General features: G+C 39.0%; 1 protein-coding gene and 2 pseudogenes across 6 annotated transcripts; 2 read left to right on the plus strand and 1 right to left on the minus strand.

Moving 5' to 3' along the window:
• Positions 1-670: 670 nt before the first annotated feature.
• Positions 671-36890, plus strand: LOC128579451 (zinc finger protein 41-like). 6 transcript variants are annotated; one of them, XM_053581543.1, is made up of 9 exons: positions 671-728; positions 5157-5230; positions 5546-5636; positions 8258-8314; positions 11091-11157; positions 14999-15102; positions 19001-19175; positions 22108-22203; positions 35483-36890. In XM_053581543.1, exons 2-9 carry the CDS (start codon positions 5211-5213, stop codon positions 35509-35511), a joined length of 639 nt encoding a protein of 212 aa, XP_053437518.1. In that variant the 5' UTR covers positions 671-728; positions 5157-5210; the 3' UTR covers positions 35512-36890. The 6 variants fall into 6 exon arrangements, 2 of the variants coding, with proteins under 2 accessions (XP_053437518.1, XP_053437519.1); XM_053581544.1 differs by lacking the exon at positions 671-728 and having other exon boundaries at positions 4664-5230; positions 19001-19127; XR_008378153.1 differs by lacking the exons at positions 5157-5230; positions 11091-11157; positions 14999-15102; positions 19001-19175 and adding exons at positions 6095-6181; positions 7420-7466 and having other exon boundaries at positions 694-728; positions 35483-35509.
• LOC128579435 (zinc finger protein 624-like) lies at positions 22898-31024 on the plus strand (annotated as a pseudogene).
• A 30418-nt stretch (positions 36891-67308) lies between the features above and the next one.
• On the minus strand, positions 67309-68485 carry LOC128579444 (plakophilin-4-like; annotated as a pseudogene).
• Between the last annotated feature and the right edge of the window lie 3604 nt (positions 68486-72089).

Below are 72089 nucleotides of genomic sequence, written 5' to 3' on the forward strand. Positions count from 1 at the left end.
TGACCCCGTCTGGATCTCATACACAATTAAAGAAGCAGAGAGAGGTTTTAATGGATCCAAGGCAGAGCAGAAACGAGTTAAATAAATGGTCTCAGCCTGGAAGAAGCAGCTCTGGAGTCCTGGAGGATTCTAAACTTGACCAGTTGTGAAGAATATGGCCTTTGGACATTAAAAGCATAGAAGTACGGCAAAGGAAATCAAGTTATTATTGTCATCATCATTAACGTTTAGATGAGTAGAGACAGGAAGCTCTAGTTCAAAGACCCAGAAATTGTAATGAAGGCATGATCTGTATTTTTCAGGCAAGAACTTAAAGGAAGGAAAACCATAAGCCCGGACATACACCGGCTGGGCGCTCAGATTTAAAATAAATTGCAGAAGACCTGTTCTCTCCAAGGGCTTTCCTCAGTCGCAAGGCAAGAGTTGTGTCACTCTTCTTTGTCTCCAGGGCTGGTGCTTTTGACACGTAGTCATAGTCTCTCAAAAGAAGTATATACAATTTGAATCTTTTAGCTCACAGAAACAGTATATTGGCAATTCCTTCGTTAGCGCAGACAAAAGGGGCGGGGAAGAGTGGGCGCTGAGGGTGCTGGGTACTGTAGTTCCAACGCCCCTGCGCAGGCGCAATGGCCTACCCGGAGGCCGGCCCAGCCGAGCCCGTGCCATTGTTGGAAGAGTTCCCGCTCTCCTCTGCTAGTGCTCTCTGTTGTCCTCAGTTCGGCCACCAGGTACTCGTTCCCCCGGGCGCCAAACCTGGGTTCTCGGCCGCCCCTCCCTCGCGCTTAACTCCCTGCTGCTTCCGGGGGGTGGCAGTTCCCTACAGAGCCCCTTCCCACCCCCCCCAGCGGACCCGCCCACCCCGGAGAGGCGAATGGGGCTGGGCCTCCTACCTGCGTGTGGGCGCGGGCTGGGCACGGCCTCCCTCGCAGGGCGGTCCCCCGCTCTGCATGGTCTCCTCGCCCGGGTCCGAACGCGGGAACCTCCCCAGGAGGCCGGGCCGCCCTGGCTGCCCTGGGGTTGCGCAGATCGGTTGGCGGAGCTGGGGTGAGGGGCTCGTCACGGGCGGTCGGGGCCCTGACCATACCTTCCCAGCCTTCCCCATTTGCTGGCTTTAGGAGGGTTGGAGCCCGCAAGTTCGGAGCGAAGGGCGGTTGGGGAAAGCGCGCAGAGGTGGAGGGAGCGTTTCCATCCTGTCTTGTTGAGACAGCAGGGTCGGAAGTAGGTTTCACAGAGGGTGACCTGCGCTACTCTTAGTAACCCAGACAGCTTTTCTTTGTCGGCTCATTTTATGACATTTCGAACACTGTAACCACCTTTAAATCACTTGTCACTCACTCCGTGACATAAAGATAGTATGATTGCATTGGTTGGGAGATGCTGGACTCGTCCATGGCGCTAAAATTCTCAGCAAGGACACGGACCCTTTATTCTTTTTAAATAGCTACACTGGCTTAGGGACCACAGCAAGTGAAGTTTCTCCCTTTTTCTTAATACTTTTGCAATGCTTGGAAAGACAGCATCCAAAACAAAATAGGGAAATTGTGACTGGTGAAATACGTGTGTTATCCTAGATATCTAATGTCGAAGGAGAAGCAGGTGGTTACTCTCATTTGCTAATAACTGATTGTGTTAAAGAGACCTGTCTGTAGTCGCGGTAGCCAAACCAAAGTTAGAACCTGACTGAGGATGTCGACCGCCACTCTGGGATTTCATTCTTATACCAGACTTCTGCTTATACATGTATAGATACTTCTTGTCTACTTGGATAATACAGAAAAGTAGAAAGAAGGATAAATATCACAGCCCCAGGTCTTAGAGGTCTTAGTAGTCTGGCTTACTCCATATATATATATATATATATAATGTTTACACAATCTAGGTCAAGCTGACTAGACTGAATGTTGAATAGTATTGTTCTGATTATAAAATAAAATGTTTATTGCAGTTTGGTTAAACATTTTACCTGCATGATTTATTGCCAAGGAGAATTTTATTAATCATTACAGATTTTAAAAGAAATTCTAGGCTACGTGGGGTAGCTCATGCCTGTACTCCTAGCACACTGGGAGGCCGAGGTGGGTGGATCACTTGAGCTCTGGAGTTCTAGAGCAGCCTGAGCAAGAGTGAGACCCTGTCTCTACCCAAAATGAAAAACTGAAACAAGAGGATTGCTTGAGCCCAAGAGTTTGAGGTTGCTGTGAGCTATGATGCTACAGCACTCTACCAAGTGTGACAAAGTAATACTCTGTCTCAAAAAAAAAAAAAAAGAAGAAGAAATTCTAAATAAATGATGCAGGGTCATTCTTAACAAATTTTAAAGGTGCAGAAAACTATTGCTCATGTTCCTTGAATTGAAATGTCTTATGTTGCTCTTTGTACATTTGCTTTGGTGTATGGGAAAAATATTATAGTTTGTCTTGGTTCTTTGTGACCTTGTAAAACTGGTCTTATTAACTTAAGGGTCAGTGTAGGGGTTGGGAGAGAGATGGTCTTCAAGCTCCTTAAAATAATTTGCAACATCACTTATGAATGTGCATTATTCTGGACAAAGTCAGATTCTCAAATGTGGTCCAACCCCCCCAAATTAAGATTTATTGGTGTTGGTATGAAATTATTGTTAATATTCATTAGGGCAGTTTCAGTTATTGTTTTAAATTGTCATCAAACTTAGCAAAATCATCGCTTCTGAACCGGCGAGATGAAGAATATTTAAACAAACGCCTAGCTGGAGGCAGAAACTCGGATGAGGAAACTAACGTGGGGCAAAGCTTTGCCTGGGCTCTAGAATCCTTTGGGTAAAACATATTTCAATTGGGTTTTCAAGGTGTGTAAAGAAGAGTTTTTTTTTTTTTTTTTTTTTTTTTTGTAGAGACAGAGTTTCACTTTATGGCCCTAGGTAGAGTGCCATGGCATCACATAGCTCACAGCAACCTCCAACTCCTGGGCTTAAGCGATTCTCTTGCCTCAGCCTCCCAAGTAGCTGGGACTACAGGTGCCCACCACAACACCCGGCTATTTTTTTGTTGCAGTTCGTCCGGGGCCGGGTTTGAACCCTCCACCCTCGGTATATGGGGCTGGCACCTTACCGACTGAGCCACAGGTGCCGCCCAGAAGAGTTTTTAATTTGAGGTTCACGAGTTGACTTTAGGACAATATGTAAGGTTAAAAAGCTGAGGTACATTCACCTAGAGTTGAGACCCTGACTTAGGTCTTAGATGAAGCTAAAGAATTTCCTTTCTAATAAGCGTGTCTAGTGAGAGTTTGCATCCTCAGAATTGCTATCCCTCTAATTATATGTGTGAGTTTCTGGGAGAGGAATCATAATTTTCATTAGGTTTTCAAAAGGATCCATGACCTACAAAAAAATGTAGAGAAACACTAATGTAAGGTAAAACCACTTTTGTTGGTAATCTTGTTAACAAAAGACCATGAGAGGAAGAACCACAGAGGAAGGAAAGGAAACAACTTTATTTTCAAAGGAAGAAACAATCTGCATGCGCTGCAGAAGGGTGGGGGAACCTGGTATGTACAGTATGTGTCACAGGATTAGCCTTACCTGTGTACTGAGCAGGGGGAAATATGAATATTCATGAGGGAAGTAAGGCAGGGGCACATGGGGTAAACATATGTAACATACATGTTCATTTTGGGGTGAGGTTTTAGCATTAAAATGAGGGGTAATTTGGCTCTTTATATCAAAAGGTGAACTGTAGGGAACAAAGATAGTTTGCACACAGCCTGTGTAAGTTGGCCAAAACAGCCTTGAGGTTTGCTGCTATTTATCAATAAATAACGTTTATTATCAATAAAGACCAGTCCTTTGTCCAAACTATTTATCAATAAATAACAAAGACTGGTCCTTTTTGCAGTTTTGTTTTGTTTGTTTTTGCCAGGGCTGGGTTTGAACCCGCCACCTCTGGTATATGGGGCCAACACCCTACTCCTTTGAGCCACAGGCACCATTCTGTCCCTCTGTAAATAACAAAGACTGGTCCTTTTTGCAGTTTTTCCCTCCCACTGCACTCTTTTCCCTCCCTCAACTTCTCATTGTTTCTCTTCCACCAAAACATTTTCATTGTGCCTAGTGAAACCTGGTGTCGTCGAATAATTCTGTGTTTTTAAGATACTCACATATTTTCTTGATTTCACTCAACCCTGGTCTCCTCTTGAAGTTAGAAAATTTTAATTTAGTGGCCTTAACAGTGTAAGTTTCACTATACTCATATCTATCTCATTTATATATCTCTAATGTTTTTGCATTCATGACAGCCTTGGTTTTATGTCAATATAAAGATAATGGTTAAATATTGCATTGGTATAAACTATAAGGTTAGATTGAGTTCTGTTATATTTATTGAACAAAAGCTACAACCTGACAGGAAGCAAGGTTCACTTTCAGGGCAGGAGTGGATTCAGCATGTTTAAGCATAACAAAGTTTCTACTTGAAGGGCTATATAATTGTAGTACTTTTTGCACAAAGTAGAGTTTCTCAAAAACTGGATATTTATTACGTCACTGCCCTTTGGTCCGTGAGGCTGTTATATTCTAGAAGAATTTATATTAACAATCTATACCATTTGGCATAAGGAAATAACATACATCAGAAAAGCAGAACCAGTGCCCAGGCATCCCTCAATAAGGTCCATCCTGTTTGACCACAGTATAAAACCTGTATAATTTATATTAACAATTTATACCATTTGGCATAAGGAAATAACATACATCAGAAAAGCAGAACCAGTGCCCAGGCATCCCTCAATAAGGTCCATCCTGTTTGACCACAGTATAAAACCTGTATAAGGCATGTACTTTTTTTCAATACCAAAGGACTAATCCTTAATGTATTGTGCATTGAATTTCATATCCCTTCTGTTATTATTGTTATCCCCACTTCCTTTTATTTAGATTTGCCTGATATACAAAGGATAAAGATATATTTGAGTACGAGGTTGGGAGGACATGTCAGAGTTTCTAATATCATTTAAATTTTGAAGTTGTAGTGTATTCCTTACATGAAGCTGAGGTCTCTGAAAATGTTAGGAAACTGACTTTTCACAAGAAAAGCAGAAGAGGAGACTTTTAGAATATTTAATTGTTAGATGAGGTGGTGATTGTGGCAAAGAAAGATGGAATTATATTCTTTTACTTCACACAGCATATTGACTTAGTGGAAGAGATACAGGCTTTGGACTTAGATTGATTTGGAGTCATGGCTCTTCATGGCCTTGGGTAAATACTTTGATTTTTCTAAGATTCAGTTTCCTTATCTGTGGAATGGGAATATTCCTGTTGGGTTGATGAGAGGATTCAATGAGAAAGTATTTTAAAATCTTGTACAATGTCTTGCTTACTTATTGTGATTACATTTAACAGTATTAAAGTCTCAAGCTCTCCGGAACCAAGGATCTTTGTCCCTCACTGATCTTGAGGTTACTCTTGTATTTGCTTGGGGAGGTTACACTCACCTGTATGTCAGGATTCCAACGTGGTGAGTCTACAATTCACAAGGCAGGACTGGTGTCTATGGTTCTTTCTCTTCCTCAGATCTGTCTCTACAAGATTCCACTCTTTCCAGAGAGGGGGACACAGAGGCAGAGATTATGGCTGCTGTGGTTTTTTCAGTTGGACCTCTCTGGTGAGTTGGTATTTCCTGTTTCTGATCTGCTATCTTAGTCTGAAAGCTTGTTTACTTTTCCTGAAGTCTTGTGACTTTTCTTCTTTATGCACACACACCCCTTCTTCTAGGAATGGAAGCAAATTGACCCGTGAAAACTGGCTTCATCTCATAAAGGTTGTAATCTATAGGAGGACTCATACACTGAACCAACTATCAGGACACATGATCTTTCCAAAAATATCTGGGCTGTCTTTAATTATGATAAGCATCTTTAGTTTGTATTATTGTATTGTATTATTCCCAGAAAAATCTCAGTTACTTATGGGGATGAAGAATGTAATATTTTTCTACTGGGAAATTTTATTCAGGAAATTTCGGAGGAAAATGTGTACACAAATACGCACACACACAAACATTAATTCATAGGGGCCATTCCCTTTATGACACTCTCTGTGATCTCTTTTCTACCCATTAAGAAGTGATCAAACTTCATAGATGACTTTGAGAGAAAGAACGTGTTTAAGATACAGCCATGACTGGAGGGAGCTTACAGTCTCCTTGAGGTAAGGCATACAGAAGGAATATTTTTGCATGATTTACATTTACATGATTTATTTAGGTGAATAGCAGTTGCTTAGCAGTATGACAAAAAAGATGAGTGTTGTGTAAGGGAAGAGAAGGGACATTAGTGTGGTCACAGGAAACTCATGAGGATAGTTAGATTTAAGCAGGTACCCAAGTACAAGTGAAATTTAAATTGTGAAGATACTTCAGGTGAAAAAGGACTTTAAGGGCAAAGCTCAGGGGCAGAGAAGAGTGGGTAAACTAATTTGGAAAGTTGTGGCAGATAAGGGTGGAAATTAGATATCTAAGATGAATCTTTTAATGTTTTCCTGAAGACATTTACATTTAAATGTGTGCGTATGGGTATATATGTGTGTTTGAGTGTATTTGGGATGAGGATTAATATGATAAAAATTGTATTTTAGCAATGTCTTTTAGAAGTAGGATATTCTGAAGAAAGGTAATACCAACAAATACAGTTTACTGTTGTAATGATCTGCAATAAGCTATACTAGGGATCTTTTTTATTTTATTTATTTATTTTTTGTTGTTGTTGCACTTTGGCCGGGGCTGGGTTTGGATCCGCCACCCTCGGCATATGGGGCAAGCACCCTACTCACTGGGCCACAGGCACCACCCTGAACTAGGGATCTTTTAAAATTAGCGGTTCTCAACCTGTGGGTCATGACTCCTTTTAGGGTCAAACTACCCTTTCACAGGGGTCGCCTAAGACCATCCTACATATCAGATATTTACATTCCAATTCATAACACTAGCAAAATTACAGCTACGAAGTAGCAACAAAAACAATTTTATGGTTGGGGGTCACCACAACTTGAGGAACTGTATTAAAGGGTTGAGGCATTAGGAAGGTTGAGAACCACTGATGTAAATAGTTCTTAAGATATACCCTTGAGAAGATAAATTAAAAACCAAAATGTTACACTTGATCACTGAATCCAACCATATTTATCTAGTCAGATACCGCAGCCTAATCAATCCCATCCCTAATTATCAGAAGCTGAGGGTTCCTATCATCATTAATTTTCTGGAAACTAAGTATTTACTTTTTTTGGATAAGAATTTGGGAGGAAGTAACTAAAATAACATTTTTTCTTAGTGAAATCAAGTATATGGTCTTACTATCTATGATTTTTAAATGGCATAAAATCTAAAATATGTAACTATTACTACAAGGTAAAGATTCACTTTATAAAATCAAGCCCTTGTTTCTAAGGTTTAGAAGAAAACAATGTTATGAAGAGTTGCTGAAATATTTCCTGAGTGAGTATGGAATCATGCCCCCCTAGACACTGTAATAATTTTTCAATTATAGAAAACAGGTGGTGTTAACAGATTTTTAATATTATTCTTGAGCAGGATAGATACTTTCTGAGAAATAGATTTCATCCCCATATGAAAAAGCAGAATTATGGAATGTCTAAAGGCCTTTTATTATAAATTTACTTTTGTTTTGATAGGCTCCATGTTAAAAGCTGCCTTTAAAATTATGCAGTTACTATTCAGCCATAAAAAGGATAGTGATTTAGTATCTTTTGTAACAATCCAGATAGAACTGGAGGCCATTCTTCTAAGTGGAGCATATCAAGAATGGAAAAACAAGCATCACATGTACTCAATACTAAATTGGAACTAGTTGATCAATACTTGTGTACATATATGGAAGTAAAACTCAAAGGAAATTAAGTAAGGGGTGCGGGGTGGACGGAGAGTAGGGTAAATTCACACCTAACTGGTGCGATGCACATATTCTGGGTGAAGGGCACCCTTATAACTTTTACTTAAAATGTACAAAAGCATATTATGTAACTAAAATGTGTATAAAATATTTTTAAAATTATGCAGTTTTGTTCAATCATGGTTGTGTTTGTCTTTGTCTCAAACAAGGAGAAAGAAGATTATAATTGAATGTTACAATGCGACCTTAATTTTAGTCCTTCGTAAAGGAGGGCATCCTATATACACCACACCCATGTGGATTGGTGGCTCTTGTTGAGTCTCTGTTTCAGGTTATAGGCAACCCGCCACAGTGATTTTATCTTATGTCCCTTTAGAGTCATGAAGTTACCCAGCCAGATGAAGATCTTCACCTTCCCATAGAAGAAACAAAGGTAATAATTTACCTCTTGTATAGAAGAGAAATAAAGAGAAAATGCCTTTTTACTGCCTCTAATTCTTAATGTTCCCAGTGAATCGCAAGTTCACAGCTAACATGTAGTATTTGATAGGTATGGTAGTTCCAGGGTTTATGGTATCAATTTAAGAGATTTCATTTCTCTCAGAGGTAGCAGCCCTAATCTGACAGATAGTCACATCATAATTGCTGATGGTAAAATATCCTACAATCAGAGTCTGATTCTTGCTTTGCATTGTAAGACCTACTACTATACTATTAAAAATATCAAGAATACATTAACATTGGTGGATATAGTCTTAAGACACATCTAGTTTATATAATTATTTCATTATATTTGTTAAGCTTACTTTCTTATTTCTGAGTACAGAATCAGAATAAGAAATTTCTCCAGGAAAAATAAAAATTAAAAATGTATCATGTTAAAAAAAAATTTCCAAAATGTAGAAATAAGGCAAAAGACATATTATATTAGACCATGTCATATTATATTAGACCATGTCATATTAGACAATGGTCTGGATATAGCAGAGGAAGGCTGCATTGTTTGACTTACATTTACTATTGATTAATATTCAAACCCTCAAAGGTACATGTTAACTTATAAAAGATTGAAAAGTTCCAAATTATTTCTATCTAAAAGAAAAGATACCCAAAGTTGTGGTATTATTGTCTTGTGGGGTGTAAACCAGATTTGTATCTAATTTTGTAATCTTATTCCAGCATTCTTTTTTTCCATTCTCCATACATCTGTTTCTTGCATCTTCTTAGAACCAGTTCTTTTAAGCTGCTGGTCTGTCAACAAAATTTAAGTAAATCTTTGTTCACTATGCTTTTAGGAGAACTATGTTTTTAAGTTTTTGAAAATTGTATTTTGATAGTTGTTTTTTATTCCAGAAACGTTTCGTATAAATGGGATTTTTCTTTTTCTTTCTATGAAAAAATATATTCTGGGATTCATTCTTAATATATAAAATTTTCAAAATGTAGTACTGGACCTGTGATTTCTTTTTAATTTTCCTTTAACATATAATAGCATAGACTTTACAATTTTAAGGTAAAAATATTCATAGTTTTATACTGTGAATCATGAACCTCAGGAAAATACAATACTTTTTGGCATGGTGAATAATTCATATGGTTATTATTTTTCTGACAGGAATCTTCCCTGGCAGAAGATTAATTTTGTCTGGCTTTTCCTTAAATTCTACTGCTTTTTATAAGTATTAAACTTAGCTTTGTTTAATTTTAATAGAGTCAACATTTTAATAATAACTATCTACAAATCATTAATTTTATTTTTGTTTTGTGTATACTGTGGCTTTTGTCTATACTTTTAAGGGTTTTTTTCCTAACACAGTTCTTCAAAAGAACAAATTTCATTGGTAAATGTCCTTTGATTTTTAAGTATATGTTTTCTATTAATAGTTTAAGCATCTAACAAAGAAACTGTAGAAGATTGATGAAGAACTTTTATATGCATGATTATAATCAGATCAAAAGGAACACATCAAAACAGTCTTGATACTTTCTAATGGATAAGGTTAAGATATTTATATACTAGCGATGTCACAAACAAAAACTAATGAAGTCATAGATGGTATCACAGTGCCAGCAAGTGTTGCAACTTCATTTCATAAAAAAGAGCAAGATACGTGCAGTCTCAAGATGAAGAGGAGATAATAAGCCTTTAAAATCAAATGATTATTTGTAATTTTTTAATGATATAAAAATTAATATGTGGTCCTACTCAATTAATCAAAGATCACTGGGCTGAACTTTTCAGTATTAAGGGCTCATTGCCATTGCAGTAAAGGACAAAGAAAGAGATAGGGTTATTACATAATTTCTCAGGAAGGGTGAAATTCATATGAAATTTTAATGAAATCATTAGTTTGATAGGCTTAAAACAAAGTGGGCTCTATGTGAAGGTATCAACAGCATGTCCAGACTGCAAAGTGGACTTGGGGTTCTGCTTCCTTAGAAAATATGAAGTTAAGATAAAGGTAAAATAGTGCATTCACAAGCTCCTCATGTGAAATTCTGCACCTAGGTCAGAAATCAAGACCACTTATGTGCATCGAAGTCACTTAATATTCTCTCTTGTGTTAGTAAAAGACCATGAGCTCTAAGGAGGAAGGAAAGGGAGACACTTAATTTTTTTTTTTTTTAAGAGACAGAGTCTCACTTTATCACCCTCAGTAGAGTGCTATGGCATCACAGCTCACAGCAACCTCCAACTCCTGGGAGTAGGCGATTCTCTTGCCTCTGCCTCCCAAGTAGCTGGTATATAGGCACCTGCCACAACACCTGACTATTTTTTTGCTGCAGTTTGGCTGGGACTGGGTTTGAACCCACCACCCTCAGTATATGGGGCCAGCGCCCTACTCACTGAGCCACAGGCACCGCCCAGGGAGACACTTAATTTTAAGAGGAAAAAACAAACACAACTTTGGGAGAAAACCAAAAGTGTACGCTCAGCAGAAGGGAGCAAAGAACTGGTAGATGTGTCTTATGGAGTTAGTCTTACGTATATATTGAGGAGGGCTGGAGGGAAATACGAATATTTATGACAAGTCAGGCATGTATGTAGTGGATAAATATATAAGTAACATACATCTTATGTTTACTTTTGGGTGGAGGAATAGAGGTAGAATTTGGTTCTGTGTGTGGCAAAATAAGATGTCTGATGATTCTGTTTTGGAGGGTATGTCTCATTTTAAACACAAAGTTCATTTTGTCTGTCTCTTTAGGTATACTTTAAACACTGGTATGATTTCAAACTGCAAAATTTCTGTGATTTTAAAAGACAGCTTCGTGGTGAGTAACAAATCATTGGTTACTCAAAGAAGGGATCATTATGACACTTCATAGCTGCAACATGACTTGGGAGAAATAACTAATTTTTGTCAACTTTGCAGCTGGTTTTATCTGTGTCTCTTATCCTAGCATGAAGTATGGAAGAGCAGAATTTTGCTTTCTTAGTCTGAGCTACTTTTTACTTTCTCAAACTCTATTCAAAAGAAAACTTTACATCATCCTGGCTTATTAATATTATTTTCTCAGCAAAATATATAAAAGGCTAGTCTTGAAACTGAGAATCAACAGTGGGTATTGTCTATATTTTAAAGGTTTGTGGGTATTGTGCATGTACTTGGTGATTTTAATTGTACTCTTAATGTAATTTAAAATTACATTTGTTGGGGGTCTGGGTTCCCTGAACCCAGTTGACCTGGTTAGATTACTAGAAAGTTCAACTGAGGCACAGCAATAATTGAAAGAAAAAATGAATGGAAAGTGAAAATAAAACTGGGGCACCATAGGCAATGTGAAAGTGACCTGCACAAGTCTCAGTGTAACAAAGAGAAATTTTATTTAGGAAGAACAAAGAAAATTTAGAGCATCTCCAAACAGAGTTGGAAGTGGTCCCTCTCATGATGGAGAGAAGGTGCGAGAGACAGAGAGAGACCCAAAGGCTCAGATGCAGTTTCTCTCCATTTGAAATTGGTTGCAGATATTTCACTGGCCTCTCTCTGCCTCCAGGCATTATTGAACTTTTCTATTGGTCATTGGTATTGTCTCTTTCTATCTACCCACATTCTTACTGGCCCACCAGACTTCCTTGTTCATCAGGCCAGGCTTTCCTTCCACCCCACTTTGTGTCCCTTCTCAAAGGTGTTCTTAATTTAATTTTAATTTTTAATTAAATTAAGAATAGAGTTAGTCTGGGATAGTGTAATTGAAAAAAATCAGTACTCTTCTAACTCCCTAGGAACTTTTTGCAATAAAAATAAAACATTAATTTTAGCAATCATTTCTTTAGTTTGACAAGTAAAGGTCCCTTCTGAATAAAGGGATAGGTAAATGAGTTCACTTTCACCAACATCAAAACTTCCATTTTTGGCAGTCTTACTGTGTTTTAGAGCTTAATTCACACTTCCACATTCTATGGTTAGATTACTAGAAAGTTCAACTGAGGCACGGCAGTAATTGAAAGAAAAAATGAATGGAAAGTGAAAATAAAACTGGGGCACCATAGGCAGTGTGATTTGTTCTTCACCTAACACAACTTCCTGATTTTTTTTTATCATTGTTTCTTACTGGTTTTTCCCTAAGACGGAAAGCATAACTTCCTAATACTATTATAAAATTCATAAAGTATACATTTCACTGGATTTTAAATATACATGTATTCACAGAGTTCTACAACCATCACTGCTGTTTAATTCCAGGATTTTTCATCATCCCTCAAAAGAAACCCCGTATGTGTTAGCAGTATTCTCCATTCCTCCTCCTCACAGCCTCTGACAGACACTAATCTTTCTGTCTCTGTAGATTTCCTATTCTGGACATTTCACATAAATGGAATTAGATATCCTGTGTGGTCCTTTGCAACTGCTTGCCTTCATGCTTGGGTTCATCTGTGTTGTAGGATGTATCAGTACTTATTCCTTTTATGGCCAAGTAACAGTCAGTTATATGGTTCCACCAGATATTGTTTAACCATTAGTCAGTTGATGGATAGTTGAGTTGTTTCTACTTTTGGGTAGTGAATAATGATGCTATGAACACTTGTGTACAGGCTTTTGTGTGAGTGTATGTTTTATTTTTCTTAGGTATATATACCTAGGATTGGAATGATGTGATGTGATATCATATTGAGGAGCTATCAGATCATTTTTCAAAACAGGTGCACCATGTTATATTCCCACAATCAATGTACTTCTACAAGGGTTGCAGTTTCGCTACATCCTCAACTACTCTTGATAATGTCTGTCTTTTTTGTTATATACATCTTGTTGAATGTGAAATGGTATCTTCTTGTGTCTTATTTAATAGTATCTTATTTTCTTGAGCATTTTTTCATGTATGTATTGACCATTTGTGTATCTTCTTTGGAGAAATGTCTATTCAAGTCCACTTCCCTTTTTTTATTGGGCCTTTTTTTTAATTTTAGGGTTGTAAGATTTCTTTATATCTTCTAGTTATAAATTGTTTATCTGATAAATGGTTTGTAAATATTTTCTCACATTCTTTGGGTTGTCTTTTTTTTAAAAAATCATTTTTTACAGTTCTAGCAGCTGAAAGTCCACAATCAAAGCACTGGAAGATTCAGTGTCTGATAAGGACCCATTTCCTTACAGATGGCACTTTCTCACTCTGCCATCACGTGATGGAAAGCATGAGAGAGCTTTCCATGTACTCTTTTTTTTGGGGGGGGGATTCTTTAATTTCAGATTAATATGAGGGTATGGAAGATTAGGTTACATTGTTTGCATTTGTTAGGGAGAGTCCAAACTGTAGTTGTACTTGGTTGTCTTTTTGAGTTTTTAATTATGTCCCTTGAAGCATAAAAGTTTTTAATTTTTATGAAATCCAACTTATCTGTTTTTTTTTCTTTTTTCTAGTATGCTTTTGGTGTCATATCTAAAAGCCCATGACCAAATCAAAGGTCATGAAGATTTTCCTCTATCCTTCCTTCTAAGAGTTTTATAGTTTTAGTTCTTATATTTAGGTCTATAGCCCGTTTTGAGTAAATTTAATATATGGTTTGAGGTAGGGATTCAGCTTTATTCTTTAGCATGCAAATATCCAGCTAACATCATTTATTGAAAAGACCCTTGTTGGGGGCCGTGCCTGTGGCTCAAGGAAGTAGGGCACTGGCCCCATATGCCAGAGGTGGCAGGTTCAAGGCAGCCCCTGCCAAAAATTGCAAAAAAAAAAAAAATACCCTTGTTGAAAATCAACTGAACATAAATGTAAGGATTTATTTATAGACTCTCAGTTCTCTTTTATTGATGTAATACCTGTCCTTATGCTGGTACCACAGTGTCTTAAGCACCATAGCTTTAAAGTAAGTTTTTAAATTAGAAAGTAGGATTCCCCAACTTTGTTCATTCTTTTTTTTTACACTAGAATGTTTACTGCAGCTCAGTTCACAATTGCCACCCAACATTGTTCTTTTTCAAGTTTGTTTTGGCTACTGGGGGGGCCTTGTGTTCCCATATGAATTTTAAGATCACCTTTTCTATTTCAGAAAAAAAAAAGTCAGATGGAATTTTCATAGGGCCAGTGTTAAATCTGTTGATCAATTTGGGGAATAATGTTGCTTAACAAGATTAAGTCTCCCAGTATCTGAACATGGTGTCTTCTCATTTATTTATGTATTTGTCAGTTTCTTTCAGTGATGTTTTGTAGTTTTCAGTGTACAAGTCTTGTTAAATTTATTCCTAAGTATTTTATTCTTTTTGCTATTGTAAGTAGATTTTTTTCTTAATTTGTTTTTGAAATGTTCATTGATCTTGTATCCTGAAACTTGGTGAACTAGCTTATTACTTCTAGTGGGGGCTTTTTGTTTTGTTATATTTATTTCTCTATTTTTAGAGTTAGCACAGTGGCATCATCATAGCTCAGTACAGCCCCTATCAGACTCCTACCTCAGCTTCCCAAGTAGCTGGGATTATAGGTGTGAGCCACAAAGCCAAGCTATAGTGGGTGGGTGAGAGTGTGTGTGTGTGTGTGTGTGTTTATTTTCTTGTATTTCTTAGGGTTTTTCATATGCAAGATAATTTCATTATAAATAGAGATTATATCATTTGCATTTAGAAATTTGCTTTGTCCTATACAATCTGGATACCTTGTATTTATTTTACATGTCTAGTTTCCTTTGTGAAAACATACAGTAAAATATTGAATAGAAGTAAGAAGAGCGGCCATGGGTGTCTTGTTCATGATCTCAGGGGAAATGCATTTGGCTGTTTACCAGTAAGTATGATATTACATGTGGGGTTTCATAGAAGATCTTTATCAGGTTGATGATGTTTGCTTCTGTTTCTAAGTTTGTTGAATTTTGTCAAACTCTTTTTTTTTTTTTTTTTTTTTGGCCGGGGCTGGGTTTGAACCTGCCACCTCCAGCATATGGGACCGGCGCCCTACCCACTAAGCCACAGGTGCCGCCCTGTCAAACTCTTTTTTGAGTCTATTAAGATGATTGTATGTTTTTGTTCTTTATTAATATGTTCTTTAATTTATTGACTGATTTTTCAATATTACATAAACCTTGCATTCCTGGGATAAATCCCATTTAGTCATTGTGTATACTATATTTTATTTGTTGCTTAATCTATTTTGGTAGTATTCTGTTGAAAATTTTGTATCTGTTTTCATCAGAATATTGGTCTGTAGTGGTCTTGTGATATCTTTGTCTAGTTTTAGTAATATTAGCCTCATAAATGAGTTTGGAATTATTCCCTTCCATTTGGGGGATGAGTTAGTAGCAAAGAATTTAATAATTAATTCTTGGACTGTTTGTTAGAATTCACTAGGGAAGCTGTTTGAACCCAGGCTGTTCTTTGTGGAAAGTTTAGGTAAATTTTTCTATGTAGTCTTGAGTTAGTTTTGGCAGCTTATGTCTAAGAAATTTATCTTATATCTTTCTAAGAAATTTGTTCATGTCTAGGTTATCTAATTTATTAGGAAACAATTGTTCATACTATTTCTTTATAATCCTTTTATTTTTTTTACGGTCAGTTGAAATGTCTTCTTTTTCATTTAGGTTTTCATAATTTGAGTCTTCTCTTTTTTTCTTAGTTACTCTAGATAAAGGCTTAACATTTTTTAATCTTTCCAAAGACAACTTTTGTCTTCAATTTACTCTATTGTTTTTCTGTTCTGTGTTTTATCTTCATTCTAACATTTTTTTTTATTTCCTTTCTTAAAAAAAAATGTTTCCTCTTTTCTACTTCTTTATGGTGTAAATTTAGATTATTGACTTGATGTCTTCTTTTGTAAATCTAGTCATTTTACAGTTATAAATTTTCCTCTGAGAACTGCTTTCACTGTCTCTAGCTATTACTGTTCAATTGTCTCATTGTCCCTATAATTATGTAAATTTTTGCTTCTAGTATTATGAGGTTCAAAGTGAATATATGTCTAAATTTGTTATGTCTTACTGATGTGTTTATTTCAGTTATTGTGCTTTTCATCTCTAGAATTACTATTTAGTAAAATAGCATTCTCATAATTTTTAAAAATTTTTACACGTGGTTCTTTAGGTCTTTGAGCATAATAGGTGTTTAATAGTTACAATATCTTGACTTCCTTAGAGGGAGAGTTTCTATTGACTACTTTGGGTGTGTGTGTGTGTGTGTGTGTGTGTGTGCGCGCGCGTTTACTATATATGGATCCATATATATGGATGGATGTTTGTATGTTTTATAATTTTGTTGAAAGCCAGATATTTCAAATAATATAATGTAGCCACCGTGGAAATCAACTCCCTTCTCCAGAGTTTGTTGTTGCAATTGCTGCTGCTATAGCAGCTTTGTTTGTTTAGTAACTTTCTGGGACTAATCTGTAAAGTCTATATTCTTTATTGCATGTGGCCATTGAAATCTCTGCATGGCTAACATAATGGTTAGTTAAAGGAGACAGATTTCTTTAAATGCTTTACACTAGTTAAGTCTTCAGAACTGCCACAGAGACTAGTCCAAATTGAGATGTGTTATAAATTTAAAATACATACTGTATTTCAAAGAGTTAGTATGATAAAAAGAGTGTAAAGTTTTAATTAATATTGATGCATGTTGAAATTATTATATTTGTATATATTGGACAAAGTGAAATATATTATTAAAACTAATTTCACCAATTTATTTTTGTTTTTATTTTGGTTACTAGAAACTATAAAGTCACATATATGACTTGCATTATATTTCTATTGGAAATATTTTTATATATTTATATATTTATATATTTATATTTGCTATAACCTGTACAAGGATGTGATACTAGAGAATTATAGGTCTCCCTGGGTAAGGATGATGTCTCCTATGTGTTGTTGTATCTGCCCATTTTACCGGGTTTGCCAAAGTGATAGAGCATTAATTTAGAATTTCACACAATATGGATTTTACTGATTGCATTCCCTTGGGATTATTTAACACGCTCCTCTGTCCCTGTATTTTCTTGAAATTATTTGTTATTTTGATTTTTAAGATATTTCTGGCAGTGTTATTTCATATTGCTGGCGGATATATACCATCAGAATATATGTAATGCCTAATTGAGGCCTTTCTCTTATGTTAGCAGCCCCCAATGACCCCTTAATTCATTAGAGGTTTCAAAGTGGTAATGTTTTAATTTTCACTCCTTTTTCATTTACTAGCTGGAGTACTTCCATAAAGGACAACCTCCCTTCATCAACTATTTAATTTTGTTACTATACAAACTATGTATAGTTTGCATAGGACAGGAAGGACAAACAGTTGATACTTTTTTTTAATTTGCCAGTTTCCAGAATTCTCCAAAGTTGAGAAAGGTTTTTAAAAAATAATTTATTATAAACTCATAAATATAACCATATTAGACATTTTTGAAATCCGTATTGCTCCCCAAGTTTTCACATCATTGGCAAGAGGACTCCTCTTCAGCTTGGCCCCAGTGTCTCAGACGTAACCTTGGTAGTGCTTAACAGCTTCCTTGCATTTTGTGTCAGAATGTTCCAGGCCCTGGTTCCTTAGAGTAGGAGGTAATGTTTACAGGTCACAGCAGACTTGCATAACGCTGCCTCATTCGTTATTGTCCCTAAGCCCTTTTAGTAGATGAAGCTAGGAAATACCGTTTCATTCTTTTCTTAAACATAAAATACTTTATTATTTTATACTGATACTTCCGATTCAGATTTGGAGCTATGAAGTTTTAAACTTTATCTTGTCAGTATTACATTTGTATCTTCTTTCTCCCATGCCAAATTTATGATATCAATATGCTGATTTGCTTTATCCAACAATACCTACCCAGTAGTTGCAGAATAGCATTTCAGCATTTCCATCACTACAACCAATACGATTATTTACTGAAAATGTTTTTTGTTTCACAGTTCTTTTTTTCCTCAGAATGTATCTCATGAGGGATTTAAAGTATTTTAAAGTCACTCAAATTGTTCCTCTATGATGATTGGGTATGCTACCAACTAGTTTCATTTTACTTTTAATTTTTAGGGATTGCTTTTTTAATTTTTAATTTTCATTTTGTAATAATATGAAGTATTATGTTTCAAAAGTCAGAGCTACAAAGCCAAATATTCAAAGGAGCCGAGCCTCTATTGCAGCCCTCCTCTCTACACTGTTTCCTCCTTCTCCCAATAAGCAACCATTAAAAATGTTGTATAACTCATTCTTCTATTTTTTTATTCTATATCCACAATCTAACCGGTAAAAATATCTCTTAGTAAGTCATATTCTATAGATTGGAACTGAAATAAAATTGATACTTTACATAAATGAGGGTTTTAAGAAAGAAAGATGATTTGGCTGGAGACTACTAGCTGTTATTAAGTATTTTAAATACTTTCTAGGGAGGGAGGAAACCGTACTATTGATTCCAGATAACACAGTAGGGCCAATATTTATAGACAGCCAGATGTAGTTATTAAAAACTCCTGCTATCAGGTGACTCTCTGAAGATGGAATAAGCTTCCTTTCATGGTTTTAAGTTCTTGTCATTGGAGAGATTCATACATTTCATACATGATTAACTGGCTGACCTATATAATAATTTGGTGATTGTGATTTCTGGAGTTCTTCTCCAGTTTTATATGTATTATTCTGCCTAACAAGTCTAATTGTGTAGTCTCTGAGTGATCACAGTGTAATTATTTTAGCAATCAGTGACATTTAAAGATGTGACTGTAGACTTCACATTGGAGGAGTGGATGTTGATGGACTCTACACAGAGGGACCTGCACAAGGATGTGATGCTGGAAAATTACAGGAATCTGGCCTCCCTGGGTAAGGGCAACGTCTCCTCTGTGTTGTTCTCTCTGACCATTTTACCAGGTTTGCCCAAGAAATAGATCCTCTAAAGTTCTTAACTAAATTTTGGATTAGAGTTTAGGTGTCAAAAATCTCTTCATCTTAGGGGCATGTTGTTGGGAGTTATGCTATTCCTCTCTCTTAACTAACTAGTCTGACTATGGTAGAATAAGAAATACTTATTTCTTTGGCATCTTGGACATTGTTGACAATGTTACATATTTCGAACCAAAGTTTTCCTAGCCACTTCCGTAGATGGGAGTAAACTCAGATTATTCCATCAAATATAGATCATAGTATTGAGCTCCTTTGAGGTACCTTTGTAATCATCTAGAACATCTCTGCACAATAAAACATTCTTCTATGATAGAAATGTTCTGTATCTGTGCTGTCCAATATGGCAAGTAGTAGCCATTATTGAGCACTTGGAATTTGGGCAGTCCACCTGAAGAACTGAATTTTTTTTTTTTTTAAGACAGAGCCTCAAGCTGTCGCTCTGGGTAGAGTGCCATGGCATCACAGCTCACAGTAACCTCCAACTCCTAGGCTCAAGCAATTCTGCCTCCGCCTCCCAAGTAGCTGGGATTACAGGTGCCTGCCACAACGCCCAGCTATTTTTTTTTTTTTTTTTTTGGTTGTAGCCATCATTGTTGTTTGGCGGGTCTGGGCTGTATTTGAACCCACCAGCGCAGGTGTATGTGGCTGGCGCCTTAGCCGCTTGAGCCATAGGCACCGAGCCTGAAGAACTGATTTTTTTTTTTTTTTTGGCTGGGGCTAGGTTTGAACCCACCACCTCCAACATATGGGACTGGCGCCCTACTCATTGAGCCATAGGCGCCGCCAAGAACTGAATTTTAAATTGCACTTTTTTTTTTTTGAGACAGAGTCTTGTTCTCTTGTCTGAGCTAAACTGCAGTGGCATCATCATAGCTCACCACAACTAAGACTCAGGCAATCCTTCTGTCTCAACCTCTTGAGTAGCTGGGACTAGAGGCACCCACTGCCTGCCAACTAATCTTTCAATTTTTTGTAGAGCTAGGGTCCCAGTATGTTGCTCAGGCTGGTCTCAAACTTCTGGCCTCATGTGATTGTTCCACCTCAGCCTCCCAAAGTGCTAGCATTTTAGGCATGAGCCATCACACCTGGCCTAAAATTTAATTGATTTAAATTCAAATTTCATACAAATCAAAACCACCTGGAGATATCACCTAACTCCAGTGAGAATAGCCCACATCACAAAGTCCCAAAGCTGCAGATGGTGGTGTGGGGGCAGAGAGAAGGAAACACTGTTAGTGGGATTGCAAACTAACACAGCATTTTTGGAAAGAGTCCTCAAAGAATTAAAGTAGACCTTTCATTTGGTCCAATAATCCCATTACTAGGTATCTATCCAGAAGAAAATAATAATTTACCATAAAGACATTTGCACTAAATTGTTTATCACAACTCAATTCATCATCACCAAGATGTGGAAACAACCCAAGTGCCCATCAACTCATGAATGGATAAGTAAAAAACTATGGTATATGTATACTATGGAATACTATTCAGCCACAATAGAGACTTTACATCTTTTCTATTAACTGGGAAGGATTTAGAGTACATCCTCCTAGGTAAAGTATCACAAGAATGGAAAACCAAGCATCCAATGTACTCAGTACTAGTATGAAACCAGTAGATGAGCAAGCACTGGCCCACACGAGAGAAAAACACTATTAAATTCTAGAAAGGTCGTGGGAGGAGAGAGGAAGGAGAGGGAAGGAGGGAGGAGGTTTGTCAGTTCTCACCAAACAGGGACAAGGTAGGAATATAGGATACACCTCCTGGGTGAAAGGCTCAACTACAGCTTGGACTTTACCTAACAAATGCAAAAAAAAAGAAAAAAAAAAAAGGTAACGTAATTATTTGTACCCATATATTAATCTGAATTTTTTTAATAAAAATAATTCAAATTTCAATAGCCATATGTGGCTATCAGATACTGTATTGCAGGGGTCCTCCAACTTTTTAAACAGGGGGCCAGTTCACTGTCCCTCAGACTGTTACAGGGTCGGACTATAGTTTAAAAAAAAAAAAAAACTGAACAAATTCCTACGCACACTGCACATATCTTATTTTGAAGTAAAAAAAACAAAATGGGAACAAATACAGTATTTAAATGAAGAACAAGTAAAGTTAAGTCAACAAACTTATCAGTATTTCAATGGGAACTTTGGGCCCGCTTTTGGTTAATGAGATGGTCAATGTCCGGTTCCATATTTGTCACTGCTAGTCGTAACAAGTGATGCAAGTGTGCATCAATTAGTCCCAAGACTGAGAAGAGGAGTTGAGAGACAGAGAGAAGGAGGGGAGTCGGAGAGTGCGGTGCACATTCCACACATGTGCACTGCGGGCTGGGACCAGTCGGCTGCTAAGTAGGACAGGCAGCAGTGGCAAAAACACCCAGCAGGCTGGATAAATGTCCTTGGTGGGCCACATATGGCCCACGGGCCATAGTTTGAGGATCCTGCTGTATTGGATAATGCCACTCTTAAAATTTTTTATAATGCCAGACCTGGGGGCTCAGACCTGTAATCCTAGCACTCTGGGAGGCTGAGGCAGGTGGATTGCTTGAGTTCAGAAAATCGAGACCAACCTGAGCAAGAGCAAGACCTCGTCTCTACTAAAAAAACAGAAAAACTAATCAGGCGTTGTGGCAGGAGCCTGTAGTCCCAGCTGCTTGGGAGGCTGAGGCATGAGGATTGCTTGAGCCTAAAAGTTTGAGGTTGCTATGAGCACTCTACCCAGGGCACAGACTAAGACTTTGTCTCAAAAAAATAATAAAATAAACTAAATAAAATGTTAAAAAACTTTCTATAATGGCCATTCTGCACAGAAAATTAAGAACTGGGACTGAATTTGGCAATAGTTCTTCCTCACAGCTCCAATCAACTCCTATTTATTTTTCTCTGAACAGGGCTTGCAGTTTCCAAACCAGACATGATATCCCATTTGGAGAATGGGAAAGGACCATGGGCCATGGTGAGAGAAATCACAAGAACCCCCTATCCAGGTGAGTTAAGAAAGTAGGATTTATTTCAAGTAATAGGTCATGGAGGGATGTTCAGCAGAATATCTGAAATATCTTCAGCAGTATCTTTGCTCAAAGCTGTCTCAGCAGAAGAAAATTCCCCTGTCTCTCAATCCATCTTTCTCACTCCCTCTTCAGTCTCCCTTCTCTGTCCTCCACTTTTTTCTCTATCCCATTCTCTGCTTTCTTGGGAACATGATTTTCATAATTATTCCTTCATTTCTTCTTTATTGAAACATAGAATTCCTTTCAGTTCTATCTTCTCTAGTTAACTTTACATTTTTCTCATTTATTTTACTAATATCTCACATTTCTTCCTTCATTTTCCTAAAAATGCTTTTATAAGGGTCCCCAGTGATGTTTTTTAAGGTAAACCTATTTACTCATTATTTAACTTTCTTCTCCTGTAAGACTGCTGAAACCTTTGGGGAGCCCTCTTCCTGTCCGCCAGGTTCTTAACTAATTGGGAGTACAAGCAAGTAGTTAGTTGAGTATCAAAATACAATTTTCATTTCTTTAGTCAGTATTTATTATACATCTATATGCTGTAAACTGGGTTAGATACCAGGGCTTGAAGCAGTGAATAAAATGGACCAGATGGTGGTCCCTTCATTCTCCTTCATGAAGATTAAATTTTGAGCAATAGGCAACTAGCAAGTAAATAAAGACAAACTAAATGGTGGCTGCAATGCTTTTCAGCTGTGAAATAAACTGGGGTGATATGAGGGTACCTCCTTTAGACGTGGTGATCAGGGGAGCTTCTGGAGGAGCAACATTTAAGCTGAGACCTAAAGGGTCAGAAGAAGCCAGAGGAGGGCAGAGGAGAAGAGAAGCATTCCAGGCAAAGAGAACAGCAGGGCCCGGTTCTGATACAGAAAAGTATGTCATGTTGTTCCAGAAATCAAAGGAAGCTGTTGTGGTTGAAGTGAGGGGAAATTGGTACAGAAGAAGGTCAGAGAGTCAGGAGCTGTCAGGCCTTTGTAGATGATCTAAGTGAAAAAGCCTGGAGAGGATTTTTAGAAAATAACTCTGTTTATGGAGCTAGAACTTAAAGGTGCTGTTTTATGCAGACAGTAAGTTGAAGCTGTTAGATAGTCTAGGCAGGAGGTGATAGTAACTTTGAGTCAGGTGATGGCAGTTAGAGATGTCTGAGAGAAATGGATTCAAGTTCATTTGAATATTCATTTTATTATAATACCACTCATAACTCATATATGTGTTACATATTATGTATATTCTTTTTATATATCAAATATTATGTATACTTAAGAGTGAGTAGGCATTGGAGATATTTTAGACAAGTTTAGAGAAGGAGTTTTCCCCCCTGTGAAGAGGGAAGGAAAAATGGAGCAGCAACTGAAGAAAGAATGGAGTCAAGAAACACTGCCAGCCCTGGGGAGGGGGGGTCTGTGGTCCCAGCCAGTCTAGAGGCTGGAAGGGTGTCAGGGGTAGGGATGGAACTGCTTGAGCTCCGGGATTGAAGGCTGCAGAGAGCTATGATCATGATCGCACCACTGCATTCCAGCCCAAGTGACAGAGAGAGACCGCCTGTCTCTTAAAAATAATATTAAAATTAAAGAAAAAGAGCACCCATTTTATTTTGGAGATGGAGGTTTCTGTGGCATGTGTGAGTGTTAATAGGATTTTACCTCAGTGGAGAGGTAGAAATCGATATTACCAAAGACAGCATCACTGAAAGACGAAATTGAGGAAGTTAAAGGAGATAAAATCAGGAATGTTAAAGAAGAAATTTACCTCGAATAGGGAGGCCACTCGTGTGTTGTAACACTGGGGATGATGGACAAGATGGGTGCCCACACGGGTCCACTGATGATGGGATGATGTTGTGATGGTTGCCATGTTTTCTAATGTGCAAGGCAAGATCATCAGCTTATAGTGAGGAAAGAGTCATGAGAGAAGAAAACTTATATTTCCTTCAGTACTTATAGACTATACATATTTATTACGTCTATTTTTCTGGTTTAGCAAATTATATTTAACTAGGAATTGTTCTATTTAATCTCAGTGTTAATCTTACTGGCATGCCTCTTCATTATCTTTTAAATGTTCATATGGATCTGAAGGGATGGTCCTCTTTCTGTTATCTTAGTCTCGCTAGAGTTTATTTGCTCTGAAAGAACCATTTGTAATCTTTTGTCATTATATTTTATCTGTTTTATTACTTTCTGCTCTTTATTATTTCATTTTTTTACCTTCTGAAGGTTTAATTTGTGGGTCTTTTGTAACTTCTTGAATTGGATACTTGTATCATTGATTCTTGATCATTCTAATTATTAAAGCTATCAGGAATATATCACACTTTTTATGTAGCATCCTCATAATTTTTGAGTTCAATATATTTAATGATTTCTATTGTGGTATCTGTGACCTTTGAGTTATTTAGAAGTGTTTTGTTTGTTTGTTTTTATTTTTTGTGTTTTTTGTTTGTTTGTTTGTTTTTCTTTTGTTTTTAGAGACAGAGTCTCACTTTGTCGCCCTGGGTAGGTGCCCTGGCGTCACAGCTCACAGCAACCTCCAGCTCTTGGGCTTAGGCAATTCTCTTGCCTCACCCTCCCGAGTAGCTGGGACTACAGGCACCCACTACAACACCTGGCTATTTTTTGTTGCAGTTTGGCTGGGGCCGAGTTTGAACTCAACCACCCTTAGTATATGGGGCCAGTGCCCTACTCACTGAGCCACAGATGCTGCCCTAGAAGTGTTTTTCTTAATTTGTACCATTTGGGTATTTTCTGCTAATCTTACTGTCTTTAATACTCCTCTGGTCAGAAAACATGCTATGTATTCTTTAACTTTTGCAGGTTTCTTCAAACTTGCTTTATTTACCACAGTGTCAATTTTTGGAAACATTTTCTGCATACTTGAAAAAACTGTATAGTCTTGGTACTGAGTTCAGTGTTGTAGATATGTCAAGAGGTTGAGTTCCTTAATTATGTTGCTAAAGTGTATATACTTAAAACTTATTCTATTGCTTAAGAAAGATTTTTTTTAAGTCTTCAAGGGAGACTGTAAATTTGTTTCTTATATTAGTTCATTTAATTTTTTATGTATTTCAAAGCTATGTTATTTAAAAAATGTGAAGTTAGAATTATTACATCTTTCTTGTAAATTGTCATTATGAAAAATGATTTACCTGTTAATGGTTTTTGTGTTAAAGTCTGTTTTGCCAGTATTTCTAGAGCATCTTTCCTTATTGTTTGTATAGTGTATCTTTTTTCATCTGTTCACCTACACTTTCTTTTATAAGTAGCATATTGTTAATTTTTTTAATCTATCTGACAGTTTGCGTCTTTGGAGTGTTCAGTTCATTTGTAAGTAATACATTACATAATCTGTTAACTATACCATTTAACTGTGAAAGTGTTTTGCCTTTTCTGTAATCTTTATCTTCCCACTCATGCCTTCCTTTGGATTTATCTCCCTTTATTGTTATTTTTGCCCCCTCTAGTCACTTTGTAGTTATAACATTTTTAATACTGGTTCAGTGGTTAACACTGAGATTAAAGCATACCTCCTTGGCTGGGCACGGTGGCTCACGCCTGTAATTCTACCACTCTGGGAGGCCAATGGGGGTGGATTCCCTGAGATCAGGAGTTCAAGACCAGTCTGAGCAAGAGCGAAATGCCTTCTCTAATAAACATACAAAAACTTTCTGAGCATTGTGGCAGGTGCCTATAGTCCCAGCTACTTGGGAGGCTGAGGCAAGAAGATTGCTTGAGCCCAAGAGTTTGACGTTGCTGTGAGCTATGATGCCATGGCACTCTACCCAGGATGACAAAGTCAGACTTTGTCTCAAAAAAACAAAATAAATTTTTTAAAGCATGTATTTGATTCAATAGTCTAATACAGGTTTTTCCTTCTTCCCAAGCAACACAAGCACTTTAAAACAGCTTATTCCATTTAACCTCACATATATTTTTGAAGTTTTGTGTTTTAATTCTATGTATGTCAGATCACATATTCATTTAAACTGACCCATATTTTTACCTTTCCTCTCTCATTTTTTCATTGGTGAGCTTACATTTGAGATTATTTTTCTTCTACCTAAAGAACACCCTTTAATATTTCCTTTTATTCATATATGCATGTGTCACATTCTTTCTCTGCCTAAAATATCTTTATTTGACCTTTATTTTTGGAGAATCTTTTTTGGTAAGTTTAGAATTTTAGGTTGGCAGTTATATTCTTTCAGCATTTCAAAGGTATCATTTCATTGTTTGCTGTCTTATATAAAATCTGTTGTGGCCAGGTGCGGTGGCTCAGATCTGTAATCCTAGCACTCTGGGAGGCTAAGGCAAGTGGATTGCCTGAGCTCACAGGTTCTAGACCAGCCTGAACAAGAGGGAGACTCCACCTCTAAAAATAGCCAGGTGTGACAGGCAGCTGTAGTCCCAGCTACTAGGGAGACTGAGGCAAGAGAACCACTTTAGCCCAAGGGTCTGAAGTTGCTGTGAGCTATAAGGCTACAGCACTCTACCAGGGGTGACAAAGTGAGACTCTGTCACAAAAAAAAAAAAAAAAAAATGAAAAAAGGAATCTGTTGACCAGTGAACTGTCTGTCTAATTTAGGAACCAGCAAATATATTATGAAAGCAAGGAAGCAAATATTTTAGGCTCTGTAGGGTCATAAGTCTGATGCAGCTTTCCATTGTGCCATTGTAGCACAAAAACATCCATAGACAATATGTTAAACAATAAACAGAGATATGGTCCACTAAAACTTCATTATGAACATCAAAATATGAATTTTATGCAGTTTTAATATGTCACAATATACCATTCTTTTGATATCTTTTTTAACCACTTAAAAATGTAAAATAGTTGTTATCTCACTGGATATATAGATTGTGAGATCTCTTTGGGGAGGTTCATTCTTCTCATAGTAATTCTTTAAGTCTTTCTAGCTTTCAGCTGCTTTCAGACAGACTTTGTTTCTCTATTTTGTCCAACTTTCCTAATTGTAATCAGAAATAATTCAGGTCCAGAATACTTAAGTCTGACATTACCAAAGTACAGCTCTCTTGAAATGTAAAAGTTGGGTTTCTGTTTTTTATCCTTGTTAAAATGAAGTGACAAATCAAAACTGGCAAGACATCAGGAAACTCACAATGGTGAGAAGCCCTTCAAATGTAATGATTGTGGAAAAGCCTTCAGGAATAAGTCATATCTCAGTGTGCACCAAAAGACCCATACTGAAGAGAAACCATATAAGTGCAATGAGTGTGGGAAATCTTTCAAGAATACCACAATATTTAATGTTCATCAGAGAATTCATACTAGAGAGAAGCCGTTTAGATGTAATGAATGTGGGAAAGCCTACCGAAGTAATTCAAGCCTTATTGTACATGTAAGAACTCACACTGGGGAAAAAAACCTATGAATGTAATGAATGCAGAAAAGCCTTCAACCGCATAGCAAATTTCACAGAACATCAGAGAATTCATACAGGAGAAAAACCCTATAAATGTAATGAATGTGGAAAAGCCTTCATTAATTATTCATGCCTTACTATACACCACAGAATGCACTCAGGAGAGAAACCTTATAAATGTAATGAATGTGGAAAGGCCTTCATGTGTTCTTCCTCTCTAATTATACATCAACGTATTCATACTGAAGAGAAAGCTTATCTATGTAATGAATGTGGGGAATCATTCAGAATAAAATCACATTAACTGTGCATCAGAGGATTCACACTGGAGAGAAACCTTATAAATGTAGTGACTGTGAGAGGGCATTCACCAAAATGGTAAATCTCAAGGAACATCAGAAAATTCATACTGGAGTGAAACCTTATAAATGTTATGATTGTGGAAAGTCCTTCAGGACTAAGTCATACCTTACTGTACATCAAAGGACACATACTGGAGAAAAACCCTATAAATGTAATGAATGTGAGAAAGCCTTCACTAATACATCACAGCTCACTGTGCATCAACAAAGGCACACGGGAGAGAAACCCTATAAATGTAATGAATGTGGGAAGGTTTTCACAAGTAACTCAGGCTTTAATACCCATCAGAGAACACATACTGGAGAAAAACCATTTAAATGTAATGACTGTGGAAAAGCATTTAGCCAGATGGTACATGTCACAGAACATCAGAAAATCCACAGTGGAGAGAAGCCCTATAAGTGTGACGTCTGTGGAAAAGCCTTCAGGAGGGGTTCATACCTTACAGTGCATTGGAGAACACATACTGGAGAAAAGCCCTATACCTGTAAGGAATGTGGAAAAGGTTGTATTACTCTATCACAGCTAACTCTACATCAGAGAATACATACTGGGGAGAGGCCCTATAAATGTGAAGAATGTGGAAAGGCCTTCAGAACTGACTCAGACTTTACTGTACACCTGAGGATGCATACTGGAGAAAAACCCTATAAATGTAATGAATTTAGGACAGCCTTCAGGACTAGTTCAAGCCTTACTGTACATCAAAAATACATCAGTGAGAAACTCAATTAATATAGAGAACCATAAATCATTCATTCAAATGTCAACTCCACAAGATAAATTTGATAAACTATATTTTATGAATGTGGGAAATCTTCATTAAAAATTCGCCCACAATATACACTAAATAGATACTCTAGAAACATAATGAATGTGGAAAAGCATTTAGTCATATTAGACCTTAGACGTTATAAGAAAATTCACACTAGAGAAAAATAACATACAAATGAAAGCCTTCATTCAGATTTCATACTTTACTCATTCAACAAATTATCTTCAATTAATTTATATATATATATGCCTATTTTTCTATTGGTTTATCTGCCTTTTCTTATAAATCTTGAGGTACTTTTTATATATTTTAGATATTAGTCCTTTGTTATTTGTGTAGCAAATACTTTTCTTAATCTAGTATTTGTCATTATACTTTTAAATAGAGTCACATTTTTATTCTTACAGTAAAATATTTATATCTTTTCATTTTTAGGTTCTCAATTTACTCATTTAGATTAAAAGAGGTATCCTTAATCCCTGGATATCCTCAGTTTGTTTCTGACTTTAGTTTTTACATTCAAGTCTTAAGTCCCTCTGGACTGGATGGTTCTTCATAGAAGAACAACTATAGATGACCATTAACCTATGAAAAGATTTTGAATCTAAATAGTGCTCAGGGAAATGCAAAATAAAATGACCAATGAGAAGAAACTTCTCCTTCATGGAGTTGGCAACAATTAAGAGATCTTTTGCTAATGAGGTTTATAAAATAATTTACATTAAGGTTGTATAACTTATATTTCCACCAGCAATCCAGCAATATATAATTAAAATATTAACTATAGTATATGCCCTTAGGCCCAGTAGTCTCACTTTGGGGAATATGTCCCACAGAAATAAAAGCATAAATAATGCATAAGAATATAAATAAATAAGCATGTTTGTAGCAGTATTGTTTGTATACCTGGGGAGAGGACCAACTGGAAACAAAGTATTTCCAACTGGAAACAAAATGTCTTCTACTACAGGAATGGTTGGATAAATTGTAATATATCTGTGTTATGGAACAGTGTGAGTCATTCTGAAAATGAGTCCTATCTATATCTGTACTAACTGGCTTCCATGTATTTCCACGTTTTGATAATTGCTTTATAAAATGTGTATATAACATTTCATTTTTGTTAAAATAATGATCATACATTAATAATATATTTATGTGTGCATGTGTTAGATATGCATGGGAGTAGGTAAGGAAGAATATACACCAGACTCTTAATACTGATTATCTTGAGGGGAGTGAGAAAAGGAAAAGTGGAGATAAGGAGGGAGTGACTATAAAAACAGAAGAATGTAAGTGCAGCCTGTAAAACTGTATATGTCATATTATGTATTTGTATGAACTTTTGAGAGAAATGAATAAAGGAATGGTCTTTAAAATTTTAATGGTAAGTGTTTCAGTGTTGGTGGAGTATCCAGTATTTTTTGTTTGTTTGACTTTCTTTGCTGTGCTTTTCTGTATTTTTAAGTTTTTCTCTGCAATGCACATGTAACATTTACATAAAATGGCAAAACCTTTTTTGTGGTGAAGTAATTTATTGCATGCCTGCTGTGTGCCAGATACTAGATACACATTAGTGGGGGGAAAGCTACTCCTGTACATGAGAGCATGAGAATGGGTTCTGACATTGCCTAAATTCCAAAATAGTTACTAAACACCTTATTTCTACAACCCACTGAGTTTCATTTGGAGAAGGTGATGGAAATTCCAGATAGATGAAAAGTGGATTCTGGAACTTGTGTCTGTACTTTAGACCAGACAAGCCTCAGAAAGAAGTTTCACTTTCAGCCTGGCACTGAAAAAAAGGTCATAATGGCATAAGAAGGTGAATTTACAGATAGGCCTATGTAAAGCCTCCAAATTTTGCATGATGAAGTGTAGAGAGGAGAGACAACCACTAACTCCCAAGTCTATTAATGAAGGCTTGGAACTTCTGGGAATACTAGGAAATCTTCCTCCAAATCCTGGGCTCAGGCAATCCTACTGTTTCAGCCACCTCCCAAAGCCCTGGGATTACAAGCATGAACCACTGCACCCAGCCAAGACTTTTGTTAGTTAAAAAATAGTTTTAATATACTACTTTCTGACTAAAAAGTTTGAGATTCAGAGCCTTAAGGAGCCTTGATGTGAAGAAGTTGACATATTGTGATGCCCACTCTGTTGATCATTCTATTTCACCTCTTAATCCCCACTATACCTCAACCATGCCTTATATCACTGCTCAGAGGCAAACACTTCAAGTGGAGGAGCATGGTGAGCAGTTTCAAATGACATAAAAACTGAAAAGTGTCTGTTAGGTTAGTGGATGGGGATAACATAGGCCAACTCGAACAGAGAAATTTCAGTGGAGTGGTGAGGTGCCAAAGCCTGGTTCTGTGGTCTCATATCTCATTTGGGGTTTAATTTGCATTTTCTCAGTGGATGATGACAGTGATGTTGAGGGACCTTTTTAGATGCTTATTGGCTTTGTGAGATCTTCTTTTGAGGAGTGCCTGTTCAAGAATTTTGCCTATTTTTTTGTATTGGGAACTCTTGACTATATTCATTTGTAGGATCTTTATTCTGGACACAAGATATTTTCTAGATAATTGTATTACAAACATTATCTCATCCACAGTTTGCCTTTTCACTCTATACATGATGTCTTTTAATGAATAGTTCTTAATTTTAATGAAGAATAATTTATCTTCTCTTTTATGATTAGCGCTTTTCTTGCCTAGTTAAAGAAATATTTTCCTAACTCAAGGTCATAAAGATACCTTTCTGCATTTTCTTCCACATATCTCCTGTTTCACTTTTCACTTTATGTCTATAATGCATCTGAAATTAATATTTATATATAGTATGGGGTAGAGATCAAAATTAATGTTTTTCATTACAAGCATACAATTTATTCAACATTATTTATTGAAAAGGCCACCTTCCTCTCTCTACCTTATATTGCAATGGAACATTTATGATAAACCAGATAATCATATATGTGAGAGTCTTCTGGACTATTTGTTCAATTTCGTTTTTCTATTTGTTTGTCATTGTACCAATACCAAAAATCCTTAATGAAAACAGGCAGTACAGTCGGACCTTGAACAAGGCAGAGCTTAGGAACACTGACCCCCTCACTGAGTCAAAAACCCATGTAATACTTTTGATTTCCCTAACAGTTAACTTCTAATAGCCTATCACTGACCAGCAGCCTTCCCAATAACATGAACAGTTGAGTGAATAGGTTTTGTATATTATATGTATCTCTTTATATGTTATGTTATATATGGTGCATGTATGTTATCTATACTATATTCTTACAATAAACTAGAGAAAAACTAATAAGGAAACTGTAAGGAAGACAAAATATATTTACTAGTTATTAAGTAGAAGTGGATCACTGTCAAGGTCTTAATACTCATCTTCTTCACATTTAGTAGGCTAAGGAAGAAAAGAAAGGGGAGGCATTGGTCTTGCTGTCTCAGAGGTGGCAGAGGTGGGAGAAAGTTCACGTAGAAATGGGCCCTACCAGTTCAAACCTGTGTTGTTCAAGGAAGGGTCAACTGTATGTGTTTTCTAAATTTTTACTTCTTGTCCAAAGTCATCACTGCTCTTCTTGGTCCTTGGCATTTTCATATACATTGTTGAATGATATTTTTCAATTGCCCCACACCCAAAAGCTCAGATTTTGTTGGCATTACATCAGATAAATAGATTAACTTTTGAAGAATGTATACCTTAACAGTATTGAGACAGTCAACCTATGAAGATGCCAAATATTTTCACTTATATAAATATTTTAGTTTCAGCAATTTGTGTATTTGTGCAATGTACAAGTTTTACATTTTTTTCTTAATTTTGTTATTGTATGTAGGAGACCAGCCCAGGGTATCTCCAATGCTTGGTGCTGATGAGAGAATGAAGGAAATAAAGACATTTACATTCCACATTTACTAAGTTTCATGTAAATGTCTTAGCACAATAACTAAGAAAATTCCAGGAAGGCTATGTCAACCAGTGTGATGAAAATGTGTCAAACGGTCTATGAAACCAGAGTATGGTGCTCCATGATCACATTAATGTACATAGCTATGATTTAATAAAAAAAAAGAAAGAAATAGAAAAAAAATAATAATAAAGACAGAGACAAGATAGGGCCATTTAAAAATGGGCCCAGGGGACCATCACCACCTAATGCGAGGAAAGCAAAGGCCTCCCTTCTGGCTTAACTCAGTGTTCATTACCTAAGTTATCTCCAAATTAGCAAATGAATAGTCACAAAAACAGCACTACGTCTCATCATTCTTGGGGTACTTACAATTTCAGCTAAGCCACGGTTTAACTCACTTTTGAAACTACTTTACTCCACCCTAAGCTATTTATAAACTAAGGAAATGGGATATAGTTCATAGATAAAGGAACAAGACTTAGAAGCAGGGTGCGAGAGCCCACAGCAGGTTTGACTATGCACACCGTTTTTAATGGAGGCAATTAAGTCTCCAGGTCCCTGCAGGGCAGACGGGCTCAACAGGCTGAAGCCAGACCTTTATGGGAGCAGGACAGAAAGAAGCTGTTTCAAGAGACTATTTCTTTTCTGTGGAGAGCCTGAAGCACATGGTGCTACCAGCACCTCTCGCCATGGCTTATTTGACCTAGCGACCTTTCTACAGGCTTTCTTTGGGGAAAGGTCAGGCCTCAGCAAGACATCTTTTGTCCCTTTCTCCAAGGCCTATTCTGTCATGTTAACAGACTTTTGGGGCTCCTGATACGGTGTGGTCTCCCTGCACACCTACTCTTCAATATCCACATCTTCTATCTTTCCATCATCCTATTTCTCATAATCCACATCCTCTGATTCTTACTAACAAAAACATTTCATAAAAATCCAATTTACGCCTGTGGCTCAGTGAGTAGGGCGCCGGCCCCATATGCCGAGGGTGGCGGGTTCAAACCCAGCCCCGGCCAAACTGCAACAAAAAAATAGCCGGGCGTTGTGGCGGGCGCCTGTAGTCCCAGCTACTCGGGAGGCTGAGGCAAGAGAATTGCTTAAGCCCAGGAGCTGGAGGTTGCTGTGAGCTGTGTGATGCCACGGCACTCTACCGAGGGCCATAAAGTGAGACTCTGTCTCTAAAAAAAAAAAAATAAAAATCCAATTTACGTAAATACTTCAAAAGGGTGCCCTCTTCTTCCTCAACTCCCTCAGCCTTGTTCTCCCATATTTCCACCCACCATTGTATTGTTTTCAATTATAGAAATTTTGTTAAATTAGCTCCATGCATCTGATGTTTTATTATTTTAATTTCATTTTCTGATTCTTGCCACAATATAGGTATATAATATCTTTGATATACCTAATGTATATATAGGTTGTCCTTAAAATTCATGTGCAATTTAGGAGGCTGGGACCTGCAGAAGTAGAGATTATAGACATCCTTGCCTTTTCCCCAGAATCTAAAAGAAAAACTAAACACTTTACTATTAGGTATGATATAAGTAATAAATTTTGGATAATCTCTATCACATTAAGGAAGTTCTCAAATCCTAGTTTTCTGAGGTTTGTGATAGGTATTGAATTTCATGAAATACATTTTTTGAAACTATTGATTATGGTTTTCTCATTTTGTTAATGTGCTTGATTTATATGGGCTGATTTAAAACATTTTTTTAATTGTGCTAAGGCCAGGCGAGGGGGCTTATGTCTATAATCCTAGCACTCTGGGAGGCTGAGGCAGGTGGTTTGCTTGAGCTCAGGAGTTTGAAACCAGCCTGAGAAAGACCAAGACCCCATCTCTACTAAAAATGGAAAAATTTGCTGGATGTAATGGCACTTGCCTATAGTTCCAGCTGCTTGAGAGACTGAGGCAAGAAGATGGCTTGAACTCAGGAGTTTGAGGTTGTTGAGAAATATGGCTCTAGGGCACTGTAGCCTGGGTCAATGGAACAAGACTGTGTCTCAGACATAAATTGCAGTGAAATAAAAACAATATAAAATTTCTCATCTTAACCAGTATTATGTGTACAGTTCACTAGTGTTAAGTCATAATGTGTAACCATCCATCTCCAAACTCTTTTCATATTGCAAAGCTGAAACAATACCATTAAACAATAACTCTGTTTAGCATTCCTACACCCTGGAAACCACCATCCTGCTTTGTTTAAAGAAACTTTGAATTCCTGGAATACATTCCATTTGGTCATTGTGCATTGCCTTTTTTTTTTTTTTTTTTTTTGAGACTCACTTTTTTTTTGAGTCTCACTTTGTCGCCCTCAGTAGAGTGCCATGGCATCACAGATCACAGCAATCTCCAATTCTTGGTCTTAAGTGATTCTCTTGCCTCAGCCTCCCAAGTAGATGGGACTACAGGCACCCACCACCATGCCTGGCTATTTTTTGGTTGCAATTCTCATTGCTGTTTTAGCTGGATGGGGCCAGGATCAAACCCTCGGTATATGGAGCCAGCACCCTACCCACTGAGCCACAGGCACTGCCCGGATTATCTTTTTAATATATTGTTGGATTAAATTTGTCAAAATTTTACATAGGATTTTATGTCTTTATCCATATTGTCTTGTATGTTTTCTTTCTTGTGGTAACCTTGTTGGGCTTTATATTAAGGTTATGTTGGGCTTATAAGATGAATTGAGAATTCCTTTTTTGTTGTTTTTAGGGGTTTTGTGTTTGGTTTTGATCCTCTGGAAAAGCATTAGGTTATTATTATTGGTATTAATATTATGTATTTATTTTTTTTTAGGTTTCTGCACTCAATATTTATTAATTTAGATGCTCTTTAAAAGAGAACTTGTGGAGGAGAGCAAGATGGCAGCCGAGTAACAGCTTCCTTGCATCTGGGCACCATGAGTCCCGGGAGATAGGACTCCAGGCATCTCTGGCTGGTGGAATCTGCCTATCATCACCTCTGTGAACTGTTTCCATGTCTTTGGACTTGGCACTCAGTTGAACTGCCTTGGGGAGAGCCTGAGCGGGAATGTGGAGAACTCTGGCCGCTGTCTAGGGCCCCAGTCTGAGCCGCCGAGCCAGACAGAGCCAACAGTGTTTGGCTGTGGGCCACAGGGAGCCATTGCGAGCGATCGCAATATTATTTTTTCTATAACTATTTTCTGTAAAAATCACCAGTGAAGCCATCTGGGCAGGTATTATCTTCATAGGGAAGTTTTTTTCATTTGTTTGTTTGTTTTTGAGATAGAGTCTCACTCTGTTGCCCTGGGTTGAGAGTCATGGAATCATAGCTCAACTGTTGGGTTTGAGCTTGTCTCTCGTCTCAGCTTCCTGAGTAGCTGGACCTACAAGTGCCTGTAAGAAAGTTTAAATTATGAATTCAATTAGATCAACAAAGGATTATTCAGATTTTCTGTCTTTTTTAAGTTTTGGTAAGAATTTGGAAAAATATGTCTATATCATATTATCAAAATATATAATTATTGTCCTTAAATAGTTTATAATATCTGCTTGTTATAATTTTAGTATCTCCAGGATCTAAAGTGATGTTCTTTTCTTCAGTCCTGGTATTGGCAATTTGTATATTCTCTTTTTGTTTTCTTGTTTAGACTTTCTAAGAATTTAACATTTTATTAATCTTTTTAAAAACCCCACTTTGAATTTTTATATAGCTATAATTATCTTCTTCATTGATTCATGATCTTTTATTTTCTTCTATGTACTTGATTTGAATATGATTTACTTTTTATCTAGCTCCTTGAAATAAAATCTTAGATAACTGATTTCCAACATTTCTTTTTTTGCTAATATTTATATTGACACTATACATTTCTAAGTATCTAGTTAGCTGCATCAAATAGATGTGTGTTACCGTTATTGGGACATTACATATAACAAATTGCACATAATTTAACTTCACATTTTGACAAATTTATACACCTGTATAACTACCACCACAATCAAAACAGAACATTTTTACCACCCCAAAACACTTTACCACTTTTACCACCCCAAAACAGTGTATGCTTCCCCAGAAAATGCTTTCCACCTCTGACTCCAAGAAATAATACATCTACTTTCTAGACTTTCATACAAATGGAATTACAAAGCATACTCTTCTGTATCTACCTTCTTTACACTCAGCATAAAGTTTTGAGATTCCATCGTGTGGTGTGTGCCATATTTCATTCTCTTTTATTGGTGTGTAGCAACCCATTGTATAAATGTACTACTACGGTTTATTCATTCACTTGTCGGACATTTCAGTTGTTTCCAGTTTGTGGCTTTTATGCATAAACCTGCTGTGAACACTTATATACATGTTTTTGTGTAGACAGGTTTTCTTTCATGTTGCATAAATTTCTAAGTTTGGGTGGCTGGATCATATGGTAAATATACATATAGCTTTCTAAGAAACTGCCAATTTGTTTGTTTGTTTGTTTTTTCTTTTTTACTTAAGCAACATGTATTTATTATCTCCCACTTCTGGAGGCTAGAAGCCTGAGATACAGGTGTCGACAGGGTTGGCCCATTCTGACGGCTGTGAGGGAGAATATGAGCCAGGCCTGTCACAGCGTCTGGTGGTCATTGGCAATCTTTGGGATTCCTTGGCTTGGAGATGCATCACCCTGATCTCTGTTTTCAAGTTCCCATGGCATTCTCCCTGTGTCTGAGTCCCTATCCAAACTTCCTTTTGATTTTTCTTTTTTAAATTTTATTTCAGAACATTATGAGAGTACAAACCAAAACCCTCACAATACCATGAGTTGGCAAAGCTGAGAACAGGTGAAACAGTACACACTGTGGCTGGGCTGCAATATGGTACAAACACTTTTGAAAACATGTCTAGGTAGTGGCACACTTGTAACTGAGACTCAAATGTTACAAAAGCAATTTATGTAACCAAAATGTTTGTACTCCCATAACGTTAATGCTCTATATTCATTTGAAAATAATATGGAAGTGAGAATTTTCTCTTGAAAATTCTTCAATTAGATGTAATGGTCTATAAATATTGATTAGATCAAGTTGGTTGGTAGTTTTCTTCAAATTTTCTATATTCCTAGTGATTTACTTTTCTACTTATTCTGTCAGCCACTAAGAATGATGTCTTCACTTTTCCAACTATGATTTTGGGTTTACCTTTTTCCTCTATTTCTGTCAATGATCATATAATTTGAAGCTATACAAGGTCTGACAATGAAGTTTGTGAACTTGTCCTAGAAAAAGTGCTATATACCTCATTGCTAAATATCACTATGGTCACCTTTGAAATATTCTCCTTGAGAAGCTATTCACTGGTGTGATTATCTAGTCCACCCTTCAAAGCCATTTTGGAGCTCTTTCTAGAATGGCCATCAAAGCTGTCATCATAAACAATAAAAACTCTAGAAGAAAGTATGGGAAAAACTCTTAACAATATGCGCCTAGGGAAAGGTTTTATGAAGAAGGCCCTATCAGCAATTGCAGGAATGACAAAAATAAATAAATTAGACCTGATCAAGCTAAAAAGCTTCTACACAGCTATGGATACAACAATTAAAGCAAATAGACAGCCTTTGGAATGGAAGATATTCACATATTACAAATCTGAAAAAAGGCAAATAACCAGAATCTACAAAGAACTCAAGCAAATCAACAAGAAAAGAGCAAACAAGCCCATTTATATTTGTTCAAGAGACATGAACAGCACCTTCTCCCCAAGAAGACAGATGAATGACCAACAAACATATGAAAAAATGCTCATCTCCCTTAGTCATCAGAGAAATGCAGATCAAAACCACCCTCAGAGATCACTTAGCCCCAGTGAGAATAGCCCACATCGCAAAGTCCCAAAGCTGCAGATGCTGGTGTGGGTGCAGAGAGAAGGGAACACTGTTGGCAGGATTGCAAACTAATAACAGCATTTTTGGAAAGAAGTATGGAGAATTCTCGAAGAGCTAAAAGTAGACCTTGCATTAGATCCTGCAATCACATTACTAGGTACCCAGAAGAAAAAAAAAAGTCATTATCATAAGGACATTTGCACTCAAATGCTTATCACTGATCAGTTCACAAATGCCAAGATGTAGAACCAATACAAGTATCCAAAAACCCATCAGTGGATTAATAAACTTTGATAAATGTATATCATGGAATACAATTGAGGCATAAAAAAGAGACTTTACATCTCCGGTATTTACCCGGAAGGATTTAGAAAACATCATCCTAAGTAAAGTATCACTCGCTTTTTTTTTTTTTTTTTGTGGTTTTTGGCCAGGGCTAGGTTTGAACCTGCCACCTCCGGCATATGGGACCGGCGCCCTACTCCTTGAGCCACAGGGCCGCACAGTATCACTCGCTTTTAATGGAAAAGCAAGTATCCAATATACTCAATACTAATATAAAACTAGTAGATGAACAACTATAGGCCCACAGGAAAGAGAAAAAATAAATTCAAGAAGGGGAGGGGGGGTGTTCTCTAAGCTGTCATCTGATGGGTATAATGTAGGGGTATACAGCACACTTCCTGGGTGAATGGCTCAACTACAAGTTGGAATTTACCTAACAAACACAAACAATGTAACATAATCATATGTACACTTTATTCATCCAGAAAAACAAAAAAAGCTGTTGTCATATTCCTCTTGATGTCCTGAATGTCATTAAAATGGTTTCCTTTCAGTATTTCCTTTATCTTTAGGTAAAGGAAAAAGCAACTGGGGACGAGATCAAAAGAGTAGGTAGAGTGTTCCAATACAGTTATTTGTTTACTGACTAAAAACTCCCTCACAGACAGTGCTGTGTGAGTTGGTGCATTGTCGTGATACAAGAGCCATGAGTTGTTGGCAAAAAGTTCAGGTTCTTTTCATCTAAGTTTTCCATGTAGCCTTTTAAGCACTTCCAAATAGTAAATTTTGTTAACAATTTGTCCAATTGGCACTAACTCATAATGAACGATCTCTCTGATATAAAAAAAAATGTTAGCAGAATCATTTTGAGTTATGATTTGGTCAGACAGAACTTTTTTGGTGATGGAGAATTGGCTGAATTTCATTGTTCATTTTGATGCTTTCTTTCAGGGTCGTATTGGTACACCAGTGTACCAGTGTCTCATCACTGGTAATAACACAGCCCAAAACAGCATCTTGCCTCTCCAAAGGTCTTGGCAAACTTTGACTCTCCTTTGCTTTTGTTCATCAGTGAGCTCCTTCAGGACAATTTTTGTACACACCTTTCTCATGCCAGGATTATCCTATTTCTCTGTATTTTCCTATTTCTCAGTTCAATGATTATTTGGACTGCCATGCTTCTCACAGTTAGCCAGTGATTTTGATGCACCATTCAACCAATTTTACAATGGTTTGTCAGTTCTCATTACCGGCCACCCTGAACTCTCTTCATCAGAAAAACGTTTAACCCATTTGTACACTGTTGTTTTTTTCATGGCATTATGCCCATAAACTTGGATTAACATGTCCCTGATTTCATTTTCACTCTTGCCAAGTTTAACAAGAAATTTAATGTTTGCTCTTTGTTCTAAGTCAAGCTCCAACATTCACACAGTGGCACACAAAAACACACAACAACAATAATGAACACCACTCAGAAAGACCTCACCACATGGCAGGGCAGAGACAAGATGGCTGACTGGAGCCAGCTTTCCAGAGGATCCCATCCAGAAAGAGAGTTAAAGGACAGAAATTTAGCAAGTAGTCTGGTGGATTAGAGCTGCACCAAGAGGGAAGGTTGAAGAACACACATCAACCCCGCTGAGGCGAGCTGAAACCCCAAGGATACAAACAAAAGGTACAAAATACATCACCAAGCAGATGGGAGTCCCCTCCCCCATGAGAATGGCTCAGAGTGCCCCACAAATAAATGATCAGAGTTCAAAGGTCCTCCCACTACACTCCAGTGGAGAGACCCTCTATAAACTGGACCTACCTCCCCTACTAGGGTGCCACAGCATTCTCCTGCCAGGCATAAAACTTTATAAAACTGTACGTATTCTCTACCTGCAATTCTGAGCTCCTAGCCCTCCTCTCCATTCTCACTCTGAGGTCTGGAGGCATGTCCCTCAGGAGCCCAGATTTGTGGGTGATTTCTCGAGGCGTGTGGACAGGGCCTGGACTGCAGCTGGTCTATTGCTGATTCAGCGACATGTGAGTGAGGACGGTCGGCTGAGAGGGAATGGCGGTGCCCCAAGGCACAGAACAGCAGCTGTTTTGGACAACAATAGGGTCACCCCTGGATATTTCAAAGCCATACCCCATGTCTCTCTGGGGAACCAGAGGAGGCTGGGCATCTTCTTAGGTGGCAAACACCAGAGAACAGATCTGGGACAGAAACTCAGGCCCTGTGAATAAAGGGTTTGCCTGAGGCGGTACCAGCCTAGGTGGAGTGCACAGACTAGAAAACACACATGCAGTGCTGGCTGACTCCCAGGGTGGGGCTGACCCAGAGGACTACTTTACTTAGCCTAAGATGCACCCAGCCATCAGGGGATCTCAGCCTAGACAAAGGAGTGCAGGAGGCTAGAACTGACAGCTAAATGAGCTGTGAATACAAACCTTTGCAGCAACAAAGACAGGGCCTGAGGCACAGGTTCTGTGAACTCAAAACAGCTTCTCTTTGGCAGGGGAATTAAGCCGGCACAGAAACAAATTCCACAAAGTTGTTCTGTTCCATCAGTAACATCAATTAGGGGCAGGGCTGGAACTGAATGAACACCCCCAGCCTCCATCAAGGGCCCAAGGTTGTCATGCCTCACCTCCCCCTGCTGGATAGAGGCAGAGAGCAGCAGCCTGGCTGAGCACATATAGATTTCCTTGTGATTCAGGCAGGTGCAACCCCCTGGAGTATCTGCTCATTGGAGGCAGCTGGGTCACAGACTTGCAGGGGCAAACAGTGACTGGGTGTGACAGAGGTGCAAGGTGGGGAAGGAGGCATCAACTTTCCCAGACTAATCTATTTGCTGGGTGGGTCCTCCTGACTTCACGGAGCACTGGAGCAAGTCATACTTGAGTTGTCAGCAGACCCCTGCGATTTAGTTGCCAGAGACCTTTAAACCCACCTGAGACAGGTGGTGACTGAGACAATTGATTTGGACCTTTTGAACTGAGCCAATTGCCTGAGTACTATTGAAGTGGTCACCTGGGTGTGTGGTTTTAGGGAGGTTAGAGTTTCCTTTTCCAATTGTTACTTGTGGGGGGCGGGGTGACTTAACTGCTGGGATTTCTCCACAGCTGAACTTCAACCCAGAGTAACTGCTTCACTAGGGTCGGACAGAGACCAGCTGAAAATAAGACAGAAACACTTAGCCCCACCACACCACACAGGTCCCCAGTTTCTCAGGCTGTAGCACTGTATGGGTCCTCGACAAAGCTCCAGGGAAAAGTCAAAGGGTGTAAAATAATCATGGGACGGAATCAGCAGAAAAACTCTGGAAACATGAAAAACCAGAATAGATCAATCCCCCCACACACAAGGAAACATATGGCAGATGTAACTGAAGATCCCATTCATAAACAGCTGGCCAAGATGTCAGAAGTCTAATTCAGAATTTAGATTGCAAACAAGATTCATAGAATGGAGGAAAAATTGGAATTAGAAATTCAAGAAGAAATTCAAAAGTCGGAATTAGAAATTCGAGGAGAAATTCAAAAGTTGTTTCAAGAATTTAATGAATTTAAAGACAAAACCACCAAAGATTTTGACGCACTGAAGCAAGAATTTGCAGCCCTCAAAGATCTGAAAAATACAGTAGAATCCCTCAGTAACAGAGTGCAGAAAGCAGAAGAAAGGATTTCTGACATTGAAGACAAAGCTTTTGAATGCTCCCAAACTCTCATTCTCTCAGAGAGCTCTGGGATAATTCGAAAAAGGCTAATATCCACCTCATTGGAATCCCTGAAAATGATGAAGTGGCTTCGCAAAGCACAGAGCCCCTTCTCCATGAAATTATGAAAGAGAATTTTTCAGACATGCCAAGAGATTCTGAAATTCAGATAGCAGACCATTTAGGAACTCCAGCATGACTCAATCTGACTAAGACACCCCCAGGCATATCATAATTAACTTCATGGAAGTTAATATGAAGGAGAAAATTGTGAAAGCAGCCAGATGTAAGAAATCTATTACCTACAAAGGGAAGAATATTAGAATGACTGCAGATTGGGCGGCACCTGTGGCTCAGTTGGTAGGGTGCCGGCCCCATATACCGAGGGTGGTGGGTTCAAGCCCGGCCCCGGCTGAACTGCAAACCAAAAAAAAAAAAAAAAAAAAAATGGCTGGGCGTTGTGGCGGGTGCTTGTAGTCCCAGCTACTTGGGAGGCTGAGGCAGGAAAATTGCTTGAGCCCAGGAGTTGGAGGTTGCTGTGAGCTGCGTGATGTGATGGTGCTCTACCGAGGGTGATAAAGTGAGACACTGTCTCTACAAAAAAAAAAAAAAAAAGAATGACTGCAGATCTCTCTGCTGAAAATTTTCAAGCCAGAAGAGGGTGGTCATCGACTTTTAATCTCCTAAAACAAAATAACTTTCAACACTGGATCCTGTATCCAGAAAAACAGTATCATTTATGATGGAAAAATTAAATACTTTAATGACATTCATTGACATTCATATGTTGAAAAAATTTGCCATAAACAAACCAGCTCTTCAGGATATTCTCAGACCTATCCTCCATAATGACCAACCCAATCCTCTACCACAAAAGTAAACTCCCTCAGAAACTTTTGATCAAACTCCAACTTCCACAGAGGTGAAAGGATTAATAATGTCCACTAGACTTTTGAAAAACTCGATACCCAAAATTTCACTAGACGTATCAATATTCTCCATTAATGTGAATGGCTTAAACTGTCCTCTAAAGAGGCACAGACTAGCTGACTGGATACAAAACCTCAGGCCAGATATTTGCTGCATACAAGAGTCACATCTTACCTTAAAAGATAAATATAGACACAGAGTAAAAGGATGGTTGTCCATATTTCAGGCAAATGGCAATCAGAAAAAAGCAGGTGTTGCAATTCTCTTTGCAGATACAATAGGCTTTAAACCAACAAAAGTAAGGAAGGATAAGAATGGTTACTTCATATTAGTTAATGGTAATACTCAATATGATGATATTTCAATTATTAATATTTAGGCACCCAACCAGAATGTGCCTCAATTTATAAGAGAAGCTCTAACAGACATGAGCAACTTGATTTCCTCCAGCTCCATAATAGTCAGAGATTTCAACACTCCTTTGGCAGTGTTGGATAGATCCTTCAATAAGAAGCTGAGCAATGAAATTTTAGATTTAAACCTAACCATCCAACATTTGGATTTAGCAGACATCTACAGGACATTTCATTTCAACAAACCTGAATACACATACTTCTCATCAGCCCACAGAACATACTCCAAAATTGATCACATCTTAGGTCACAAGTCTAACCTCAGTAAATTTAAAGCAATAGAAATTATTCCTTTCATCTTCTCAGACCACCATGGCATAAAAGTTGAACTCAGTAACAACAGGAATCTTCATACTCATACAAAAACATGGAAGTTAAATAACCTTATGCTGAATGATAGCTGGGTCAGAGATGAGATTAAGAAGGAAATTGCCAAATTTTTGGAACTAAACAACAATGAAAACACGAATTATCAGAACCTCTGGGATACGGCAAAGGCAGTCCTACGAGGGAAATTTATAGCACTGCAAGCCTTCCTCAAGAGAACGGAAAGAGAGGAAGTGAACAACTTAATGGGACATCTCAAGCAACTGGAAAAGGAAGAACATTCCAACCCCAAACCCAGTAGAAGAAAAGAAATAACCAAAATTAGAGCAGAATTAAATGAAATTGAAAACAAAAGAATTATACAAGAGATCAATAAATCAAAAAGTTGGTTTTTTGAAAAGGTCAATAAAATAGATAAACCTTTGGTGAACCTAACCAGGAAAAAATGAGTAAAACCTCTAATTTCATCAATCAGAAATGACAAACATGAAATAATAACAGACTCTTCAGAAATTCAAAAAATCCTTAATGAATATTACAAGAACCTTTATTCTCAGAAATATGAAAATCTGAAGGAAACTGACCAATACTTGGAAGCACGTCACCTTCTAAGACTTAGCCAGAATCAAGTGGAAATGTTGAACAGGCCAATAGCAAGTTCTGAAATAGCATCAACCATACAAAATCTCCCTAAAAAGAAAAGCCGAGGACCAGATGGCTTCACTTCAGAATTCTACCAAACCTTTAAAGAGGAACTAGTATGTATATTACTCAACCTGTTCCAAAATATAGAAAAAGGAAGACTACCAAACACGTTCTATGAAGCAAACATCACCCTGATCCCCAAACCAGGAAAAGACCCAACAAGAAAAGAAAATTATTGACCAATATCACCAATGTATATTGATGCAAAAATATTCAACAAGATCCTAACAAACAGAATCCAGCAACATATCAAACAAAGTATACATCATGACCAAGTCGGTTTTATCACAGGGTCTCAAGCCTGGTCCAATATATGTAAATCTATAAATATAATTCAGCACATAAACAAATTAAAAAACATAGACTATATGATTCTCTCAATTGATGCAGAAAAAGCTTTTGATAATATCCAGCATCGCTTCATGATCAGAACACTTAAGAAAATTGGTATAGAAGGGACATTTCTTAAACTGATACAGGCCATCTGCAGCAAACCCACAGCCAATATCATATTAATGGAGTTAAATTGGAATCATTTTCACTCAGAACAGGAACCAGACAAGGCTTTCCATTGTCTCCACTGCTCTTTAACATTGTAATGGAAGTTTAGCCATTGCAATTAGTTAAGAAAAGGTAATCAAGGGTATCCATATAGGGTCAGAAGAGATCAAACTTTCACTCTTTGCAGATGATATGATTGTATACCTGGAAAACACAAGGGATTCTACTATAAAACCCTTAGAAGTGATCTAGGCCCAGAGGCTCAGCTGCCTGGGAGGCTGAAGCAAGAGTATCGTGTAATCCCAGGAGTTACAGTTTGCTGTGAGCCATGTGACGCCATGGCACTCTACAGTGAGGGCGGTACAGTGAGACTCTGTCTCTACAAAAAAAATAAAAAAGAAGTGATCTAGGAATACAGCAGCATCTCAGGTTACAAAATCAACATTCATAAATTGGTAGCCTTTATATATACCAACAATAGTCACGCTGAAAAAACAGTTAAGGACTCTATTCCATTCACAGTAGTGCCAAAGAAGATGAAATATTTGGGAGTTTATCTATCCAAGGACGTGAAAGATCTCTATAAAGAGAACTATGAAACTCTAAGAAAAGAAATAGCTAAAAATTTTAACAAATGGAAAAACATACCATGCTCATGGCTGGGAAGAATCAACATGGTCTAAATGTCCATACTACCCAAAGCAATATACAATTTTAATGCAATCCCTATTAAAGCTCCACTGTCATACTTTAAAGATCTTGAAAAAATAATACTTTCCTTTATATGGAATCAGAAAAACCCTCAAATAGCCAAGACGTTACTCAGAAATAAAAACAAAGCAGGAGGAATCACGCTACCGGACCTCAGACTATACTATAAATCAATAGTGATCAAAACAGCATGGTACTGGCACAAAAACAGAGAGGCAGACGTATGGAACAGAATAGAGAACCAAGAGATTAACCCAGCTACTTACCATTATTTGATCTTTGACAAGCCAATTAAAAACATTCAGTGGGGAAAATGTTCCCTATTTAACAAATGATGCTAGGTGGACTGACTGGCAACCTGTACAAGACTGAAACTGGAACCACACCTTTCACCAGCAACTAAGATAGACTCTCACTGGATAAAAGATTTAAACTTAAGACATGAAACTATAAAAATAATAGAAAAGAATGCAGGCAAAACCCTTGAAGAAATCCATCTGTGCAAGTAATTTTATGTGGAGGACCTCTCCCCTCGCCCCCCCCCCCGGCAATTGAAGCAGCTTCAAAAATACACTACTGGGACGTGGATCAAACTAAAAAGCTTCTGCACAGCCAAGAACACAGTAAGTAAAGCAAGCAAACTGACCTCAGAATGGGAGAAGATATTTGCAGGTTATGTCTCGGACAAAGGTTTAATAAACAGAATCCACAGAGAGCTCAAATGTATGAGCAAGAAAAGAACAAGTGATCCCATCGCAAGCTGGGCAAGGGACTTGAAGAGAAACTTCTCTGAAAAAGGCAGGCGCACGGCCTACAGACATATGAAAAAATGCTCATCATCCTTAATCATCAGAGAAATGCAAATCAAAAGTACTTTGAGATATCATCTAACTCCAGTAAAATTAGTCCATATCACAAAATCCCAAGACCAGAGATGTTGGCATGGATGTGGAGAAAAGGGAACTCTTCTACACTGCTGGTGGGAATGCAAATTAATACATTCCTTTTAGAAAGATGTTTGGAGAACACTTAGAGATCTAAAAATAGATCTGCCATTCAATCCTATAATTCCTCTACTAGGTATATACCCAAAAGACCAAAAAAGTCACATTATAAGAATGATATTTGTACCAGAATGTTTATTGCAGCCTAATTCATAATTGCTAAGTCATGGAAAAAGCCCAAGTGTCCATCAATCCACAAATGGATTAATAAATTGTGGAATATGTACACCATAGAATATTATGCAGCCTTAAAGAAAGATGGAGACTTTACCTCTTTCATGTTTACATGGATGGAGCTGGAACATATTCTTCTTAGTATCTCAAGAATGGAAGAAAATGAATCCAATGTACTCAGCCCTACTATGAAACTAATTTAGGGCTTTCACATGAAAGCTATAACCCAGTTATAACCTAAGAATATAGGGAAGGGGGAAAGGGAGGGGAGGGAGGGGGGATTATGAGCGGAGGGAGGGTGATTGGTGGGATTACACCTGCGATGCATCTTACATGGGTACATGTGAAACTTAGTAAATGTATAATATAAATGTCTTAACACAATAACTAAGAAGATGCCATGAAGGCTATGTTAACCAGTGTGATGAAAATGTGTCAAATGGTCTATAAAACCAGTGTATGGTGCCCCATGTTCGCATTAATGTACACAGCTATGATTTAATAAATAAAATAAAATAAAATAAACCTCACCACATGTCAACATGAGCACAACTGAAACCTTGGTTATGAAATCTTACAGAGGTATGCGTGCAGTGCTGTCCATGTAAGTGCATTGTGACAAATTCATGAACTTAATTGTCAGATTATGTGTTATTCAGTACATACAAATTTAGTTTTCTTATATATGCCTGCTGAATTGACCCTTTTGTCAGTATTAAATACTTTTGTCTCTAATAATTGGTTTTTACAATAAATTCTATTTTTTCTGAGGTTAATATAGTCAAAAATTATTTTCTTTTGATGACTGCATGATGTGATAGTTAGAATTTTAAAATGCTCCCCAGATTCCTAACCCCATGAAGTTTACGTGCAATTCCCAGTTATTCAGTCAAACATAAGATAGGTGCTTTTGTAAAGGGATTTTACAGATTTAGTTAATGTCCCAAATCAGTTGACCCTAAGGGAGATTGACCTCAATGGGCCTTACCTAACCCAGTAAGTCCTTAAAAAGAATCAGGCTCTCTAGTGAAAGATATTTGACACACTATGGAGGATTCAATATGAGATACCTTCACTGCTGGCTTGGAAAATGGAGAGGATATGTGTCAAGGAACGTGGACACACTTTGGAAACTGAGAGCAGTTGTGGCTGCCAGCCAGCAGTAAAATAGGGACCTCATTCCTACCACCATAAAAAATTCTGTTCAAGTTGAATGAGCTTAGAAGTGAATTCTTCCCAAATCTCCACACCCACTTGACTCCTGGATTTCAGCCTTTGAAACCCAAGCAGATGGGTGGCACCTGTGGCTCAAAGGAGTAGGGCTCTGGCCCCATATGCTGAAGGTGGCAGGTTCAAAACCCAGTCCTGGCTAAAAACTGCAAAAAAAAAAAAAAAAGAAAAAGAAAAAGAAAGAAAGAAAAGAAACCCAAGCACAAAATCTAGCCATAACATGCTTAGCCTTCAGGCTAATAAATTGTTGTTTTAAGCCAATGTTTGCAGCAATGTGTTATGCAGCAGTAGAAAAATAACACACATGATATATCTTTTTTCCACTCCTTTACTTTCAAATAATCGATGTCCTTAAAGTATATCTCTTGAAATCAGTACATATTCGGATCTTGTTTTCATCTTGTCTGAGCATCTTTATACTTTAATTATTTAATCCATTTACATTTAATATGATTAGTCATGTAGTTTGGTTTAAGTCTGTCATCTTGTTATTTGTTTTTATCTATCTCTTCCTATATTTCCACTTTCATGTATTTCTTTGAATTAATCAAATATTTTTCATTATCTCATCTTCTACTCTATTCAATTTAATTTATACTCATTTATTATTTTAGTGATAACCCTAGAGTAGTTGTTCTTAAAACTATTTTCATAACAATGCTAAGATATTATTTACCTTTTCACTCTCATTGTGCTCATGAGTGTAGTCATATTTATTTAGAAGCTACATAGCATGTAATATTGCAAAAGATTTAATGAAGAAGGAGATGTGAGAATTCAACTATCTTCTGTTAAACCATTGTTATGAACGTACCCTCCTCCAAATTCACATGTTGAAGCTCTAACCCCCAGTACCCTAGAATGTCACGATATTTGGAGATAGAGCCTGTAAAATGGTGATTAAGTAAAGTGAGTTCATTAAGCCAGGCTCTAATCTACTCTGACTGGTATTTTTATAGGAAGAGGAAATTTGGGTACAGAGAGACACAAGGGTTATGCTCACACAAGATGGATGACCATGGGAAATGGCAGCAAGATGGCAACTATCAGCCAATGCTTCAGGCACCTGAAACTTGGACTTCCAGCCTCCAGAACTCTGAGAAAGTCAAGTTTCATTGTTTAGACCACCCATTTTGTATGGTAGCCCCATCAAACTAAGACAGTCAGACATTAAAGAGATTTGCAAAAATGTAATATAATACCATTCTTTGCACTGATTTTTGTTTTGAAAATATTTTATTAAAAACATAACATTTGCAATATCAGGTAGTAGTTTATTTTTAATAAATATTTTTTGTTTTTCCAATTTTAATTTCAATTGTGGCAAATATCAATAGAAACAACCTACATAAAAGCTTTTTGCGCTCCTTTAATTTTTAAAACTATAAAGAAGTCCTGAGGCTGAAATGTTTAAAAATGATTGCGCTTAAAATTCCCTATGAATTTTTGGGTCATTTGAGCTTTCTTGAAGTTAATATTTTTGTCATTTCCAAATAATGAAAAAAAAGCCAACAGTTTAATTCAGTTTACTCCCTTCCTTTTGTTACATTGTTATATATTTTATTTCTATGTATGTTTTAAACTCCAAAAGATATTATTACTGTTATCATTTTAACCAATGTTCATTTACATTTACTCACATATTTAGCTATTTTGGTGCTCTTAATTCTTTCCTAAAATTCCTTGTTCCAATTAGGATCATTTTCCTTCCTCCTGATTAATTCTTTTGGCATTTTATCCTAAGATTTTAGTGCATTATATCTGCTTTTCAGATCCCTATATTACATTCATTTAGGAGGATAATTTCACTTGGACTAGAGTTCTAAGCTATCATTTTTGGGGATTTTCATAAGCATCTAAAATGAAATGACATCCCATTGTCTTCAGCTCCCAAAATTTCTACTAAAAAGTCTATTATGAATCCTTTTGTTGTTTTTGTTTTTCTGTAGCTGCTTTTAAGGTTTTCTGTTTGTCTTTAGTTTTCATAAGTTTTACTTCAATGAGCCTAGGTGTGGAAGTTGTTTTGTTTGTTTTAAAATCATACTGAGGTTTTGTAGAGCTTCTTGAGACTGTGCTATGGTGTCTTTCATTCATATGGAGAAATTCTCAGCTAGATTTCTTCAAAGTGGAAAAGATTCATGACACTGGTCTGGGCAATGGTTTGGGGTGTATGACCCCAGAAGCACAGGCAACAAAAGCAAAAATAGACAAATGAGGTTGCATCAGACTAAAAAGCTCCTGCACAGCCAAGACAATAAGCAGTAGAATAAAGAGACAATATATGGGGCAGCGCCTGTGGCTCAGTTGGTAAGGTGCTGGCCCCACATACCGAGGGTGGCGGGTTCAAACCTGGCCCCGGCTGAACTGCAACCAAAAAATAGCTGGGCGTTGTGGCAGGCGCCTGTAGTCCCAGCTACTTGGGAGGCTGAGGCAAGAGAATCGCTTAAGCCCAGGAGTTGGAGGTTGCTGTGAGCTGTGTGATGCCATGGCACTCTTCTGAGGGCCATAAAGTGAGACTCTGTCTCTACAAAAAAAAAAGAGAGAGATGATATATGGAATTGGAGAAAATATTTGCAAACAATGCATCTGATTAGGGTATAATATCCAAAACACATAAGGAACTGAAGGAACTCAGTAGAAAGAAAACAAATATTCCTATTTTTTAAACGGGCATGAAACTTAAATAGACATTTTTAAAAAGAAGACATATATACAAATGACTAGTAGATATATGAAAAATGCTCAGGCGGCGCCTGTGGCTCAGTCGGAAAGGCACCGGCCCCATATACCGAGGGTGGCGTGTTCAAACCTGGCCCCGGCCAAACTGCAACCAAAAAATAGTCGGGTGTTGTGGTGGGCGCCTATAGTCTCGGCTACTTGGGAGGCTGAGGCAAGAGAATCGCTTAAGCCCAAGAGCTGGAGGTTGCTGTGAGCTAAGTGAGGCCATGGCACTCTACCTAGGGCCATAAAGTGAGACTGTCTCTACAGAAAAAAAAAAAAAAAAAAAGAAAAATGTTCAACATCACTAATCCTCAGGGAAATGCAAATTAATGTTACTAGAAATTGTCTCACACGTGTCAGAAGGCTACTATGAAAAGGATGAAAGGCAACAAGTGTGTTGGCTCGCATGTGGAGAAAAGAAAACACTTGTACACCGCTTGTGAGAAGATAAAATAGTACAACCATCATGAAAAGCAGCATGGAATTTCCTCAAAAATATTAAAAATAGGACTACCATGTGATCCAGCAACCTGACTTCTGGGTACACCCAAATGAAATGAAATGAAATCATTACCTTATAAAGTTATCTGTATTTCCATGTTCATTGCAGCCTTGTTCACAACGGGCAAGATGAATTTATAAAGAAAATGTGATATATGTATATTTATATACACACATATATATGTATAATGATATATATATATATATATATATATTAGTGCAATAGAATACTATTCAGCCTTTAAAAATAAAGAGATCCTGTCATTTACAATTACATGTATGAATCTGGAGGACATTATGTTAAGTGAAATAAGCCAAGAAAGAAAGACAAATACTGCATGATCTCACTTATACATGGAATCCACAAAAACTTAATTTACAGAAGTAGAGAATGGAATTGTGTTACTAAAGATGGGAGATGAGAGAATCAGGGAGATAATGATCAAAGGGTATAAAATTTCAGTTCAAGAGGAATAATTTTAAGAGATCTATCATACCTCATGGTGACTATACTTGATAACAATATATCATGTGCTTGAAAATTGCTGAGAATAGATTTTAAGTGTTCTTGCCACAAAAAATGATTAAGTATGTAAGGTAATTTATATGTATGTAATTTGTTTGATCAAGTCATGTCACAATTTATACTTATATCAAAATGTCACATGTACCGTATGTGTAAAATTTTTTATTGCCATTTATAAATAACTGAAAGTGAATAACAGACATGAATAAACACATCTGGGTATATAATCAATAGAATTGAAAGCAGGAATTCAAACAGATTTTTGTACACCAGTGTTGATAGCAGCGGCATCACAATAGCCAAAGGGTGGAAGCAATCCGAGTGTCCATCACTGGATAAGTGGACAAACCAAGTGTGTTATATACAGACAATGGAATATTATTCAGCTTTAAAAAGGAAGGAAATCCTGACACATGCTACAACACGGATTGACCTTGAAGAGACTATGCTAAGTAAGATAAGCCAGTCCTGAAAGGACAAATATTGTATGGTTTCACTTATAAGAAGTTCTTACACTATTGAATGTTTGTTTCCAGAGGCTGAGGTTAGAAAGGAGTGGACTGTTATTATTAATGGCAGAGTTTCATTGGGGGGAGATTATGAAGTTCTAGAGATAGTGTCAATGTATAACAGTGTAAATGTATTTAATGGCACAGAACTTTACTTTATTCATTTATTTTTTTTTTGTAGAGACAGAGTCTCTCACTTTACCACCTTCAGTAGAGTGCCATGATGTCACAGGACCCACAGCAACCTCTAGCTCTTGGGCTTCCGCGATTCTCCTGCCTCAGCCTCCCGAGCAGCTGGGACTACAGGCACCCGCCACAACGCCCAGCTATTTTTTGGTTGCAGTTCAGCCAGGGCTGGGTTTGAACCCACAACCCTCGGTATAGAGGACCGGCGCCCTACTCACTGAGCCACAGGTGCCACCCGACTTTTAAATATTTTTAAAAATTAAAAATAATAAAATGTTACCATTTCATTCTATGGTTTATTTTATCACAATAAAGAAAGAAAAATATCATTAGAAACAAATTGTTTTTCAGTGAGAGTGAGAAGACAATTCAATGGAGAAAAAATAGACTTTTTCATAAATGGCCCTGGGATAATTAGATATCCATAGGCAAAAAAATGAAATTAGGTCCCTACCTCACATCATACACAAGAGTTAACTCAGAATTGAGTAGATACCTAAATTTAAGAGATAGAACTATAAAAATACTAGAAGAAACATAGAAGTAAATTTTCATGATCTTGGAATAGGCAATGATTTTTAGCACAGTGACAAAAGAAAATATAGATAAATTAGACTTCATCAAAATTTAAAACTTTCATGCTTCAAAGGATATCAAAAATGTGAAAAGGCAACCCACAAATGGATAAAAAATATTTGTAAGCCAAATATCTGATAAAAGACTTGCAGCTCAATAATGAAGGCAATCCAGCTTTTTAAATGGATGAGGAGTTTGAACAGACATTGCTCCAGAGATGGTCAAAAAAGAGCACAAAGTATGTTCAAAGTCCTTACTCATGAGGAAAATACAAACCAAAACCCCAGTGATACACCACATCATACCCACTAGAATGGCTGTAATGAAAAAGATGAAAAAATAGCAAATGTTGGTGAGGATGTGGAGAAATTGCAACAGGAGTGTTGGTGAGACCATAAAAGCAGTCTTACAGCTCCTCAAAAAGTTAAAGATATGACCCCAAAGAGTTACCATATGACCCAGCAATTTCACTCTTACTTATATATTCAAAAGAATAGAAATTAAGTTCACACAACATGGGCATGAATGCTCATAGCAGCATTATTCACAATAGCCATTGTAAATATATGTACATGTATGTATGTGTATACGTGTGTGCATGCATGTGTGTTTCAGAATTATTAACCCACATGACTGAGAGAAAATATTTACTGAGATGATTACATTGTGTGTGTATAGTTTTTTATGTCTTTAGCTTTTGGTCTTTTTTTGTTTTGAGACAAGAGTCTCACTTTGTCACTCTCTGGTGAGTGCCCTGGTGTTAGATTCTCTTGCCTCAGCCTCCCTAGTAGCTGAGACTACCCGGCTATTTGTTGTTGTTGCTATTTAGCAGGTTGTTGCTGCTGTTTAGCACGCTGGGTTCGAACCCACCAGCCCTGGTGTACGTGGCTGGCGCCCTAACCACTGAGCTCTGGATGCCGAGCCTTTTGTCTTTATATTTACAGTTTACTTTTTCTTGCAAAGTAATCTAGGTTAGTTCTTTTCATCCCCAAGGCCTTCATCTTGATTGTGTTCTTCATTTGTGATACAGTTAGCTTATTTGTTTGTATACACCAACAACAGTCAAGATGAGAGGCTAATTAAGGATACAACCCCCTTCACCATAGCTTCAAAGAAAATGAAATACCAGGAATATACCTAACAAAGGAGGTGAAGGACCTCTATAAAGAAAACTATGAAATCCTAAGGAAGGAAATAGCAGAGGATATTAACAAATGGAAGAACCTACTATGCTCATGGCTGTGAAATCAAGATTGTTAAAATGTCTATACGTCTCGGCGGCGCCTGTGGCTCAGTGAGTAGGGCGCCAGCCCCATATGCCGAGGGTGGCGGGTTCAAACCCAGCCCCGGCCAAACTGCAACAAAAAAAAAAAAAATAGCCGGGCGTTGTGGCTGGCGCCTGTAGTCCCAGCTGCTCGGGAGGCTGAGGCAAGAGAATCGCATAAGCCCAAGAGTTAGAGGTTGCTGTGAGCCGTGTGACGCCACGGCACTCTACCCGAGGGCAGTACAGTGAGACTCTGTCTCTACAAAAAAAAAAAAAAATGTCTATACGTCTCAAAGCAATCTACCTATTCAATGACATTCCTATTAAAATACCAACATTGTACTTTCAAGATGTGGAAAAAATGATTCTGTGTTTTGTACGGAACCAGAAAAAACCCTTATAGCTAAGGTAGTTATTAGTAATAAAAATAAAGTCGAGGGTATCAGCATACCAGAATTTTGGCTGTACTACAAAGCCATAGTGGTCAAGACAGCATGGTACTGGCACAAAAATAGAGACATAGACATTCGGAATGGAACAGAAAACCAGGAAATGAAACTAACATATTACAACCACCTAATCTTCAATAAACCAAACAAGAACATACCTTGGGGGAAAGACTCCCTATTCAATAAATGGTGTTGGGAGAACTGGATATCCACATTAAAAGACTGAAACTGGATCCACACCTTTCTCCACTCACAAAAATTGATCCAAGATGGATAAAGGACTTAAATTTAAGACATGAAACAATAAAAATCCTCAAAGAAAGCATAGGAAAAACACTGGAAGATATTGGCCTGGGGAAAGACTTCATGAAGAAGACTGCCATGGCAATTGCAACAACAACAAAAATAAACAAATGGGACTTCATTAAACTGAAAAGCTTCTGTACAGTTAAGGAGACAATAACCAAAGTAAAGAGACAACCTACACAACGGGAAAGGATATTTGCATATTTTGACTCAGACAAAAGCTTGATAACTAGGATTTATAGAGAACTCAAATTAATCCACATGAAAAAAGCCAACAATCCCATATATCAATGGGCAAGAGACATGAATAGAACCTTCTCTAAAGAAGACAGACAAAAGGCTAATAAACGTATGAAAAAATGCTATTCATCTCTAATTATTAGAGAAATGCAAATCAAAGCCACCCTGAGATACCATCTAACCCCAGTGAGGATGGCCCACATCACAAAATCTCAAAACTGCAGACACTGGCGCTGGCACGGATGTGGAGAGAGGGAAACACTTTTACATTGCTGGTGGGACTGCAAACTAGTACAACCTTTTTGGAATGAAGTATGGAGAACCCTGAAAGAACTCAAGCTAGACCTCCCATTTGATTCTGCAATCACATTACTGGGCATCTACGCATAAGGAAAAAATTCCTTTTATCATAAAGACACTTGCAGTAGACTTTTCATTGCAGCTCAATTTACAATCACCAAAATATGGAAACAGCCTAAATGCCCACCGACCCAGGAATGGATTAAGAAGCTGTGGTATATGTACACCAAAGAATACTATTCAACTGTTAAAAAAAAAAAAAAAAGACTTTACATCCTTTGTACTAACCTGGATGGAAGTGGAACATATTATTCTTAGTAAAGCATCACAAGAATGGAGAAACATGAATCCTACATACTCAATTTTGATATGAGGACAATTAAGGATATGCTGGTGGGGAGAAGGGGAGAGAAGAGAGAGAAAGGAGGAGGGTTGGGTGGGGAAAGGAAGAGCATAGAGAGGGAAGGAGGGAGGGGGGTGAAAGGAAGAGCAGAGAGAGGGAAGGAGGGAGGGTGGTGGGGCCTTGATGTGTGCCACACCTTTTGGGGGCAAGACACGATTGTAATAGGGACTTTACCTAACAAATGCAATCAGTGTAACCTGGTTTCTTGTATACTCAATGAATCCTCAACAATATATATATATATATATGCTTGTGTGTGTGTGTGTGTATCCAAAACTGATAGAATTATAAGGATGAGAAAATCACATTAAAAATGGGAAGTCATTAATTGAGAGAGGGTTTCATCTGTCACACAGGCTGGAGTGCAGTGGCCCCATCATAGCTCACTGTAAGCTTGCCTTCCTGGATTCACATTGTCATCCTGCCTGGGCCTCCCTCTTGCCAAACGCCATCGGAGGTGGCCTGTTGGTAAATGGAATGGACTTACTTGGGCTATGACAGTCTGAGGCGGCAGTGGGCTGTTGTCTCAACAACCTCCCACCTCCTCTGCTTACTGAGCACCTGACAAAGGCAAGCAGCAGAGGTGCTGGTGGCAGAGAGCGGGCTTTATGTCCATTATTGTGACTTGCTCCACGCTTTCGACTGGGGGAATCTCGCTATGAGAGTCCATGCTGGACTCTTGACCTGTTTTTCCTTAAGGTTATTTTCTAGCTTTATGCCTGGCAGCTGGGTAAGAAAGTAGCAGGTTAAGTTGCACAGAGGAAGGAAAAGAAAAGAAAGAAAAAAATTATTCAAGCCAGTAATCTCAGCACTTGGGAGGCCGAGGCAGGTGGATTGCCTGAACTCACAGATTCAAGACCAGCCTGAGCCAGAGGGAGGTCCTCTCCCTAAAAATAGCCAGGCGCTGTAGCAGGCGCCTATAGTCCCAGCTACTTGGGAGGCTGAGGCAAGAGATTCGCTTGAGCTCAGGAGTTTGAGGTTGCTGTGAGCTGTGATGCCACAGCACTCTACCAGGGGTGACATAGTGAGACTATCTAAAAAAAGAGGTTAATTCTAAACATTTGAGACAGAACAAACTGAAAGTACATTGGAAGCAAATGGCTTCTCCGTGATGAGGCTAATGTCATAGCCTGGATGGTCCCCGGGTGCGTTTACAGCCTAAGTAGCAGGGACTGCAGGTGCCCACCACCATAACTGACCAATTTTTTACATAGTGTGGTCTCACTATGTTGTCCAGGCTGTTCTTGAATTCCTGGGTTCATTCAAGTAGTCCTCCTGCCTTGGCCTCCCCAAAGTTCTGGGATTATGATTCTGGCCATGGTGGAAAGTTTTTAATTCACTTCAAAGAACAAGTCAAATACAAAAAAAATTAACAAGAATAATCTAATATAAGGTAATAATTCAATCAGTTTCAAAGAACTGACCTCACACTAGTATGACCCACCATCCTGGGGCGTTTTGCCGTAGGACACTTTCTGCACTAAACCTGGCACACACACACACACACACACACACACACACCCACGCACACACACACACACCCCCGAGAATGAGGATGGGAACCTACGTTAACTCTCTGGCTAGAAAGCAACTGTTAATAAAACATAAACCCATAAATATTTCAGTATTTGGAGATGAGAGCTCTCGTTTTCACAGAAAGTCACACATCGTACGTAAAAGTCCCACTGTTCTTATTGTAATCATGTTGTGTACTAGGTTAACTACTGACTGGGCGCTAAACAACAAAAATTTCTTTTCTCACAGTTATGGAGATGAGAAGTCCAAGGTCAAGGTGTCGTCCAGGTTTCTCCGCAGGCCCTTCTCTCTGGCTTGCAGCAGCCGCTATCTCTGTGAGTGGCTGCGTCTCTGCGCGTGCGTGCATGTGCCTGCGTTTGCGTGCTTGCGTGGCTGCGTCCCTGCTAGCGTGTGTGTGTGTTTGCGCCTGCGTATGCGTGCGTGTATCCGCATATGTGTGCGCGCATGGCTGCGTCTCTGCTTGCGTTGTGCGTGACTGCGTCTTTGCTCATGCGTGCATGCGCCTGCGTATGTGTGTGTGCATGGCTGTGTCTCTGCTTGCGTGTGTGTCCCAGTCCTGCTAAATAAGGATCCCACTTTTAAGGCCTCTTCTAATCTGAATTAACCTCTCCATAAGCCTGTTCTCCAGATGACATCACGTGGTGGTTTAGGGCTTCTTTGTGAATTTTGGGAGCCGGTAATCAATGCTAATCTCCCTCCTCGGCCTCTCTGAAATTCATGTCTTTCCTACACGCATGATGCCTTCTCATCATCCCATAGCCCCCAAGTCTTTTTTTTTTTTTTTTGAGACAGAGTCTCACAATGTTGCCCTCTGTAGCGTGATGTGAGCTCAAACTTCTGGGACCAAGCCATCCTCCTGCCTCAACCTCCCAAGTAGTTGGGACTGCAGGCAACCACCACAATGCCCGGCCAGTTTTTGGTCGCAGTTGTCATTGGTATTTGGCTGCCTGGGCTGGGTTTGAACCCATCAGCTCTAGTGTTGTGGCTGGTGCCCTAACCTCTGAGCTACCAGGGGCAGAGCCAGTCCCTAAGTCTTAACCCATTTCAGTATCAATTCCAAGTTTAAATCAGGTATCTGTGAGTCGCCTGGAGGAAAAATTCCTCTCCAGGTGTAAACCTATGAAGCCAAAGACAACTGCTTCCAAAACACAACTGTGGGACAGGCATAGGATGGACATTCACACCCTAAGGAGAGACTGGAAAGAGGAAAGGGGAGATGGACACGGGCCAAGTCTAAATCCTAGCAAGGCGAATTTAGATCCTCATGGTCAAGCATCAGCCTGGCTCCCCTGTGGGCACTGCCTCCGCCCTGGGTCGTGACCCTTCCCCCGTGGTAGAGCCCCCTCCATACAGTTTTTCACTGTGATCCTGCCCCCCCCCGAGACCCTGGGTGGGGACTGCCTGGCCTCCCAGGCCCTGGTGGTCTCTGAATAGCCTTCAAGGTTGTTTTTCCCTTTCCTGAAGCATAAAGAGATTTCACAGTCAAATATCTTCATGTCTTGTTCTGAAGAATCCCAGAATTCCAAAAGTTTTCCTTTATTTCATCCAGTCTGTTTTCCTTCATGCAAACTCGCAGTGTCTCTGCTAGTGTAACCCCCTCTCTATTCCTGGCTGCTGCTGAGATGGCTGATTAACTCCACGGTAATCTCCTTAGGGAGAAACTGTCCAGTGACACTCTTGGTGCTCTCTCCAGAACATGCTTAGCACTTTTTTTTTTTTTAATTTTGAAATATGAATAGGCTGAGAATTTTTCAGATATTCACATTCTGGTTCCTTTTTGCTTAGCAGTACATTCAATTCCTGTCTCTCCTTTTGCATTTTATTGCAAGAAGTAGTGAAAAGCCAGGTAGCAACTATACCGTCTTGCTTGAAAGTTTTCTCAGCTAGTTACCCCATTTTATCACTCCTAAGTTTTACCTTCCACAAAACAGTAGAACCCAATCTAATCTAGTTGTCTGCCTCCTTCCAACCAGGATGGCCTCTCTTCCAGCATCCAGCACACTAACCATTTCCTTTTAAATTTTTGAATTTGTTTCAGTGCCAACATAATTGTTGTTGCCTTTTTAGCTTCAAATTCCAATTGCTGAGTCAGGGGACATGCACCTGTCATCCCAGCAACTCTGAAATCTGAGGCAGGAGCTCAAGTCCACTCTGAGCAACATAGTGAGACTGTCTCATAAAAATTTCATTTGCTTATTGCTGGCATGATAGGAAAATAACTGACCTTTGTACACTGACTTTGTGTTCTGCCACCTTATTGTCGTTGCTTGTTAGTTCCAGGGAAGTTTTTTTGTTGATTCTTTGGTATTTTCCACACAGGCTTTCATGTCATCTGTAAACAAAAACTGTTGTATTTCTTCCTTCCGATCGACATGTAGGACAGAGCATTGGGTTAAAAGTTCTAGGCACTAGGAACAGAGTAATCTGGACAGAACCCCAGCATCGCTGCTGGCCCCGAGAATGGAAAACAACACTTGCTAGACACCACTCACTGTCCAGGCCTAAGTCACACTTACCAGTGATAAGGCTGAGGTTAAGAAGTGCAGTAGGGCGGTGCCTGTGGCTCAGTGAGAAGGGCACTGGCCCCATATACCGAGAATGGCGGGTTCAAACACAGCCCCAGCCAAACTGCAACAAAAAATAACCGGACATTGTGGCAGGCGCCTGTAGTCCCAGCTACTCAGGAGGCTGAGGCAAGAGAATTGCCTAAGCCCAGGAGTTGGAGGTTACTGTGAGCTGTGACACCACAGTACTCCACTGAGGGTGATAAAGTGAGACTCTGTCTCTCTGAAGAAAAAAAAAAAGAAGTGCTTTAAACAGAATTTGTTACGAGTCAATATGAAACTTGCCCCTGTGCTGTATTTTCTCATGCCTGAGACTTTGATAAAAGCCTGTGTGGATCGTGGGGAAGGGCCACCCCCTCGTCTCCTCGCGTAGGGAGCTGGCTGGTGTTGGCCTCTCCGGGGCCCTTCAGTCCTGTGCAAAGGGACTGAGTAGGTGTCGTTATTTTGTGTAAAGTTGCACCAACATTTACATACCTTTTCTGTCCTTGTGCTGTCTTACCGTAAGTCCTATAACTAGGACTTCCTAAATGAAGTTGAATAGGAAAGAGGGATGAGAGTAGAAATCCTTGTTCTGTTCCCAATTTTAGGAGGAAAGAGTCCAGTTTCTCACTATTTAGTATCATTTTTTTTTTGAGACAGAGACTCACTTTATCACCCTCAGTAGAGTGCTGTGATGTCAGAGCTCACAGCAACATCAAACTCTTGGGCTTCAGTGATTCTCTTGCCTCAGCCTCCCAAGTAACTGGGGCTATAGGCACCCACCAAAATGCTGGGCTATTTTTTTATTGTAGTTGTCATTGTTTTTGGCAGGCCCAGGCTGGGTTCAAACTGGCCAGCTCCGGAGTATGTGGCTGGTGCCCTAGCCACTGAGCTACATGCGCTGAGCCTATTATGATTTTTTAAAAACATTTTTATTTTTTAGGGACAAGGTATCACTCTTCTGCCCAGTCTGGAGTGCAGTAGTGTGGTCACAACTCATTATGAGGCAGGGGATAGAAGCAGACCCAGACTCTGCCCTGGGAATTCTGCACACGCATTAGCCAGGCCATCTGCAAAAAGTATGAAACTCCTAATTACAACCCCCACTGTAGCAGATGTTCCTGTTATTGACATGCCCTTCAGAGGATACATGTTGAGCCCACATAGTAACCTTGTAACATCCTTGACCATCTGTTGTCTTTGAGGATGGGCGGCCTTGCACCAAGGGCATGAGCCGGCCTGACCTTCCCTGAATCACAAGATTTTCACATCCACCCAAGCCCTAAAAATGTACAAAAAGGGAGCCAGAATTTGAGTTGGTGGGCTTGGTTCTGGGGACGCTAGTAAGCCAAGAGTCCTGACCAGTGAATAAAGCCACTTCCTGTTTCAACTGGTGCCTTAGAGTCTCCTGCTACAATGACAGCCTCAAACTCCTGGGCTGAAGGGATGTCCCCACCACCTCCTCCTGAGTAGCTGGGAGGACAGCGTGTGACGCTGTGCCTGCTACTGGGTTTCTGCAGGTGCACTTTATCAAGGTGAGGAAGCTCCTCTCTACTTCCAGGTTCCTGAGAGTCTTATCAGGAAGGTGGATAGGATTTTGTAAAGGTGCTTTCTGCATCTAGGGCCATGATCCTATGATGCTCTTTCTTTAGCTTGTTCATGGGAAGGAGGACTTTGATTTCTGAACACTGAGCTGGCCTTGTACACACTGAGTTAGTCCATGGGGCTGTGGGAAAGGGAACTCATGTCTGCAACTTACTCTGACAAGTATTTTCAAAACAGCATGAATAAAAGGATGGAAGTTTGGAGATTTTGTAGTTAAAAATCTTGGGAAAAAATTACAAATCTATGTAAGGACTGTAGAACCCAGGCAGATATAAAAATGAAAGTGACTTGATTTGCAGTGATTTTGTTACTGTGGGTAATGTTTTCTCTCTTTAACTTAGAGCACTCAGTATTGCAGAAAGCTTTTTAAAAACATCAGTGGTGAATCCCTGCAGAGTTTTAAAAAGCTCCTTATAGTTCCCTAAAAATATGTTTCTGTTTCAAAACTGATTTTCTGGTTTCTAGCTTAAAAGTCAAAATTCCATCCAATAATACTGTTTTTCACTAACATCAGAAATACTTTCTCTGAACTCTATTGCTTTTTCTTTTTTCATTATTGATTAAAAAAAAAAACCCTAAAGACACAATTCAATTTTTCCCCCTAACATTCTAGTATTTTGTGGGGACAGCAGGCATTATAAGGAGAGTTGAGGCATTGAACTTGTAAGCAAGTTAAAAAAAGTATCTGTTGCCCCTTTCCCCCATGTCTGTCCATCACCACTTGGATCTGGCTAATAATTCCTCTGAACTTGCAGTTCTACAGACAAAGCTACTGGTCTCTGCTTTGGGTCTCTCTTTTATTGCAACTCTAATTTTTTTTTTTTTTTGAGATAGAGTCTCACTTTGTCACACTCAGTAGAGTGCTGTAGTATCATAACTCACAGCAACCTCAAACTACTGGGCTCAAGCAATTCTCTTGCCTCAGCCTCACCAGTAGCTAGGACTACAGATACCTGCACAACACTCGGCTATTTTTAGAGATGAGGTCTTCCTCTTGCTCAGGCTGGTCTCTAGGAACTTATGAGCTCAGGCAATCCAGCCACCTTGGCCTCCCGGAGTGCTTGGATTATAGGCGTGAGCCACCACACCGAGCTGCACTCTTGATTATTGCAACTCCAGAAAAGACTTTGAAAAGAAAACAGGACTAAATTTCCCAGAACAATTGTTTTTAATAAACAAATTTAAAAATCAAACATCTATGTTCGGAAATATCACAAGGAAATACTTATTACTGTATTTTTTTCAGTTTCAATTATTTTCCACATCATTTAGAGTTTGACATTTTGTATCAATAAACTTAATTGCCCACTATGTCCAAGTTATCTTTGTAGACACTTTGGGAAATATGAAAATGAAACAGATTAGGTCTTGGTCCTCGCAGCGCGGAATTCCTGACAGTTTAAACACCACCTCTGATGGCTGTGAGAGCAATACCAGCAGAGGAAGGAAGGAGGGCAGTAGAGCTTGTGGAGAAGAGGGCATTTGAACCTAGATGCAAAGTAGCTGCAGGGGAAAGGATTTTTTTAGGAAGAGCTCTGGCGAGAAAATGAACCAATAGCATATATATTCAGGATAGAGAAATTTATCTTAAGGAATTTATTCATGCAATTATGGAGGTTGACAAATGAAAAATCTGCAGGGTAGGTCAGCAGGCTAGAGACTCAGGGAAGAGCAGTGGCTGATGTGCAAGGCAGAACCCCTCCCCCACTGAGGGGTCGGTCTTTTTTCACTAGGTCCTCCAACCAATTGGACCAGGGCCACTCACATTGTGGAGTGCAGTCTCAAAGTGTACTGGTTCAAATGTTCATCTCATCTAAAAAAATACCTTCACAGAAAAACCTAGAACAATGTTTGACCAACTACCTGGGTAGTGTGCCTAGCCAAGTTGACATATGAAAGTGCCCATTATGGCAGCGTAAGTGTGTTTTCAGGCTCAGGGAAGAACAAAAGACTCATGTAGGAATAATGTGTAGCAGAGATAATTCAGGAGCAAGGTCAGAGAGGAGAAGGGCATGCTCTAGGACCTTAGAAATAAGGATGGGGAAGGACAGAAAAGGATGGGTTAGATGCTGAAGAATTTTGAGATGAATATAGAAAAGCTGATGTCTGGCTTGGTGCCTGTAGCTCAGTGGCTAGGATGCCAGCCACACACACAGGAGCTGGCGGGTTTAAATCCAGCCTAGGCCTGCAAAACAACAATAAGAGCTACAACCAAAAAATAGCTTGGCATTGTGGTGGGTGCCAGTAGTCCCAGCTACTCAGGAGGCTGAGGCAAGAGAATCGCTTAAGCTCAAGAGTTTAAGGTTGCTGTGAGCTGTGATGTCATAGAACTCTAACGAGGGCCACAAAGTGAGACTCTGTCTCAAAAAAAAAAAAAAAGAAGAAGAAGAAGAAAAGAAAAGCTGATGTCAGATAGCTTTGGTCTCTCGGGGAAAAGTGAGATGTGTGTTGGAGGCCAAGTTTGGGAGCTGGTGACAACAGCGAGTGTGTACTGGAGACAAGGGTGGGGGTTGAGGGTTTGGAAAAATATTAGGAAGGAACAGCACTCAGCATTAACTTAGTTTGCAGAAATATTAAACCTAAGTTGGCTATCTGCTCTCTTCTTTTTGTTTTCTCCAGCCTACTCTCTAAAAGAGGTGAGCTGTGGAATTACACCAGCTGGAATTTCAGTCCAGGAACCCACTCACTAGCACACTGGATGACCTTGGGAAAATTACCTCTGAATTCTTATAGTCTTGGTTATGAAGAGTAAATAAAATAAATTACTTGTGTAAAAAATGTCCAAGATAGTGAGTGGCAGTAAATGAGGAACAAATGTGCCTCTCAAGGGACATTTGGTGACATCCGGAGACATTTTGGGTCGTCATACTGAGGGTGGGACAGAAGGTACCACTGCCTCCGTCCAGTGGGCAGAGGCTGGACGCTGGTGACTGTCTTAACCACCCAGACGTCAAAGAATCACCCAGGCCAACATGTCAGTGTCTGAGGCAGTATACGTAAAGGCTGGTTTCTGTTTATATATGAATCATAGAATCCAAATTGAGTAGCATTTTTCCCATAAGTGGCCACATCTGAAGGTTTATTTTCAAAAATGTCGAAAATGCTGCTTTTAAAGAAGTTAAAGTGTAATTCAGAGACACAAAAAAAGTAAACTCTATTCAGAAATTCTTACACAGATAAAATATGAAAAAATAATCAACAAATTCAAGAAATACCAAAGCCCAGCTCCCCATTGCCCCTTTTGACAATCTCGGGGCAAAGACAGACTCCGGTGCAGTGTCCTCTGATCCTGGGCCGAGATTCCAGGGAAACAAGATTTGGATTTGCATTTGCAAACGTATTTACACTTCTTTCTTTCTTTTTTTTTTTTTAAGAAGATGTTAATTTTATTATATAACATATTAACAAGTTTTGTAAATAAAACCTAAAACAAAGTAAAAAGACAAATGATAAAATGGAAAAAAAATATACTGGAGAAGTATATTACCAATGGCTAATTTATCTCAAGTACAAAGAGCTTTTACAAATTACAAAATAGACAAATGACCTGAACCAGAGCTTAATAAGAAAATGCCTAATATACATCTATATGAAATCTTCAGTCTCAGTTGTAAGTCAATAATGGCCATTTAAAACACTAAGGTAAAGCTTTTATCTACCAGACTGGCAAAGATGAAAAACTTGCAATACACAGCACTGGTGAAGAGAATAGGGAACCAGGCACACCCTGAAATTACTGGCAGAAATCTATGTAACCTTCTTGGGAGGTTACAATTCAAGAATATCTCACAAAGCAAAAATAAGTGTTTTGATGCAGCAATTTTACTTTAAAAAATAGATCCCATAATTAGTACCTAAGTGAAATACACAAAAAGAATGTGTAGTGCCTCATATCTAATAGCTAAAAATGTCCAATAACCCAAATGTTCATTAACAGGAAAGTGATTAACCATACCTATAAAAATGGGAGTCCTATGCATTTATTAAGAAAAAATGAGGCAGAGGTCTTAGACATATATATATTTTAGAGACAGAGTCTCTCCCTTTGTTGCCCTCGGTAGAGTGCTGTGACGTCATAACTCACAGCAACCTCTTGGGCTTAGGAGATTCTCTTGCCTTAGCTTCCTGAGTAGCTGGGACTATAGGCACCCGCCACAATGTCTGGCTAATTTTTGTTGTTGTTGTTGCAGTTTGGCCGGGGCTGAGTTCAAACCTGCCACCCTCGGTATGGGGCTGGTGCCCTGCCCTGCTTACTGAGCCACAGGCTCCGCCCAGGTCTTAGACATATTAAGGTAAAGGAAGATACATATAACAAAATCTCATCAGTACAAAAGAAAGCACAGTGTATGCACGTTTGTATGTAATGAATCTACTCATATATGCAAATGAATGTTCCTGAAAATACTATATAAACAGATGGTGGGTGTGGCTGAGGATAGAAGACAACCTTGGGACTTGCACTTCTGATTTCATATTTTCCTGTATAATCTTAATTTTTACTACTCTGTATGTTACTTTTAAAATAAAAACACTAAAAATAAATGTCATTTTACTTTAAAGTACAAAGTCTTTACCTTATAGGGGAAACTCTTCGTGCAAAACCCCGACGGGAACAGCTATGACATCAGGGATCTGGTGTGTTTCTGGTTTAATCAGAGTGGCACTTAAGGTAACTCATAAAAGCTTTGTGCAATTCCTATTGGGATGCCCAAATCAAGGCAGTAGGGCACGAAATTCATATTCTGGTGTACACTACCAAAATATTTCTAAAGAAAAAATTCAAATATTTAAACAGATATTCTGATACCACCTTTTAACATAACTTACATATATGTATAGGGGTAGACCTGGAAAATCTTTCATTAAAAAAAAAAAAATCAGTGAACAGTTTAGAATGCCAACCAATTCATCTAAAATGCAAAGTATATATATTTTAAACCCTAATATTTTGAAGGGGAAAAACGTATCCATCACAAAAAGCGTTCTGCTGGCATGAGTTTATACAATTTCATGGAGTTAAGAATTACAGAACCTGAAAGACCCATTAACCTGAAGTTGATGATGTGAATTATGAGATTAAAAACATGAGCTTTTTCCACATTAGCATTCTGTTTCAGCTACAGTTGCAGAAGAGATTTCCTCACTGGGCTGTATGTAGTGCAGTCACCTTGCACTCACCTGTCAGGCTGTCTGGCTGAGGTGGAACCATCCTCTCATAAATGTCATACTGCTGCTGTCCAAATTGCTCCATGTCATGAACAGTTCTTTGCAGTGAGGGTCCCAGATGCTATGGTATGGCAGTCATCCCTGAGCGTTTGGGGGATGACTGCCCCACCTGGCCTTGGGATGGGGAAGCTACCCGAGTCTGTGCATCCATCAGGGTCAGCGGGGACCCTACTCTGGCGGTGGTTGGGTACTGAGGGGTTGGTCCATTGGGGTTGGAGGTCTGCCGAGAGGTGACTGACCCAATCCGCCGTAAGGCTGTTGGGGAGGTGGGTCTCTGTGAGTACGGAGAGGCTGCCCGCTGAGCAGGTAATGTGGTGGAGGAGTATGCAGTGGGGTTCAGATGTCGGCGGAGAGCCAAATCCACTACCCAGAGAAGTTCTCAGTGACCCCGGTGAAGGAGACACGCCTGTGCTGATAACATAAGAAGGAGACTGTGCTCTAGATGGAACTGAACTAACTCTCCTCATGGCCGGACTGGCTACTGATGGCTGAACCAATGTTTGTCCTTCAGCTCTTGAATTCCTCACCAAATGGTTATTAGTTGATCCTATGAATGAATGCTGCTGTCTATTATCTGCCTTGCTCACATTCTGGCTATTGTGAAAACTCCCTGCTTCCTGGTATCCACTGTTGGAATAAGAATTCATTTGTGTTGAACTTCTTGAGTTACCCAACGATCCCTCACTTTCATGGAGAGATGTCTGTTCTGGTGGATAGAGGGTCCCTTGTTCCGGCTCTGTCCTGATGAGATAGTTGTTAGGATGGGCAGCGTCAGAAGCTCTAGGTTTGCTTACACCAGTATTTGGCACGTCTGTTGATCTCCAAGGAAATGACTTCTCTGTTGAGCTGGTGCTGACGATGCTTGGTGATTCTGCTCCAAGCCTACATCTTTCTAGCTGACTGGCAACAATCTGCCTTTCCACTTCCAGTTCTCTGGTGAGTCGTTGAAACTGAAGCTCCTGCTCCTTCACGGAAGCTAGAATAGTGGTGGCTGTGGTCTCGGGTTCCATGCCTGGGCCAGTGGAGGCAGCGTCCTGGCGGGTCTGGGGTTGCCCCTCCTCCACCAGTGAGGCCTGCTCAGGAGCTGGCATTCCTCTTTTAATGTTCCATACATGCGTGCTGTACATATTCATTAGTAAGCTTTCCAGCTTAGGCAGCGGCTGTCTTCGCTCCAGGGATCAGGGACATCAGCGCTGAGGGGTCGCTGCTGCGGCACCGGAAAAAAATTAAAAAAGTGTCGCGGCCAGGCGGCAGCCAGCCCCTCCCTCCCCCACCTGCCCCCTCCCCCGGACTGCTCTCTCACCACCCCCGGCGGCGGCGGTGGCCAACTTGCCCCTCCACCCCTTGCCCGTGGTGCAGCCTCCGCGGCAGGCCTCGACGCGGACTCAGCCCCGGAGCCCCCTCTACTGCCCAGAGGCCGCCGCCGCCGCCCGCCCAGCCGCCAGCCCGCCTGCCCGGCCAGCCCCTACACTTCTTTCTAATATTACTGATCTATTCAGAAAGGAAAGAACTCAGAAAATCAAATGATTACATTTTATCCTGTCTTATGTGGAATTTCTTAGCTATAACTGTAACACCTTCAGGCATTTCAGTCAACAGAGCACAGCCTTAAACAGAACAACCCGTACCTTTGGTTCTCCAGGAGCGCAGACGCTGAACAAATAGTGATCTTAGTTTTTTACAAACAGTTTGATCATATTTGTATCAGAAGTTCACATTGTTTCCACTAAATTTGGGGAGAAGGAAGCAGCACTGTCCTTACCTGGCCTCTGGTAATGCTGTCACTCCCAAATCTCACACTCATTTAATCTTTCTCTTTACCTTGCGGGTAAAACTTGGCAGAACAAACAAAACTTGCAGAAAGTTAATGAAAAAAGAGCTTTTATTTGGTAAATTCAGCGTGGCCAAGGGGTTTGAAACTATGTTTTAAACTAAGAAGTCCAGTCAGCTAATCAGAGGAAGAGGAAGGGGAGTGGGTGGGGAGGAAGAGTGGGGAGACGGGAGAGGGGGCTGTTTGGACGTTAGGGAGAACCCGAGGCTGTGGCTGAAATCATCAACAGTGCGATTTTGAAGACCAGCACCTGTCTGCAGGGAGCCAGCCATGAGCCAGCAGCGTCAGGGGTCTCTTTTTCCTCGACCCCCAGAATGACCTTTCAGGGTTGAGATTATCATCCCATTTTTCAAATAAGAAAACTTAGACTGGGTGGCTCATTTGGCTCAGTGGGAAGGGTGCCAGCCCCATATACCGAGGGTGGAGGGTTCAAACCCAGCCCCGGCCAAACTGCTACAAAAAGAAATACCTGGGCATTGTGGCAGGTCCCCATACTCCCAGCTACTTGGGAGGCTGAGGCAAGAGAATCACCTAAGCCCAGAAGTTGGAGGTTGCTGTGAGCTGTGATGCCACAGCACTCTACCGAGGGTGACAAAGTGAGACTCTGTCTCTACAAAAAAAAAGAAAAGAAAACTCAGACTGAGAGAGAGAGAGATTATGTGCCTGAGTCCATCCAGCTGGTAAATAGATAAAGTAGGATTTAAACCTAATATGAGAAGATGTTGACTGAAAAACAGACATTTTTCTTTGCAATTTTCGCTTTTGGCCGGGGCTGGGTTTGAACCCACCACCTCTGGTATGTGGGGCCAGTGCCCTAATCACTGAGCCACAGGCGCTGCCCTGAAAAACAGACTTTATGTTTGTTTACAGTGAAAACAGAATTACTGTGGGTTTTTAAAAAAATTGATAACTTCATTTTTAAAAGCAGTTTTAGATTCACATATTGTGAGGTTATTCTAGTTCTATAAATAAGCAATATAGTTTTTATTTAAAAAAAGGGAGTTTGGAATCCTTCAAACTCCCTGTAACAATTTCATGCAATTTTTGTTTTTTTTTTTTGAGGCGGGGTTTGGCTCTGTCGCCCCAGCATCACGGCAGCTTATGGCAGCCTCCTGAGTACCTGGGACTCTAGAGGCATGTCACTGCACCAGGCTAATTTTTATAGAAGCAAGGTCTCGCTCTTGCTCAGGCTGATCTGGAACTCCAGGCCTCAGGTGATCCTCCTGCCTTGGCCTCCAAATGTACTAAGATTACAGATGTGAGCCACCGTGACTAAACTTCAGCCTTCACGCATGTTCTGTATGGTTATAAACATACATGCAATTTGAGAAAAAGCAGAGTCATATACATTTTTAAACATTCAAAAACAATTTTTAATGCAAATTTTTGGCTTTCTCCTGACATCCTTCCTCTTATTACTCACACATTTGAAAATACCATATAATATTATCTATACCTACTCCTTTATCACAGCATACACACATGTATATATGTATGTGTACGTAATCTATCCAAGGGATTGATTACCTTACCCAGGTTCCTCCCTGCATTTTTTTTTTAATTTTTTTATTTTTTTGAGACACAGTCTCATTTTGTTGCCCTCAGTAGAGTACCATGGCATCATAGCTCAAAGCAACCTCAAACTCTTGGGCTCAAGCAATCCTCTTGCCTCAGCCTCCTAGTACAGGCACCTGCCACAATGCCCGGCATTTTTAGAGATGGGGTCTCGCTCTGGCTCAGCTGGTCTCTAACCTGTGGGCTCCGGCAATCCACCCACCTCAGTCTCCCAGAGTGCTGGGATTACAGGGTGAGCCACTGTGCCTGGCCCCACCATGCACTTCATGTAACCACCTTTTGAGCAGCTCCCTCTAATGCAGCTGGGTGGATGGTGTCTATTCCTGGTACAGCAGGCCCCAAAGTGTAGGTACACCCTCCTGATGGGCATTTACTTTAGTTCCACTTTTCTGCTGCTGAGAGAGGATACCCGGGAAAGGGGAGGTCTGAGAGAACAAAGGTCTCTCCAAGGAGGCCACAAGGATACTCCTGCAAGGTCCTCTCCATGGTGACTCAGCTCTTAGGAATTTGTAGAAACTTAGCTTGTTGGGGCCTGGAAACTAACTGCTTGCTTCTACTTCTATAAAACCTCAAGCCCCGCTTCTCCAGCTTGATTTAAACTGACCAATGAGAAAGGAACCCGCTGGCTGGAACTTTTGACTAGACATAAAAAGGAAAAGACTGAGCCAGTGGGGGAGCACAGCCATTCAGACTAGTCTGCCATCACTCCACCAGCTGGAATAAGGCCCTTCCTCTATTAAACATGGTGTTTGGGTGTTCTTCCTCTCCATCGGGCCTCATCTTCCTGCAACACCGCTGTGCAAAAATGGTTGCAATAAATATCCTTGCACATGGTCTTATTTTGAGCTCTTAAATTTTCCCTTTCCTTCTTTTATTCTCTATGTTCAGCCATCAGCTCACTCAGTTTTGTCCCCTCCCAAACTCCAGGGCTATTGCCTAGTTCAAACTTTCATAAGATCAGCCTGAACTACTGTAAAGTCCTCTGAGCTGTGCTTTCTGCTACAAGTTTAATTCTTCTCTTTTACATCTCTTTACCTTTCAACAATTCCTTCAGGTTCCAGGACTGTCTTTCTGATACATATGCAAATGTTGCTGAACTTTTCTGGTAGCTTCCTACCATGGAAATAGCATCCTGGGCTAAAGAGTAAGATAAAGAATCCTGTCCTGGAGAGGACAGATGGAAGCCCAGGCGCAGTCTGGATATGGAGCCGGCAGGAAGGATTGGCCACACCTTCTGTCTCTAGACTGCCCGCCCCTGCTCAGCTCTGACTGACGATTGCCACCAGGGA

Source organism: Nycticebus coucang, unplaced genomic scaffold (assembly GCF_027406575.1).
Source record: "Nycticebus coucang isolate mNycCou1 unplaced genomic scaffold, mNycCou1.pri scaffold_54, whole genome shotgun sequence".
NCBI lineage: Eukaryota > Metazoa > Chordata > Mammalia > Primates > Lorisidae > Nycticebus > Nycticebus coucang.

Excerpts from the sequence above, each read along its gene's own strand:
- LOC128579451 (XM_053581543.1), top strand. The coding sequence starts at position 5,211 with ATGGCTCTTCATGGCCTTGG. Across the intron at positions 8,315-11,090 it reads TTCCCATAGAAGAAACAAAG|GTATACTTTAAACACTGGTA; the intron begins GTAATAATTTAC and ends CTGTCTCTTTAG. Across the intron at positions 22,204-35,482 it reads CACAAGAACCCCCTATCCAG|GTTTCTGCACTCAATATTTA; the intron begins GTGAGTTAAGAA and ends ATTTTTTTTTAG.